This window comes from Arvicola amphibius, chromosome 3 (assembly GCF_903992535.2).
Source record: "Arvicola amphibius chromosome 3, mArvAmp1.2, whole genome shotgun sequence".
In the NCBI taxonomy this organism is placed as follows: Eukaryota; Metazoa; Chordata; class Mammalia; order Rodentia; family Cricetidae; genus Arvicola; species Arvicola amphibius.
Genome location: NC_052049.1, coordinates 168906227 through 168977024, shown reverse-complemented (window position 1 = coordinate 168977024; position 70798 = coordinate 168906227). Strand labels below are relative to the sequence as shown.

The following is a 70798-nucleotide window of genomic DNA, read 5'->3' as shown; positions in this document are numbered from 1 at the left end:
GTCTCCCCTTGAAAGGACAGAGCCAAGAGAGAAGCAAGATAGAAGTGGGAGATGTTTTCAGGTTCTTAAACCTTTAAAAGGAAAAACTTCCACAGGCACTCAAAGAGATAGGTGAGCTTTGGAAATCAGTTGGCTTCAGGGTATTTTTAAGGAAACCATGTTTTCTTTTCGTGATGGATGGTTCTTCACCCATTTTCCAACACAGCCCACTCCCAAGCTGAACAGCTACATCAGGCCTTTCCAAAAAAAAAAAAAAAATTGTCTGTGGTACATGTAGGATGCCTGTCTTCCGAGGCAGCAAGGAAGCAGCCGTTGAAACCGCAATCCGTGAGTACTGCTGGTCTGTGCTTACTGGAGAGACAAGCGGGCTAAAAGTGCCCCTAAATGGGAGGATGGGTGGGAGAGAAGAGACTCCCTAGGGAGGAAAGAGAACATGAAAAGGAGAGGTTCAGGCTGGCAGGACTCCCAGCTCAGCTGGACACTACCCACCATCGATTGTGGGAACTCTGCTTGGCACAGAATAGATGATATTAGTAAACTCCACGAGCTCACCACCTCTCAGGGTTGTGAAGATAGCTACCCACAAGTCAGAGGTTGGTATTTAATGTGAAGCAGGAGCACAACAGCAAACGGTCCCCACATTTTATCTTTCAGGTTATTTGAGCCACTCTGAAAATGCATCGGGTTTGCAAAGAACAAGGGTCTCATTATGGCCTCACTGTGACTCAGTAGATGTTTTGTGCCTCTTCGGAGCACGAGGCCTACTCCTTTCTCCTTCACCAAATCTAGGCAAGGCCCCTTGTCTATTTGCTAGTGACATGGTTAAGGGCTTTCTAGACAATTGCATTGGCTACTAGTGGCGGATACCTGCAATCCAGCGCTTGGGGAGCATTTCATATCTTCACCACCAGAGGCCGCTGTTTCTCCATGCTCAGGCGAGGAACACAGCCCCTGTCTCTTCAGAAATGCAGTTTGAGAACAGCCTTTAAATCCAAAGGATTCCACAAATTCAGACTCCCTGGTGCCCTCCCCACCTTTCCTTCATTGCAGGATATTGGGAGTGTGGATTCGGAGATTCAGAAGTAGAATTATGAACGGGAATGTGCAATTTTTTTTCCTAGAATTTCTTTTTGTGGTATGGACCTACTCACCTTTTATTTTGGGGGAGGGAGTCCCTTCCTGAAAAAAGCTGGCTTTCAAAGATATGGGTCCTGGGCTGGCAAGATTCCAGTAAGGTCATTATATACTTGCCGTATTAAAAAAAAAAATGTAAGAGACTTTGTCTCAAAATACCGAACAAACAAAAACCCACTTTGCTGTCAGATTGGTGCTGCTGTTTTTTTTTTCCAAATTTCATTCATTCATTCATTCGTTCGTTCGTTTGTTTGTTTGTTTGTTTGTTTGAGACAGGGTTTCTCTGTAGCTCCAGAGCCTGTCCTGGAACTAGCTCTTGTAGACCAGGCTGGCCTCGAACTCACAGAGATCCGCCTGCCTCTGCCTCCCGAGTGCTGGGATTAAAGGCGTGCGCCACCACTGTCTGGCGGTGCTGCTGCTTTTATGACGTCGTCTGCCAAAAGATCTTGGGTCAGCAAAGTGCATGTGATGACTGACGAGCTAGGGAAGAGCCGAGCCACCTCCCTGGGACCAGGACTCTCTCACACACACCATTTCTACGTACTGGTGGGACTGGATGTCACAAAGCAGCTAAAGGAATCCTCGCAGAAGGAAGGAGGGAGGGAGGGGCTTTGAGGTGTCCAGAGCTGAAAGAGCCGCCAGTACCTGTGTATGAGATGGGGAAATGCCTAAGTTGTCACTCCCGTGCCTGTCTGGACTCTTAGCGGCATTATGGTATTAAAGCCAGTGACAGCTGTGACACGATGTGACTTCCAAATTCAAACCATCTTTTGAAATGATATCTCCTCTCATTTGTAATAAGGCTTGGGGTCCTAGCAAAGGTCTCCATGCCTTGATAATAACAGCAGCTAGCGACAACAGAGCTTGCTCGGGGCTTCTTAGGAGCACGAGCAAAATCGCGCTGAAGCTGAGGAAGTGTTCGCCACAGCCAGGAAGGCAGGGTCAAGCACCTGGGCAAGTGGATTCTGTGAAGACCGTCGCTAGTGGGGCTCACGCGACTCTAAAACCAGGACCCATAGGGACTTTGGTTCTAATGATGGCTAAAGCCCTTAACCTCAGGTGGGTTTTGTCTGGTTTTGTTCTGCCTCATGAATGTCTGGTACCTGGAAGAAAGACCTAGGAGGAGATGGTGCAGGCTCCTCCGTGTAGTGTGCTGCCCTGTATGGCTCACTGGAGTGGGTCTGCCCTGCTCTGTGGGGCTTTTCTGGCTCCACCCCGGTTTACTGTGTGTCTGCCCTCCCTCTACAATGGAAGGGCCTCCCTTGAAACTGCATTCCTCTGTGGAATTATTTTTCAGGGAGAAAGAATTTAAAAAGTAACCTAGTGGAGTTTGTTCAAATCTTGACAGAGGAAAAGTCCATACTCCAGGGATTTACTGAGAAGAAAAGCAAAGCCACTTTTATCGTCGTTCCCGTCCCCCCCTCCCCCCGCCGCACCCCCCACCCCATCAGGGTCCCTTGGGATGAGTTTCCTCACTGGGATCTCTGAGCGGGACCAGGAGACATGTTGAAGAGCCGGCCTCCCAACTCCAAACTAGTGATTTGGGAAACACTACAAGATAAATGTGAAGACTTTGCAGAGGGAGGGGGTGGTGCATACTTGCCTAGCATGCAGGAAACTCTAGACGAAGCGCCAGCGGTAACTGGGTATAATGGTGTATGCTTGTGATTCCAGCCCTTGGGAAAGACAGGAACAAGAATCAGGAGCTAAAGACTGTACCTGAAATATGTAAAAGAATGAGAGACCCGTGAGATGGCCCTGTGGCTAAAGGCACTTGTTCCAAAGCCTGGTGACCTCAGTTTGATCCTTGGCGCTCACCTGACAGAAGAACCAGCTTCCTAAAGGTGCCCTTTGACCTCTACACAAGGCCATGTCACACACATATGTATGCATACAAAAATAACTCAATGAGTGTAAAAGAAACAAGGAGGGCTGGAAAGATGATGGTTCAGAGGTTAACAGCACTCCCTGGCCTTCCAGAGGTCCTGAGTTCAGTTCCAGCAACCACATGGTGGCTCACAACCATCTGTAATGTGATCTGGTGCCCTCTTCTGGCTTGCAGGGATACACACAGGCAGAATACTGTATGCAAAATAAATAATACATCTTTAAAAGTAAAGAAAGAAAGAATAGAACAAAAAAGAAAACTTGTAAACAGCTTATTATTTGGAGGCTGGCCGATGGCTCAGCAGTTAAGAGCACTGCTCTTCCAGAGGACCCAGGTTCAATTCCCAGCACCCTCAGGGTGGTTCAAAACCATCTGTAACTCCATTCCTGGGTCTCTGATGACACCAGGCACACACATAGTGCACAGACATACATGTAGACAAAACACCAATACACATAAAATAACTTTTCACAAGACCTTATCATCTCATTTTTTTTTCTTATGGAATAGGTAGGGCCTGGTAGTTTTCTGTTCATTCTAAACACAAGAATAGGGTGAGGCTCAGCAGAGGCCAGCCACCCACCTGAGTAGGAAAGGCAAGATCAGGTGGGGGGGGGGCTTGCAGATGGGGACTGGGCCTTTTTATGAGACTGGGCTGTTTAGTTCCATGCAGCCTCTGGACACACAGAGGTCTGAGGGTTGACACAGAGAGGGCTCTGGCTGGAAGTATTACTAAGGCAAAGGGGCCAAATTTTCAGGACTAATTCTTCTCTGAAACCAGACCCTTGCCTAGGGAGTTTTCGGCCACATGCGTCTTCAGAAAGTGACTTCGGAACACAGGCTTACAGGCCAGCTGATCTAGACACACGGCCAGCAGAGACTGTGGAAATTCCCTAGCAAAACACAGGTATGGGGACATAGTCGCTTTCCGGTATGAATGAAGATTCTAGAGTAGAGGCAAGAAAGAGTTCCCCCTCTTCTGGAAGAACCTTCTCTGCCCCTGTATTTCCCAGGACTCCACTACAATCCTTCCTAGAACCCCCCCCACACACACACACACATAGTGTGCTCCAGATGGGCTCCAACACCATCTCTGCACCTCACCTGTCCCTGGACCGGCCTCTGTCTCGTCATTTACCACACCATCACCTCCAAGAAATACCGGGTCTCTCAGGAGTAGGGTCCAAGTTTGATAAATATTTGTGAAATGGATCAACTCGTCCCTGGGGCTTCTTGTGAGTCTGACTCCATCACTAGCACATTAAGCATCCTCATGTCCCCTCCCCCAACACACTGAAACATGGCCTAGCTCTGTCTCTTTGATGACCTGCCAGGGCTTCATGGCTTCCTGTCATCCTGTCTCTGTGCCACCTGTAGACATGGTGAGTAAGACCTATGCCAGCTAAGAAAGGGCCGCTTTATCTTCCTGCTTGTCGAGGCTCAGAAAACAACCACACGAGGTAAGCTGGCCATCAAACTCAACCCTGAACCCAGCACCCCTAAAGCTGAAATGTTGGCCAATGAGAGCTTGGCTCCCGCTTCCTTGACTTTTCCTGGTAAGCACCTCCTGCATGGTGAGCAATGCAAGTTCCCGGCTGTCTTATTTACACTGCTGATTCCCCAGGTAGCTCAGCAGCTATGTTGGCAGATAACCATGCCTGTGCTTCTATGCAAACATGGAAGCATGGTTCATCTGTAGCTCCTTTCCCCCACAAGCTGGGAGAATGGGGAAGAGTCCCTGCATTGCCCCATTGCTCAACATCTCTGCTGACCAGGACTGTGGACTGGTTCCTCCATGAGGAATAGGTGAGCCTGACAAATCCTCCTTTAAATTGAACTTTCACTGCCTAATCCTGGCTTTAGGCTCTTTTTTGTTTGTTTCGTTTTGTTTGTTTTTCGATCCAGGGTTTCTCTGTGTAGCTTTGGAGTTTGGAGCCTGTCCTATCCCGGAACTCACTTTGTAGACCAGGCTGGCCTCAAACTCACAGACATCCATACGCCTCTGCCTCCCGATTGCTGGGATTAAAGGTGTGTGCCACCACTGCCCGGCAGCTTTAGCTTTTAAAAAGAGAATCCTTTGCTTATTTCTTTGAGCAGCATTTAGAGATGGTGCAGTTGTATGCTCCTGTTGGTGTGCTTTTGGCAAGGATGAAGCTACCTTCTTAAGGCCACAATTTTCACCCCTCCCAGCGATCCTAACTGTATAGATGTATGGGATCTACTCATTGTGTCCAGTGCCACCAATAAGCAGGACCAACGACATCTTCTTCCCCCACGACCTCACTGGAGTCTCAAAAAAGTCACTCTGTGGACTGGAGAGATGGCTCAGCAGTTAAGAGCATTGCCTGCCCTTCCAAAGGTCCTGAGTTCAATTCCCAGCAACTACAGGGTGGCTCATAACCATCTGTAATGGGGTCTGGTGCCCTCTTCTGGCCTGCAGGCATACACACAAATAGAATATTGAATACATAATAAATAAATATTTTTTTAAAAAAGTCACTCTGTGGGCAATGAATAACAGGGCCAAGGTAAGGCCTGCCACTCTCTCATCTGGGTTACCAGCCTAGAAAGTACCTACAGGAAAGTGGCGCACTGGGTGGTGATTCCTCCTGAGAGGAGGCAGGGGTGGCGTATGGGAGGCAGGTGTCAGGATGTTAGACAAGGCCAATGAGAGCTTGGCTCCTGCTTCCTCAACTTTTCCTGGTAAGCACCTTCTCTGCAGTCGAGGCTGCAAACATTAAAGTGGAGCTGTAGACGGAAGTCATGTCTGGAATTTGGAAGGTGGTGGTGGTGGATGCTCCAATCCAAACTGTGAACAGAGAACCCAAGGGAGCCGTACCAGCCCCTGCCGCCAGGGGGCGTCCGCACAAATTGGGGCCAGGCTTCCCTGCTGAGCACGATGGGCTGAGGGGAGGCGGGGCAGAAGCCTGAACTGCGATCTGGCCGCTGCTTGAGGAATGCGGCCTTTGGCTCGTCCCAGCATTCCGGCTGGCGCAGGAATGTGAACAGGGTGTTCACTGGGCGCCCTGGATGCACAAGCTGGTCCTCCTCCCTCGGCTGAACACCAAGCAGACCTGGTCAGCCACCCTACTGAGCCGGCAGAATACAGTGGTTCTGTCCATCCAGGTGGAGGAGGACAACCTGGGGGTGTCAGGGTATGGGGACCTGGCCCTAGGACCCTGCAGGAAGTGTTGAGGGCACTTATGGTTTAGGGAAAACCCAGAACAATACATTTGGACATTTGGGGAAAAGGCCATTCCATGGAAGGAGGCATAGGATTTGCCACCAACCTCAAGGGACAGAGACTCAAATCCTCAGACTTGCTCACTTTGGGAGACCTGCTGTGTAAGGCACAACCTGGGACGGGAAGAGGGAAGACAGGTGACCCAGTGTGGGATTAGATGCTCCCAGGCCAAGCAAAGTGACTGAGTAGCCAAGAGTCCGAGTCTAATTCATACCACAAATATTAACTGAGCTTCTGCTCTGGGCCAGATCCTGAGCTCAGTTCTGGGGACACAGAGGTAGAAGCATCTGCTATCCCCAGAAACCGTGACATTCTTATTCTAAAATCAATCTTTTACCCACTGAGTGCCCGTGTGCGTGTGCTCGTACGTGCGTGTGCTCGTACGTGTGTGCATGTGTGTGTGCATGTGTGCATGTTCAGAAACACAGGCATAGCCAAGATTGGGAGCCAAGATCCAGGCAGGATTTCCTAGGAGACCCTGGACAGCCACCTGAAAGACCAGTGCGTTTGTGTTTTAGACCAAGGGACTCTTGTTTGTGGGGGTGGGGAAGCATGTGGACTGAGTGGTCACCCAATGCTCAGCTGAATTGCGGTGAAGATGGAGTGTTCTCTCCGCCAGCCCCACGGTGTTGATCGGTTTATGGAGCCCTCACTCTGCATGAGGACTGGGGCTCAGTACTCTGCTTGGGGGTTGTGGATACCCTCTGAGCATGGCACCAGCACTTGTAGGTGCTCAGCAAACACCCGCCAGTGTTTCAAGACCTTGCCTGATTAAACAGTTCAGTTGGGTTCCCTTCAAGGTAGCAGTTACTGCCTCAGAAAAGTCAGGCTGGGGTGGGTCTGATCTCTCAGGTGAGTGGGGGGAGGGTGTTTTGTTTGGACCTTCCTGGCTTGGGCAGGGATGTGTAGAAGAGGAGACTGGTGTGGCCCGGTTACCACAGAGGTCCTAGAAGGCACGCAGGGCACCTGGTGTGACTGATGGGAAGTTCTAGAAAGGAAAAGGGCCTGGCTTGGAGGTAGTGTGAAGGATGGTTCATGGGCTGGGGACAGGATGCATGAGGCAATGTGCACTGGGGCCAGGAAGGCTGGCTGCGGGCAGTCGTCCAGGAAAGGAGTGGGCAGGAGACAGGGGCAAGAGGCAGTGCTGGGAGAACTGAGGAGGGACAGAGGAAGCCAATGAGATCAGTGATCTCAGGGACCTGGCTGCAAGGTGGGGCCAGGCCTCCAAAGGCATTCTTCCGTCTCCACCTGGTGGAATGGACCTGAGTTACAGGGTCCCCAGAGGACTGTGGCTTTTGTGTGTTGCAGCTGTAACCGAGTGACCAAAAGGCAATGTTTACATCCGACATTCCTTGTAGGACCTCCTCCCAGGAATGCATGGGGACCTTAAAATCCTGCCTTCAGAGGAAAAGTTGAAGGCCTTGGAAAGGCGCCTCCAGCATTGTTCCTCTGCAAACACAGGAAGATGGGTTTCCTTTAGCTCTGCGATGCTCAGTCTGACCCCTCCCCCAGCCTGGGAGGGGGAGCACAGAAGAGTAGGTGGTCATGGAAAATAAACTCCCACCTCTGCCCTGCTGACTTATTTCATGTTCTTAGAATTTCCTCTCTTGGAGTCTGGCTTTGTTATTTTAAAATTCCACGTGTCAGTGGGTTGCAGATGGGAAAATCCCTTACTGTTCTGGCCGTGAGGAGGTGGGTCCTCCACACTGGGAACTCAGGATTAACGCCCAGGAAGAGAAGTAGCCTGGCTAACAGACCCCTGTCTCTGAGTGAGCTCCTGAGTCATCCTCTTGGGGAGGACCTCAGGCTGGGTGTGTGCGCCTCTGCATGAGCCTGTGCCAGTCCCACCGTGGGGACGTGGCAGGGTTTTGGTGCCAACTGTCTGGGCCTTGTTCAGACCAGAGCAGTCGTGATGACTCCATTTGGGGAATGGTGGAGACACGCAAAAGGGTCTCTAGATGGGCCTAGGGGATGCTTAAGTTGAACAGACGTCCCTGTCTGTCCGTGCTCACTGTATGACCCAGGCTATGGTCTTTTCTGGGTTGTCCACTGTGGCTTCTTCTCCTCTCCCTTCTCTCCCCATCCGTGGTCACTCCTCATGAGATGTGTGCCAAGATCTGCCTACATAAGGACTCATGCAGTGTCCAAGGCCTGCCTTCGCCAGTTCATCCATTCGCTGGCCCCACAGATATTACAGGGTGCAGATGAAGTGTAAAGCAGAGTGAGTGCTGGGTGCTGGCAGCAGAGACATACTGCCCAGACTGAAAACAAGCCAAGTACCCTAACAGTGAGGGGTATGAAGTCTGGAAGGTAGATCTAGTGGAAGCCGTACTTTCTTGGTGTCTTTCCTTTGTGACCCTTGACCTCCATGGCGTCACCCCTTCCCTCCTCCAGGCCTTTACCAAGCAGACGTGGGTAGGTGTGCACTTGTCTGGGCCCTTGTTGAAGGATAGGTGGGCTTCTGAGTGACCAGAGATGGAGGATGTCCAGATAGAATTGTTTTTTTGCTTTTGTTTTTGTTTTTTCAAGACAGCGTTTCTATGTGTAACCCTGGGAACTCACCTTGTAGACCAGGTTGCATCTGTCTCCCAAGTGCTGGGACTAAATGTATGCATTACTATCACCCGACTAGAAAGTATTTCTTTTTTTTTTTTAAAGATTTATTTATTATGTATACAACATTCTGCCTCCATTTATGCCCGCAAGCCAGAAGAGGTCACCAGATCTCATTACAGATGGTTGTGAGCCACCATGTGGTTGCTGGGAATTGAACTCAGTACCTCTGGAAGAACATCCAGTGCTCTTAACCACTGAGCCATCTCTCCATCCCTAGAAAGTATTTCTAATGTATTTTTCTCTCTGGGACATGCCCCCCAGATTAGCATCAATCGTAACAGTTCCTCAAGCCGCCAATGACATAGGACCAGGTACACAGAGGCGTAGAATTATCAAAAACAAACAAACAAAACCTTCATATTTAAAGTAGTTCATTTATTCATTTAATTTTGGGACAGGGTCTCATGTAGCCCAGGCTGATCTCAAACTCGGGCTTCTCCTGAGGGCTGGGATTACAGGCATAAACCATGGCTCCCATCATCTGCAGTGGGATTAAACCCAGGGCATCACGTACATCAGACAAGCATCCTACCAGCTGAACTACATCCCTAGGGCTGGACAAACCCTCATGTTTATCATCTCATGTTTAAAAAAATAAAACCCACCGGGGCAGACCCAGGAGGAGTGGCTCAGCGGAAGATCCCATCTCAAACAAAAACATTTGCTAATAGTAAACAAAATATCAAAATTTTAGCTGTTAGAGGGCTCATACTTTTAATCCCAGCACTCAGGAGGCAGAGGCAGGTGGATCTCTGAGTTCAAGGCCAGCCTGGCCTACAGAATAAATTCCAGGACAGCCAGGGCTGTACAGAGAAACCCTGTTTCAAAACAACAAGAGAGAGGCCAAGTGGTGGTGGTGGCACATGCCTTTAATCCCAGTACTCGGGAGGCAGAAGGAGGCAGATCTCTGTGAGTTCAAGGTCAGCCTGGTCTACAGAGCTAGTTCCAGGACGGTTAGGACAGAGAAACCCTGTCTTGAAAAACCAAAGTATTAATAATAATGATAATAATAATAATAATAATAATAATAATAATAATAGCGAGAGAGAACTGTAGCTCAGCATGTCACTCTTCAGAGCAGAAATACTTTAGACTTGTTCAGACCTGAAGTCCGAGACCTCATTAGACACCTCAAGTCCCATACTGGGGACAGGACCACACACCACTGCAGAGCAGACAATGAGGCTGGAGAACTCAAAGAAGAGCTGGGCCTGGAATGCAGGCCTGCCCTGAGGTTCCGAATGCTGCACAAACAGGCCCAGAATGTACCTTGTAGCTGGTGGCGGCCATGCCTTCTCAATTTCTTTCCTTTGTGGCCCCTGCCCTCCAGTGATGCCTTCCCCAGATGCCTTTTACAGAGCAGACCTCAGGTAGATGTGCGGCTAGGGAGGGAGGTAGTCCAGTTAGAAAGTATTTCCAATGTTGTTTTGTTTTTCTTCTGGCATTGACACGCCCACTAGATTGGCATGAATCACTGTAATTCCCTAAAGCGCCCATCTGCCTGGAAATGCCTAGTGGTATTTCCCACAGTCCAGAGCCACCAACCCTGCAAGGCAGTATTTGGCTTAGCTATGCCCAACCCAGCCACAAACCTCTCAATCTAGGGAGGTCACAGAGGAGCAGCCAGAGGCTGAGATTCAGAGATTTTGATCACCTGGTTTGTGAGCTGAAATCCTTCCCCAGTGGGTGCTCTGTGTGTGCAGTAGAGAGGTTCTATCCTGAGAGGTGGGTTGCGAGGCTCAGCTCCCCCCAGCAGTGTGAGCTCTCTCCTGTCTCTGGATTGTCGAGAGAAAAGGGTATCCTTGGCTCTGGTTGCGAGTGCAGAAGATAACACACGAAGACAGCCTTGCAGCTAACTGCAGCGCTGCAGGAACTGCTGTGTAGTAGAAGGTTCTAGAGAGATGCGTTTAAAGGAAGGTGCAATCCTCTTCTCCACTCTTTCTCTCCCACGCTGCCTGTGATGCAGTTGCTGTAATAGCTGGAGTTCTGGGAACCTTCTTGGACCGCAAAGACAGGGTAGGGAGAAGCCTTGGCAGACACTGGCACTTTGAAAGAAAAGAGAAAAACATTTAACTGCATGAAAACTTAAACTCTTCATGGGAAAAGATAGCACAAAGACAACGAATGAACAGATTTAGAAAGTATTTGCAAATCAGAGAAAATGTCCCCCAAAACTTCTAAAATTGATGAATATGTAAGCGCGAATATCTGAAAACTGGGAGAAACAAATGACTCAGTAGAAATACTGGCAACTGATACAGGAGCCGTTCAGAGAGCCAAAAATTATGAGAAACTACTGGTACTAACATGATTAAACCAACACGGAAAAAAAATGCTGGGCACAGAGTCTCCCACCTGGCTCCTGTAAGAGCACTCCTGGCTCTTGGTAAGCTAAGCCAGGAGAACCAGGCTCACTCTCGGCTGTGGAGCAAGTCCAGGGGAACGGTGTCTACATGGTGTAACTAACTAACCAAATAGAATGAAAACAATGACAATTAGGGCCCACAGGATGGCTCAGCAGGCAAAGGCGCTTGCTACTGAGCCTGGGGATCTGCGTTCAATTCCAGAGACCCAATCAATGTAAGGAGAGAATTGACTCAGAGTCCTCCACAGGCATGCCACGGCAAGTGCACACCACACACATTCCACGTATGCACAGAAAATAAATAAAAAGTAATAATTTTTAAAAGAAAAAGAAATGCAATACTTACTGCTATTACTACTAATGCACCTGCAGATGAAAGGTGCTCAGATGCAATGCTCATGGAAATGACAGTTTTAGACCCTTCAAAAGCCACTCAGGGACTGGAGAGATGGCTCAGTGGGCAAGAGCACCAGCTGTTCTTCCAGAGGACCCTGGTTCAATTCCCAGCAACTACATGGCAGCTCACAATTGTCTGTAACTCCAGTTCCAGAGGACCCAACACTCTCACACAGACATAAATGCAAGCAAAACACCAGTGCATATGGATTTAAATAAAGTTTTTTAAAGCCACTCAGTTAAAATTATTATGTAAAATGAATGGCTTATAGGGTTAGAGAGATGGTTCAGAGATTAAGGGCACATACTCCTCCTGTAGAGGACCTGAGTTCAACTCCTAACAGAATTCACAGCTGCTTGAGGATCCAGCTCCAGGGGATCCGATGCCATCTTCTAGCTTCCTAAGGATTACACTTGAGTGCACATACCCCTACACACACACACACACACATACACACACACACACACACACACACACACACACACAAAAATAAACCTTTAAAACCGATGGCTTACTTAAATACTATGCAATACTCTTTGGAAAAAAAAAGAACAAATTCATCACTAGCTTAATTCTTTCATTAGACTTTAAATTGTATTTGTTTGTTTATATGTGTGTGTGGATTTTTTGCTGGCATATATATTTGTGTGCCTGGCATCCATGAAGGCCAGGAAGGGCATCGGATCCCCTGGAACTGGGGTTACAGGTGGTAGTGAACTGGTCAGTAGGTGCTGGAACTCAAACCCAGGTCCTCTAGAAAAGCAGCCAGTGCCCTTAACCGCTGAACAATCTCTGCAGCCTTCTTCCATTCTTTATAATGATGCTGGCAGTTTCTTCTTCTAAAAATACTTGTTTGCTGTGTGTGCATTTGTACAGGAGCCCGTGGAGGTCAGAAGGGGTGTCAGAACCCCTGGAACTTGAGTTACAGATGTTTGTGAGTCACAGTGTGGGTGCAGGGAGCTGAACCTTGTCCTCCAAAACCAGGAAATAAGTACCTTAACCTCTTCTTTTTCTTCTTCCTCTTCTTCTCCTCTTCCTTCTTCTTCTTGAAACAGGCTTCACTGTGTAACTCTTGGCTGTCCTGGACCTCCCTCAGTAGACCACACTGGCCTTGAACTCAGACATCCACCCTCATTACCTTCTGAGCACTGGGATTAAAGATGTGAGCACCATGCTGGGCCTACATATCATTCTTGTTTTGTTTTTGTTTTTCAAGACAGGGCTTCCCTGTATAGCCCTGGCTATACTAGAATTTGCTTTGTAGACCAGGCTGGCCTCAAACTCAGAGCTCTGCCTGCCTCTGCCTCCAAATGCTGGAGCGAAAGGCATGCACTATTATGCCCAGCTGCATATCATTCTTAAACAGGGATTCATGGTAATTTCATAGCTTATGAATGGATGTCACTTTGTTTTCAGTTTTTGGACACTGTGAATAATACAGCAACAATACTCCATTCCCCATCAATATTGGTACAGCATTATTGTAGTATTGTCAAACATTGATTTAAAACTGTGTGTAAGCCAGGTGGCGGTACACACCTTTAATCCCAGCACTTGGGAGGAGAGGCAGGCAGATCTCTGTGAGTTTGAGGCCAGCCTGGTCTACACAGTGAGTTACAGGACAGCCAAGACTGTTGCACAAAGAAACACTGTCTGTACTTTATAACAATCTATGTATATGTGTGTTTTATTGGTTTGAGTTCCCCAAGAATCAGCCTCCAAGCTGGTAATTGAGTTTGCAAGGGATTTATTGATGAAACTTTCTGTGAATGAATAACGGGCAGGTTCATTCTTGAGCCTTTAATAAATTTAGACATATAACTGTGTATGTGTATTTGCATATAAATGTATGTATGTGCATATATACATGAGTATGTAGGTACAGACAGTCTTGTGGCAACATGGAATATACATATGTGTGTATCAGTAGTACATGCACAGATTTGCATAAGTATATACATTCATATATATTTGCAAGCAGAGATGTAGAGACAAATATGGAAGGATACATGTGTACTTTACAAATATGGAAGGAAGCCGGGCGGTGGTGGCGCACGCCTTTAATCCCAGCACTCGGGAGGCAGAGGCAGGCGGATCTCTGTGAGTTCGAGGCCAGCCTGGTCTACAAGAGCTAGTTCCAGGCCAGGCTCTAAAAAAGCTGCAGAGAAACCCTGTCTCGAAAAACAAAAAAACAAACAAAAAAAAAAAAACAAATATGGAAGGATACACATGTGCTCTACAAGGACCCCTACAGAAGAAGAATATACTGTACAGAATGCTATACATCCCAGGCCGTCACATTCAACCCCTATCTGGATCCTCTCAGTTTCAGTATAAAGAATTCCTTCCATTATTTCGTGTGACCATGCCTGTAATCTCAGCTACCCAGAAGGCTGAGGCAGGAGAATGGCTTGAACTCAGGAATTTAGGGTCAACCTGGTCAAATTAGCAAGACCATCTCTTTGAAAATAAAATAAAGGAACTGGAGAGATGGCTCAGCAGTTAAAAGCACTTGCTGCTCTTGCAGAGGACCCAGGTTCGGCTCCCAGCACCCATGTGGAGGCTTACATCTGTAACTTCAGTTCCAGGGGATCCTCTTCTGGTCTCCAGGGCACTAGGTACCCACATGATAAATATACACACATGTAAGCAAAAACTCATACACATGAAATAAAAATAATAAATCTTTAAAAAAACTCAAATAAAAATATTTTTAAAAAATCAGTCTGAGTCGGGCAGTGGTAGCGAACACCTTTAATCCCAGCACTTGGGAGGCAGAGGCAGAGGGATCTCTGTGAGTTCGAGGCCAGCCTGGTCTGCACAGTGAGTTCAGGACGGGCTCCAGAGCTACAGAGAAATCTTGTCTTGAAAAAACAAAAACAAAAAGTCAGTCTGGGGCTTACCCCAGCCTTTCCTCATCGGTTCGCTTTTGTGACGTCTTTGATTCTTTTTGGCCTTGAGATGGCCGCTTCTAGGACAGAATGCTGCCTCTCCTCCTCTCACTAGGAGCTTGCCCCACATTGCTGGGTACTTTAAACTCTTTTCGCATGTTCTTTGGTTCTGGGACCTAGTGCCTTTACCCTGGGTCTCTCCTGTGAAATACGATGAGAAGCTGTCACGTGGGGTGATTTTCGACCCTCGGTGGGAAAAAGTGTAGAGGAGGAAGCTTATGGGGGGCCTGAGTCACCCTCATTATCTACACTTTTCTAGGGAGGCGACCACATTGCGGTGCCCAGGACAGCACTGTGACTCAGAGGTGAGGCTCGCGTCCCACCTGGCCTCACCCTCGAGTCCTACTTCACAAGTCCAAGTTCCCAGGCAGCCGACCCCGCCCAGCACGGGCAGAGGGCGGGACCTTAGTCACTTGCACAGAGGGTTTAAATCTGATTTCTTTCTTTTTGAAAGTATTCATATGCTCTTTAAAACAGTAGACTGCAATACTTGGAAAACTTTTCCTCCCAATCCACAGCCACTGAGCTCCTTCACAGAGGTAGCCTGGGCTAGTCTGTCCAGCGTGCTTGCAGGGATATTTTAATACCAAGAAGAAAAAAAAAAAGATAAATCAGGTTATAGGTCCATAATCCTTTATCTGAAAACCGCAGGAGCAGTGTAGTTTGGAATTTGGAATTAAGGAATGAAGGAAGGCAATGTTCAGTGGCTTGTGATGAAACTATTATTTCTGTGCCCAAAAGATAAATTGATAATCAGTCTTCTGTCACTCAAATTTAGTTTTTGCTACGAAACATGCTGTGCCTTTTTTTTTAATTAGCGGTTTTTGAATTCTGTAATTATAGATAAGAGAATGTCATGTACTTGGGTCTGTATTACCTTGCTTTTTATTTATTATTGTGATGTCTGTTACCTTTCTGGTACTGAGGCTTAAACCCAGGGCCTTGCACATGCTAAGCAAACGCCCTACCCCGTGCTGCATTTGCAGATCTTATTTTTTGAGCTGGGGTCTCCTGTAGCCCCGGTTGGGCCTTGAACTCCTGCTTCTAAATTTCAAGATTACAGGCATGTGCCACTATTCCCCAGTCTCCTCCCTACTTACAGACATCTAAAGTCATGAGTGTGCTGTGCTTGCTGAGCAGAAATAAAAACTCCATTCATCATTTCTCATTATCTATAGAGTTTGTTGTTTTACACCCACAAGAATTAATTTAGCTGTTTGTGGTCATTTGGATTGGTTCCAGTTTTCTGCCCAGTTGCCTCAGCACTTCAGCGAATGACACCGAATGCCGCTCAGCCCATGTGCAAGGGTGTCTGTAGGGTAGATTTCTAGCAGGAAAATTGCTGGTGCAATTAATAATAAGGATCATTAACATTTGCATAGTATTTTCTGAGAGCTGGGACTTGCCGCGATTAATGCATCATAATGCTTGAAAACAGCTTGAAGGCCAGGTATGTGAACTCACGCTATTTTACAGATGAGAAGAATCCAGGCACAGGGAAGTGAAATGACCGGCATAGCTGGGACTCAAACCAAGGTGTCTGACTCCAGCTCGCCTTCTTAATTATCACATTCCTCTGCCTTTTGAAGACCGTGGGAATTTGAAACCTAGGGAGAGGTTGCCAAATCCTCTTCCACATAGCTCTGTCAAGTCACACCCCCACCCCAGCCTCTGTGCCCGTTTCCCTGGTGATGCCGAGCCAGATCAAACCTTTTGATCCTTGCCAATCTGATAGGTGATGACCGAATCTTGCAGTAGCTTTAACTTGGATTTCTTTGGCTGTGAGTCAGACCGAGCATCTTGTCATCTGAGAGTCAGAGCTGCCTTTCTTCTAAGCTACATTTGCTCATTTGCATTAGACTTTTTTTTCAACTCTCCCATCAAGATTGCTTGAAATGTCGAAATGCCCTAACGTGTAAATCAGCCAGGAAATACAATGTAGGAGGTAGCCCAGCGGGTGACAGTGTGTTAAGAGGCCACACCACAGTACCTACCCCAAAGAGAACAGATGTCTTCACTGGACAGGCAAATGCCTGTCTACTGGTGGCAATGGAAGGCGGTAGGCCTGGGTCCTAAGTGACAGTAGACCTCAGAGGGCGGCGCTCACTGCTCCATCTCCTGGTGGCAATGGCTTTAAAGGACGTAGGCCTAGAGAAGGGAGCAGCCACTCCACTGGAGAGAAGGTGACTGATGAATCATTCTACTTATTTTGTGTGACAAACCCAGACTATGTCTGATATGTTCAGAGCCACTGTTTCTCTGGCCTAGCTGAATATTGTAATTGCCAGGATGTTAAAAAAAAAAAATAACTGCTCCCACCTAGGAGGAGTTGGGCTATATTGGTTGTGGTGCGGCATGGATACCGCCATCTTTAAAAGCTTCCCAGATGGTGGGGCTGAGGACCTCTGCTAGACAGGAAGTTCATACTCTAGAGAGGCCCTGTCTCCCTTCAACCCTCTAGCGCTCACACCTGCTAGGTGCCCGCACTTCTGAGACGTGCCTCTCATTCCTCCTCCTGGGCGATGGCCACTCCAGGGGCGGAGTCAGGACGTCTCTTATCCCATTCGCACACCTGGCCTCAAGTTCCCGGGAGCGGTTCTCTGCCCGGTTCACATTCAGACAAACGTGGGACTGCAGGCAGTTTTGTTGTACTTCCGCCCTTGGCTCCTCCCTTAGGCAGATTTCACAAAGCTCCGTGGGCCAAGGCCTTTGTGGCGTGGCGTGCTCAGTCACTCACGCCAGCCGGATGGGGGACCTGCGCGCTGGCCAGAGGCAGTACCAGGAAGGAATTCTTCTGCCTTTGCATTTCCTGGCATTGCCTTCTGAGGCTGCCTGGACTACTGAGTGGTCTCAGGAATGCTGCCTTCTCAGTTGAGGGAATTCAATAGGCGTGGTTTTTGGCCAGCAACCGCTGTGGCCAGCAAGGGAACAGGGCATCAGTGACAGGTTTGAGCTTACCTCCCTCTCCAGCAGGGTGGATGGTCACGGAGTCAGCTGCTGGAAAGAAGACACAGGATGTAGAATTTCCTGATGAGAACGATAGCTCTACCCGGGGCTTATGGTCAAGATAGGCAATAAAATGTTTTGACCCTAGGACTTTCTTACTTGGTTATTTATTTTTTTAAAAAGGTTATTGTAGGCTTCCTATGACCCGGTAAATAGTAACTCCACTCTCATGAGCCTACACTAATTGGATTCAGTGGGTTATTAAAAAAAAAAAAAAAAAAAAAAAAAAAAAGAGCCGGGCGGTGGTGGCGCACGCCTTTAATCCCAGCACTCGGGAGGCAGAGGCAGGCGGATCTCTGTGAGTTCGAGACCAGCCTGGTCTACAAGAGCTAGCTCCAGGACAGGCTCTAAAGCTGCAGAGAAACCCTGTCTCAAAAAAACAAACAAAAAAAAAAAAAAAAAAGAGATATGAAGTTGGGAAGGTTTGTGGCGGGAGGTAGGGAAAGACGGGTGGTAGTTCACGCCTTTCATCCCAGAACTTGGGAGGCAGAAGCAGGCGGATCTCACTGAAAAGTTTTTGCACCCCGATAAGCCTCTCCACCAACACAACAATCCAAATCAGACCAAATCAAACCAACAGAATCAGAAAAAACCCAGGTTGAATGGATACAACACTCCCTGATGGTTTTCTATCCCCTTAGAGAGGATATGGGAAAGGAAGACCAGAAAAACCAAGTGTCTGTTTTCTGGGAAATAGTTTAAATACCCCGTGGTAGTGGTCTTGATCTTTAGGGGAGAGGTCATCATTTGGCAGACTTTCTGCGATGCAGCAGGGTTTGGAGAGAGAGATGGGGGAGGGGGCTTGGGGTTGAACGTCCACTGGAACATCCCGGACTCTGGTTATAAGGACACCAGGGGCTGGGGTGAAGCTTTCGGCAGAACACTGTGTGAGTTCTGGTCTACAGAGTGAGTTCCAGGACAGCCTGAACAGTTACACAGAGAAACCCTGAGAAACCCTGTCTCATGTTTAAAAGAGGAAAAAAAGGAAAGGAAGGAAGGAAGGAAAGAAAGAAAGAAAGAAAGAAAGAAAGAAAGAAAGAAAGAAAGAAAGAAAGAAAGAAAGGGAAAAAAGGAAAAAAGAAAAATGTCAACAGCAGTATACCTCCCTCCCCAAAAAACAAACAAAACAAAACAATAAAAAGCGCAGAAATCCCAGTCAAGTATGGTGCTGCATGACCATAATCTTAGCACATGAGAAATGAAAGCTGGGAGTATCAAAAGGTCAGGGTTATTCTCTTCACAGAGAGTTTGAGGCCAGCCTGGGCTACCAGAGGAGAAGGAGAGGAGGAGAAAGCTAATGGCCATCCCAGTGGCTATGGACCAAGCTTTTCTCACTGATTCTTCCTTAGACTGTGAAACCAACTATGCTTGTTTGGGGGTGTTTCTCTGGACAGGAGCTAGATAAGTGATCTGGGAAAACACTCAGGCCTGGGCTTGCATGAGCCATGCAGTGACTCTCACAGATAGACCCTCTAGAGACTCCCAACTATCCTGCCTTCTTAGAAAAACTATCTCTTGTGTCCCGTCTCCAAACCCATCCAAGGAGGCATGCCGAGGCCGTGGCTCATCTTCCTTAGTTCCCCAGAGGCCTCTGCTCGGTCTTTTCTGTGGCTTCGCAGCTCTTCAGCTATGCTAAGAATGTGAGCCATTTCCCATGAGGCTGGCAGCCATGAAGCAATTCGGAGCCCAACCTCCCCAAATATCTGCTTTGCAAACACATAAAGCGGAGAGGCATCCTGAAAATGTGATCTTCGGCCCATCACCTTAGGCGTCTGTGCTGCTCTGTTTGTCTGCCCTGAAGGGCTTCTGCTTTCAGAAAGCAGAACTTTCCAGAAGGGGGCTTTCTCAAGAGAACGGCCATCAAGCTATTCCTGCCCATGGCAGGAAGCTTGCTCCCAGCTCAGTGCTGAGATCGTGACTGACTTGGGGAGGCTTGGGTGCTCTTTGATTCTTTGGGTGCAGGGCCATGTCACCATCAGCCTGAGCAGCCGGAGCAGCCCAAGCAGGACCTGCAGAGGGGAGGGCAGGGAGAAGCAGAGGATTGAGGGCCTTCCTGGGCAGTCTAGGGTGCCTTGTTGTGCTGCGGCAGGACCTGTCGGGTTCCAAAGACCTACATAACCTTCCAGACAGGGCAGGTGAGGAGCCCTGCTTCCCAGGCCAGGGAAGGCTTGGGTGGAGACAATTTACAATGTTGAGACATTGCATGTTCACTGATGGCTGAGTGAATCATACATCTACAGGGTGGATTTGTATGTAAAAGTAATTTGATTTTTATTTTTTAGTTGAGACAGGGACTCACTCTACAGCCCCAGATGGCCAGGCATTCTTTGTAGAACATGCTCACTGAGGACTTGTGACGGATCCTCCGGCCTCTAGGTCTGGAATGCTGGAATTACAGGCATGCATCACTACATTCAGGAAAAAGTGATGATTAAAAAGACCCCAACATTATAAACATTTAAGATGTAGTAATAAATGAATAACAAAATGGCATGATATTCGTTGGCACCAGAACAAGAAAAGAATTAGAAGGAAAATTTAAAAAAATGTTTGGGCTGAAGATGTATTTCAAAGGTAGATAATTTGGCTAGTATGTACAAGGCCTTTGGTTCCAACCCCAGGAATGCTTCTCCCCACCAATGAAAATTAACCAGGTATATGGTGGCACATGTCTGTAATTTCAGCACTTGAGAGGTTGAGACAAGATTGTCATGAGTTCAATGCCAGTGGAGGTACAGAGTGAGTCTCAGGTCAGTCTGAGCTACAGAGTAAGCACTTGTCTCAAAAAACAAAAACAAACAAACAAACAAAAAGCCACTAAATAATGGGAAAGGGATGTAGCTCAGTTGGTGGAGCATTTGCCTATGGCGTGCACGAGGCCTTGGGTTTGATTCCCAGCACAGGTGTGGTGATACACCTGGACTCCCAGCACCTGGGAGATGCGGAAGGATGCTCAAGGGTTATTCTAGACTACTTAGTGAAATCAAAGCCAGCTGTGGCTCCACGAGACCCACTCTTAATTACATAAATACATGTATACCTAGTAAGTAGAGGGTGCTGTATCACCATGGTATGATTAGGGATCTTAGGCTTCTGAAGGAAGGCCTCCACTTTCTAGTCAGACAGATGTGATTTGGTGGCTTAGCTCTTTTTCGTGTAGAAATGACCTTGACAGACAACTCAATCTCATCTGGGCAATGGGCATAGAAATTCCTGCTATACGAGATTCTTGGAGCCATCAGTCAGATGGTGCCTTTCTCTTCAGCTTCCTCTCTTCCTTCTCTGCCTTCCTGCCCCTACATACCTTTCACTAATGAGAGAGGCCTGGTCACTCACAAAAATCCATAACTGAGATACTTTTGAGTCTGTCAGAGGGGAGGGGCATTCCCCTGCTTGCACCCCAGCATAGCTGGAGCTTGGGTGCTTGCGGAAGGAAGGTGCAGATGGCTAAAGCCTAGAACAAGGTCGGGGCAGATTCTTGTCCTTGTTTGCCGTGTGTCCCCCCAGCCTCTAGCAATGTCACAAAGGCCTTTGTAGCTGCTTGTGGGGTGTGCGTGCAGGTAGCATGGCTGACCTTCTCCTGCAAGCTGGCCTCAGCACCCACCCCTCTCTATCTTTAAAATATTTTGTAATTGGTAAACAAAAATTGTGTACCTAAATCGGGTGGTGGCGGCACATGCCTTAATCCCAGCATTTGGGAGGCAGAAGTAGGCGGATCTCTGTGTAGTTCTAGCTGTCTTGGAACTTTCTCTGTAGATTAGGCTGACCTTGAACTCACAGAGATCCACCTGCCTCTGCGTCCTGAGTGCTGGGATTAAAGGTGTGCGCCACCACTGCCTGGCTAAAAATTGTGTATGACATTTGGAACATGTGCACATCGTGGCCAGAGTGAGCTCATGAACATTTGTACTTCCTCCGTCATTTCTTGTGAAGAAACGATTAAAATCGATTCTCTCAGCAGTTTGTAGTATAGGACACGTTGTGACTGACCATAATTACTCCCCCCTTTTTTAAAATATTTATTTATTTATTATGTATACAGTATTCTGTCTGTGTATGCCTATAAGCCAGAAGAGGGCACCAGACCCCATTGCAGATGGTTGTGAGCCACCATGTGGTTGCTGGGAATTGAACTCAGGACCTTTGGAAGAGCAGGCAATGCTCTTAACCTCTGAGCCATCTCTCCAGCCCATCCACCCCCCTTTTTTAAAGACAGGGTTTCTCTGCAGTTTTGGAGCCTGTCCTGGAACTCACTCTGTAGACCAGGCTGGCCTCGAACTCACAGAGATCTGCTTGCTTCTGCCTCCCAAGTGCTGGGATTAAAGGCATGCACTACCACCGTCCGACTAATTCTCACTTCTATTGGAAGGAAGTTTTGAAGTATAGACCAGCATCACCCTGACTCAGCTGCCGTGTTCTGTTGCCACAGGCCCACAGTCAGATGAATGGTTTCCCCAAATCTGAGTCATGAAAAGTTGGAGAGTAAAGACATGAACTTGATGGCAAGTGGGAATACCCTTTTTCAAGATGTGTTTTCGCAAGGCCGTGATGACGCAGGCCTTGAATTCTAGCAGAGTGGAAAGGGGACCAGGCTCAGTGTGTGAAGTCAGACACCAGAGAGGAAGAAGCATCCCAGCAAGGCTTTCAGGGCCTCCCAGGGTGGACTCAGTTCATCCTAAATCCTGTCATCGTCCCAGTTTGGGCTGGACATCCTGGGCTTCCAGCCCAACTTGCTGGCCAGGCCCAGGAGTCCTTTGTTATGTGGTCATTTCTAGCTGTAATGTCCTTTCTTTGTCTTTTCTTTTTCTTTCATCCTTTTGTTATTGTTTATTATTGTTGTTGTTATTATTATTTTAGACAGAATCTCATTTTGTAACTCTAGCTGGCCTAGAACTTCCTATGCAGACCAGGCTGACCTCCTAGACATCTACCTCCCAAATGCTGGTATTAAAGGCATGCGCTTTTACATTTGGCTCTATTAGACATTCAATACTTTTCAAGGACACCTTCCTTCTCTGTAATTGTATTGATTTCTTTGTAAAATTCCAACCCCAGTGTCCCCTCTATTTTGAGCCTTACAGTTAATTCCTTGAACCCGAGCCCCCTGTTTCCTTGTCTGTCTCCTTACCTAGAATGTGCTTTTTTTAGAAGTAGGTCTGAGTCACATGCTTAGCACTGATGGAAATACAATATTTATAGCATTATTTATTATGAACTCTCTTGTGCAACATCCATTCAATCCTCACAACCACCTTAAAGAAAAGAAACTATCTCTTTTAATCCCAGCACTCAGGAGGCAGAGGCAGGTGAATCTCTGTGAGTTCAAGGCCAGCCAGGGCTACACAGAGAAACCCTGTCTCTAAAAACAAAAACAAACAAACACACAAAGAACAAAAAGAAACTGTCAACGTACTCATTTACACAAGAGAAAACTGTGGTTCAGAGAGTGTAACTCATTTGCCATATTGATTACCTGGGGAGCCATGTTTCAGACACTGGCTGCCTGACTTTGGTACTGGGCCCTTGGCTACACCTCCCCGCAGCATCACTTCCTGCAGTATGGAGCTTCCCACTCAGTGGGGTGCACACGGTGACTCCTGGGTCAGTAGGATTAAAGACTCCTGACCACCAGATGTGGCAGCAGGCTTAGGCCTGGCTGCAGAGCCGTGGATTCTGGGCTGCCTTTTCAGGGTCACAAGGGTGGGGAAGCAGGAAGAAGAAGGAAATCGAGTTGAGTCAGATGGCTTGTGGAATCTCTGGCCTTTATTGAATTCTGGGAAGAGGAGGGAGAAAAAAATGAGAGTGCTTATTCCAACTATGTGAGATAACCAGAGGCTCTTTACTGTTTACAGGCAAAAAAATGTCAGGCAGCCAGCACCTGCAAGCCAGCGGCCAGGAATCTGTGAGTGTCAGCAGCCCTGAGTGGAGCTCCAGGCCCTAGACGGCACTAAAGCTAAGAGAAAGGAGAAGGGACAGGGCGGAAGGGAAGGCCTTCTGGTCCTTGGTCCTTGTGTTTATGGTTCCAGCATTTCCTGCAACATTTGGTCTCAGCTCCTGCCTGCCCAGGCCTGTGAGCCTGGCTATATATTCTCCTGAGAGGAAGGGAATATGGCCTGCCTGCCTGTCCGTTCCCCTGCATCCCGTCCCCATGCTTCTACATTCCAGGCTCTATTATCTTTTTCTCTGGGGACACTGGCCTATCTAGTAGAACCTCATTCCTCAGCAACCCTTTTATTTGAAGAGCAACCCTACTGGTTCAGAGCTCCATAGAAGTATACAGGGGCATGCAAGGCCGTCTCTGCATCTAAAAACCCTAAAATCCCTCCACTGTAGCCCAGACGGGACATAAGAAACATGAAGAGATGTCCTGGTAGGTTGCGGGTAGATGTAGGACAGGAAACAACAGCATGGGGCTTCCTCTTCTCTGGAATGTCATTTGTTTATAATAATTCCAAGTATCTGAGTTGGTAGAGTGCTTGCCCAGCATTTGGAAGGCAGAGGCAAGTGAATCTCTGTGAGTTCTAGGCCAGTCTTGTCTACAGGGCAAATTCCAGCACAGTCAGGGCTGTTACACAGAGAAACCCTGTCTTGAAAAAAAAATACACACAAACAAGTAAACAAACAAATAAACAATCATAGCGACAGCAATAATAATTCCAAATATCTGGGAGTAGAATAGCAAACTGGGTCGCTCATGCACTTACACAGCTGTGGATTCAGTCAAGGATCATTTGTTCATCTATTAAATGTGTGTCCCGGGGCTGGTGATGATACCAGGGGCTGAGTGTCTGGGAATGTCTAGATTGGGTTCTCCTCGCTAGGGAGTGGGTACACGTAAGAACCACATACTTGGGGCTGGAGAGAGGCGGGGCAGTTAAGAGTACCTGCTGGTCTTCCAGAGGACCAGGGTTCAGTTCCCAGCACCCACACAGTAGCTGATAATAACCTATAACTCCAGTTCCTGGGCTCTCTTCTGGCTTCCTGCATGCACATGGTACACATATATGCATTCAGGCGAAACACTCCTACACGCAAAAGAAAAACAAATAAATCTTTAAAGAAAATAACCACATACTCATGTTCTCTCCCACCCAGGACCATCCCACCCTTCAGCTTGAGAATCATGATTGTAGGTAAAGGTCTGTCTTCATGTGAGGGTCACGAGAACCCCACCCCCCCAGGCATTTGGAACACAAGCCTGATCTAGATACAGTCCCCAGCTGGGAGCTCTATCTGTCCGGTTGTCCCTACTTCCTATCTCTTTGGGGACTGTATAGGCATTACCTCTTCATCGTTCATTCATTTCTCTGGAACTTCTGTATTCTGTGTATGTATGAAGAAGTGTGTGTGGTGTGTATATGTGTGTATGTAGTATATGTATGTATGTGGTGGTATGTACTTATGTGTGCTGTGTGTGTGCTGTGTGTGTAGTAGGTGTGTGTATGTGTTTGTGTGTGTAGTGTGTGTATGAATGTTGTCAGCGTGTGTGTGATGTGATATGTGTTCTGTGTGAGTGTGTGTGGTATGTTTGTGTGTGTATGCATGTATTTATGTATGTGTGTAGTACATTTGTGTGTGTAATGTCTTTGTGTGTGTTTGTTTCTGAGTGTGAGTATTCTGTGTGTATGTGTGCGTAGTATATTTGTGTGATGTGTGTATCCACGTGTGTTTTTATGTGTGTGAGTATGTGATGTATTCATGTGTATATGTATGTATGTGTGGTGCGTTTGTGTGTGTGAGAACGTGTTCCCTCCCATGTGTATGTGCTTCACCCTTTGCCCTATTCCCTTGAGACAGGATCTCCCTCAGAACCTGGAGCAAGCCTCTGCAATCCTCCTCCTGTCTTTGCTCCCCACAGCACTATGTCAAAGGCCAAACCTGATTTCCATAGGAGTGCTAAGGTGTCAGACTCCCATCTTCACGCTTGCTCAGCAAACTCCCTTACCCACTGAACCATCTCCCACGCCCCAGAACTTTTGTACTCTTGTCAGACCTTGTGGTAGTCGTAGAGCTGCAGGCAGACCTCACCTTCCTGGAACTCCCATGGGGACAAAGGACAATCGTGTCCTTCTCTTCCCCTACAACGCTCCCCTCTCATTCTCCCACCAGCCCCTCTCTGCTTTGCTTCAGTTCTTGCCTGGTCCTGAAAGCCTGCACTGGAGCTGCTGCTTCTAGAAGGCTCCACACAGGCTCCCTCTGCTCACTCTCTCCAGCTTCACTTTACCTTGCTGGTCTACCTCACCTGGCTCATCTTCTAACATTTTCTGCCTTCTCCTTTTACCTTCTCCTTCCACAGAACGCGAGCCCTTGGGAGGGGAGAGGCTGGTCTGTTTCTGGATGCAGCCCAAGCATCTAGAATAGTAGGTGTTTGGTAAATATTTGCTGGATGAATTGAGCAAATAATAACGCGGGCCAGTGTGAAATGACTTCTATAGTGAGTGGGGGCTGGACAGAATGAGCAGAGTGGACTCCAGGCTCCTCCCAGCTCGTCAGCTCTGTAATTTTACTTTTGTTTTTCTTTGGAACATGCTTCAGTGTTTACAGGTAGCCTGTGTTTAGAGACCACCCCTTCCGTTTTTGTCATCTCCGTGCTTTTCCATGGATAGGAGCTTGTTTGGATGGTGGCCAGCGGCCCAGGGAGCTTTCCCTGGAGGGGATGCTGGGTGGGCAGTCACGTATTCAGTCAGCAGCGGCCACTGAGCAGTCCAGAAGGCCAAGATAATGGGATTTTAGAACAATTGCAAAAATGCCTCACATGCCACCGGGGACTCTAACAACAGATTAACAAGGCTCAGGGGGCCTCAGTCCTTCCTGAAAGCCCAGGGAAAGAGGGACTTGTGTAGAAAGAGAGCCTGGTGACCTTGGGGGGGCTGTACTTGAGGCTATGATGAGCTGCCAAGGCAAAGCTGTCTCTCTGAGGCCAAAGGACAAACACATCAAAGGAATAATCCATCATCTAGAGTACAGGAGGCTGAGGAGAATCAGCATTTAGCTAGCCACCTGGCCCTTATTTATCCCAAGCATGGGTTGGGAGCAGCAGGTCACTGGTCTGAGGAAAGTCAGGCCCTTTCCTGCTTCTCCACCCTCCCTCTCCACCTATCCTCCTGGTTTTGGCATCTGTTTTTAGGGAGGGGGGCTTAGCTGAGGAGAATGTGCCTGGGGACCCTGTTGGTGTGTTTCTTTCCCAGGAAGGTTTGGGCTCAGGAAAGATGATCTCAGGAGCAAGGAAAAAGGCCAAAGAAAAGAGTGACAGCGGGCTCTTCACGTAGGGGGTTTATCCGCCCGCACTTTCTCAATGATCAGAGACATTCCTTGGTGTCCACAGTAGCTAGTCTTCTTCCACTGGTCTAGGGCAGTCCCAGAAAGATGCTGCACACAGTGGAAGATGGCCTGGTACAAGGTTCTCAGAGAGAGCAGCCATCTTCAGGGAACCAGAGAGAACACTGGTGACAGAGAAACTGGGCCAAGGAGGCTTTGAGGGAAGGGCAGGCACGATATGGAGTAGCTACATGCAAGCTGACATCGCACTAAGAAGTGAGACAGAAGGCCGCCTGGGAGGGCAGTGTCTTGTGTGTGTATGTGTATGAGTGTGTGTGTGTGTGTGGGGGGGGGTTCTCATATATCCCAGGCTGTCTTTGAACTTGCTGTGTAGCAGAAGATGCCTTTGAACTTACGATACTCTTTCTTCTACCTCCAAGTGCTGGAATTCTGGAATTCTAGACATGGACCTCTCTGTTTATGTGGGATTGGGAACTCTAACGAGGGCTTGGTACATTAAGGGCAAGCACTCTACCAACTGAATCAAAACCCCAGTGCTTGCTCCTCGAAGGCATCAAATGACCTCTTCCTGAAGCACCTCCTATAGTTCCTATGCCTGCAGATCCAAATCCAGCTCTCCGATGCTTCCACGGCTTCTACCACAAAGAACAGCACCCTTTCTGGCTTCTCTCAGGCTTTGTCCACGAGAGCCTCCTCTTTCTCCTAAATGTGGCTCCTGTCTTTGGGCCACAACTTTTTTCTTCTCTCTTTTTTTCTTTAGTTTCCTCCTAAAACTTGACCACTTTCAGAAGTTCCTCCCAAACCTGCTGGCACCCTTGGTGCATGAAATGGCTTTTCGTCTGCAAGTGTTCCAAAGACATGTCACCATAGGTGATCAAGAACTCAGGCACTGTGCTTGTAATGAAGATGCCTCTTGTGAAGCGTAGAGGTCAGGTTGTTTGGTCCCCCCCCCACACACACACACAGTCCTTTACCAAGATTCTGCAAAGTCTCTAATTGAAATCAATGCCATCCTTCTACCCCCCCAACTCCTCCCACCCCCGTGTAAGGCAGAGGTTGGGGAACACAGCTGTAAAATAAGAATGTAAACGTCTTGCAGCAAGAGGCCTCCGGTACCCCACCTCTCTGACCTTACAGGTCGGGAGGAACTGAAGTTTGATCCGTAGAGATAGCAGCTCCCACAGGGACAAAAAGAAATTCATGGCCAAACGTTTTTCTCCGTGCTCTGAAAAGAGTGCCTGCTCAGGTTCACTGAAGCCATCATTTCCCAAGTTTACATGTCCAGAGAATCTGTTAAATATATGTGTGACAAGCATATATCAACTATTTACATTACCCAGAGCTTGGATATTGGACAGGCTTGAGCCTCCCGTGTCTAAAGTGTTGTGTGACTTCAGTCAAATTCTTGGGTCAATTTGAGTGCCAGAAACCTGCTTGCAAAATAAGTTCCTTACATGGTTAAGAAAATGAAGTACAGGTTTGCTGCTTCTCTCCCAGGAGGACAGACATATTAGCAGCTGATATAGCTCACTCCTGTAGCTCAGTCATGTGGGGTTGGAAAGAGCTCAGCAGCTAAGCTGCTCTTGTCAAAGTCCTGGGTTCAATTCCCAGCACCACTCGGCAGCTCATAACTACCTGTAAGTTCACTCCCAGGGCATCTGATGTCCTCTTATGGCCTCCTTGGGCACTTCACACACACGGTACACAGACATGCGTGCAAACAAAATGCCCATACACATCCAGTACTGGTGTGTGTGTGTGTGTGTGTGTGTGTGTGTGTGTGTAAGATTCAGTCATGGTCTAGAGTTCATGGGGACAAGGCAGGAGTGAGCACTCAAGAGGGTATTTTCCTGGGACACAACCAGGATCCTCAATGGTAAGTCATACCCCCCTTTATCAAATGGCCACTTGACCAAAGAGTCCTCTTTCAAACAACAGGCACTTCCTGGGGTTCACCTGTCCTGGTTACCCTCTCCTCAGGATCCTCTCTAGCTGTATAGAAATTCTGCTGGCCTCTTGATCTGCCTGGTCGGCTCCTGTTCTCACTCTCCTTCCTTATCAGCCAACTCAGTCTGTCGCTACTGGACGCTCTTGCATCATGAGATCTTTTGGCTGCTGCCAGGTACCCAGCCTCAGCTCTGTGTTCCTACGGAGTCTTTGCTGCCTATGTCAGCCGTACCTGCTCCTACACCCTGTTTTATCATCAGCCTCCTGCACCAGGGAGTTCTACCAAGAGCTGCTACAGTCTGGGTCCCGCATGACCATCAAGTAGCTCCTGAAAATATTGCATGGAGCTGGAGAGATGGCTTGGCAGTTAAGAACACTTGTCAGTCTTGCAGAGGATTCAGGTTCAATACCCAGCACTCTCATGGTGACTCACAGGCACCTGTAGCTCCAATTCTAGGGGATCCAAGATCCTCTTGTGCCCTCCCCAGGGATGGGGCATGCAAGTGGTGTATAGACATACATGCAGGTGAAAGACCGATATAAATTTAAAACCTTATGAGGCTAAGAACATGGCTCTGAGGTTAAGAGACATCCCATTTGTTTTCTTCCAGAAGACCTGAACCTGGTTTAGTTCCCAGCACCCATATCAGGTGGCTCACATCTGTAACTATGACTACAGGGGATCTGATGCCTCTGATTTCTGTAGGCACCTGTACTCACATGATACCTACATAAACACACACACACACACTTACACATCATTAAAAGTAGTAAAAATATTAACAAATAAAACATTTTAAATTAAAAACAAAGCTTTGAACATGCTTCCTTGCTTTCTTGCCCCCTTAGACTTGCTGCCAAAGTCACCCTTCTCCCTCCCTTCTCTGGGGGACGACAACAGTTTGTAGACTGGACTGCAGCGCCCTTCTGCAGGTGGTATTACCCAAGTCCCCACTTATAAGAATCTTCTTCCTAAGAGCTCAGAGGAAGTGTTAGAAACCATGGCTTGGTCTTTGCATAGGAAGCAAGTGAGGGGCAGTGGAGGGGTCTGCCGGCAGGGGGCGGGGGGGAGCCTAGGGTCTCGCACTCCTGCTCTGCGCATGCTCTTGGTTTCTACCAACTAGAGTTCTACAGAGGCGCTAAGGTGGGTCCTGAGCACCTGCACACATCACTGGCAGATGTTGTCCTAGGCAGTGGTAGAGGTGGAGCAGAAGGTGGATGGGAAACACAGCTAAGCCACATCTGCCTGACAGGCGGTTGGGATGGGGAGACTCCGGTCGTTGATGAGGAGCCAAGCCTAGGGTGAGCATCCTCTTCAAGGCTGGGGTGGAAGGCAGACAGAGGCATTGACACAGGTATAGGGGAGGGAAGGGCCCAAGAGGTAGCCCTGGAATCTTCTACCTTAGCAGAACCAGCCCAACGGGAAACTAGGTTTGGGAGGAACAGGCAGGGTGGGGCAGGCCTGCAGGCCAGACCCAGATGCTTGAGAACCGCATAGATTACTAAAGAGAATTTCATTCTAGAAAAGGGTTGAGACTTGCTGGCCATGTATCCTCCGATAGCCTGGTATTCTGGGTCTGGGAAAGCCTGGGTCTCATCACCTTCATAGTCACTGCCCAATAGTGAATCTGTAAGTAGGGATGTGCCTGGAGGTGAAGATGCCACAGGCCACTTGTCCGCTCTTGCCCTTGGATGCCCCTTGGCCTTCGTAGAGGTTACAGATGAGCGTTTGAGTCAAGCTGCTAAAGAAGGACCATAGTATGGTGGGCTTTGGAACTGTGGATGGCTGGCCTGACGTCGCTCCCACCTACAGTCCTTCTCCAGTGTTCCACATACAAAAAGGGTAGCTTTCAACTGCACCTCAAACCCCTTGGCTTTCTAGGATGGCCTCAGCTCCCCTTCTAGCCACCTTTCTGACTCTGCCCCTTTGCCCCAAGCACTGGAATGCTTGCTCATGGTACCTCTAGGCCAGCTGTTCTCCCTGCGCTTCTTTTTCAGGTCTGGAGAAGCTCTGACCCTAGTCAGGCCTGAAGCTCTCTTCTGCCTAGAGCCCTGCTGGCTCCCACCTCCTCTACCCTAGCAACCCAGCCCAACCCAGCACCCAGCTGAAAGGGCTCAGATGCCAACACTCTGAGAAGCCACAGGACCCTGCCTCGCAGCTCCAGTTCACCAGATCGCAGTGTCTACCTGCTCTGCCAGGTCCTGACTCAGCTTCTTAAGTATGGATCTTGGCCACCCTGTTCTTGGGCTTTTCCTGAGCCTAGATACAAGGCCTGATCATAGCGAACATTCCAGAGAAGGCTGAATGACTGTACCAGAATTCAGATCTTTCGCTCTGTTTTCATTAATCTCTCTCTCTCTCTCTCTCTCTCTCTCTCTCTCTCTCTCTCTCTCTCTCTGTAGACTAGACAGATCTCAAGCTCACAGAGATCTGCCTGCCTCTGCCTCCTGAGAACTGGCATTAAAAGTGTGTACTGCCATGTTTGGCTGTATATAATTTTTCTTTATTTAAAATTTATTTTTATTTAATGTGTCTAACCTATCTGTGTGTTTGTGTGAGGGTGTCAGATTCCCTGGAACTGGAGTTACAGACAGTTGTGAACTGCCATGTGGGTGCTGGAAATTGAACCCGGGTCTTCTGAAAGAGCAGCCAGTGCTCTTAACTGCTGAGCCATCTCTCCAGCCCTACACATAGGTTTTTAAATGTGTACTTTGGAGAACAAACTCAAGGCATCAAATCAGCCGAGCTATCTTCCCAGGCCCTACTGAACTCTTCTCCTGCTGCATAGGTTCTAGGTTCCTAGTCTGTCCTTAGTCCCTTGACCCTGAGCTTCTCCTACCCAAGACCACCACCTTCCTGCAGCTCTGGCTTGACCACATGATACCTTAGTGGGGCCTCCTGGCCCAATCTGCCCCTTAACTGTCTCTAAGCTTGCCTCAGGTCAATCTCTCCTGGTCTGAGCTTGCTGTGTCTTGTGGTGCTTTCCTGCAATTCTGTCCTCTAGCCTCTGGGACATTCTAAAATGGTTTTCTATTCATTAGTAACGCCAACTGCCAACCTCTGCCCCTTGCCAGGCCTAAGCCAGAGCTAGGGCTGCTGCAGGAACAAGCCAGACCATGTCCTCAGGGTGATCACAGTCTGGTGACAAGCATTCTGGAACACCATACTGCCTGCTATTGCAGAAGCAGGTGCTCTGAGGATTGGATGGGCAAACAGGGTTATGTCCAGGAAGATGGAGCTGAGCCTTTGCAGGCTTTCTGGCTTTTTGCCTTTCACCCTTCACCTGTTCACATTGCTTCATGATGACATTTACGATGTCCTTGGTCTTTCGTTGTGGAATATTAGCTTATTAATGTAATATTATTACATTAGTTTATGCTGTGAAATATTTCTTTAATGATGCAAAGATGTGTTGTATTCTTTTATGTTGAATTTGTTTAACTCTGTGAATCTGTATTACTTTGCCTGTCTAAAACACCTGATCGGTCTAATAAAAAGCTGAACAGCCAACAGCTAGGCAGGAGAAAGGATAGGTGGGGCTTCCAGGCAGAAAGAATAAATTGGGGAAGAAATTTAGGCTGGGGGTGGAGAAGAAGAGCAAAGAACAAACAAAGGAGGAGAGGAGGACATCAGGGGCCAGTCACTCAGCCACACAACCAGCCACAGAGTAAGAAGGAAAGAAAAGTATACAGAACAGAGGAAGGTAAAAGCCCAGAGGCAAAAGGCAGATGGGATAAATTAAGAAAATCTGTCTAAAAATAAACCAAATAAAGGATGGATATGTATAGGTAAGAATAGGTCTCTGTGTGCTCATTTGGGAACTGGGTGGTGGGCCCCCAAAGAGTAAAAGAACCAACGAGTCTTTGGCAGATAATGCCTCTGTATACCTGTGTCCAGGTCATTCCTTTGCATTGAACTAACCACCTGCTCTTATGCTGCCTTTTTTTTCTTTTGATTTTTCAAGACAGGGTTTCTCTGTAGCTTTGGAGCCCATCCTGGAACTAGCTCTTGTAGACCAGGCTGGTCTCGAACTCACAGAGATGTGCCTGCCTCTGCCTCCCGAGTGCTGGGATTAAAGGCGTGTGCCATCGCTGCCCGGCTTTTATGCTGCCATCTAGTCACCACAGCCTTGTGACCGCTTTACATGAGGGCTCCTTCTGCTTGGCTCACTAAGTCCCTAGTCTGCTATCTGTCACTCAGAAATTGCTTGAGGAAACAAGGTCTCTGGCCCCTATGTGGAAGTTGCCCCTCAGTACCTACAGCTGTGAGCCCTCCGTGAAGGTCATCCCCTCTAAATTCACCCTTCCCACCTGATCTGTAGGGCTCAATTGCTGTTGTCTTTATGGCTGTGAGCAGGTAAGTTTACTGCCAACTCAACTGCTCTAGGATTTCAGGGCAGCAGTGGGTACAGTTCCTATAGTGAAGCCCCATTGACAGGTGACAGAGCCCCAGCATGCGGGTCCACAGGAGGTGAGTTCATACACATGGCTGAGTTCCATTTTCACCTGCTAGAATCCCCATGGGATTGTCCCAAAGTGAAGTATAGTGTACAGGTGAGCTCACTCCCTGTACTCAGCTCAGCTATTGTCCACCACAGCCATGCTTGGAAGCTGGGTCCAAGAGGTTGACCCTGGGCGCTAGAGAGCTGTCCCAGGGGTTAAGAGCACACACTGCTCTTGCAGAGGACCTGAGTTTGGTTCCCAGCACCCACACTGAGGGATTCACAACCATCTGTAACTAACAGCTCCTTGTTTTAGATTCCCCAATAACCTGCACTCACATTTGCACATACCTACCCATCCCCACACTGTTGTTCTTTGCTGGTTCAATTCCCAGCATGCACAGGGCACAGCTATCTGTAGCTCTAGTTCTGGGATCCAAAGATTTCTTCCGGCCTCCAAAGACATCAGGCATGCAAGTGGTATGCAGACATACACAAAGGCAAAACATCCATACGCAAAAATGAAAACAAACAAAACCCACAAAACTTTTCCAGTCTTGGCTACAAGATAACTAAAACCAAATTAAAACAAGCCGGCCAGCCAACCAACCAACCAACCAAACACACTGAAGAAACAGTAGCCAGGTCACAAAGGGCCTTCACCTGTGCAGCAAAGCCATACACACTGCAACTGGTGTATGTCCAAGGACAAGGCCATTGAGAAGTTTGTCATTCAAAAGTTTGTTGTAGAGGTCACTGCAATCAGGGACATTTCTTTTTTTCTTTTCTTTCTTTCTTTCTTCTTCTTTTTTTTTGTTTGTTTGTCAAGACAGGGTTTCTCTGTAGCTTTGGAGCCTGTCCTGGAACTAGCTCTGTAGACCAGGCTAGACTCAAACTCACAGAGATCCGCCTGCCTCTGCCTCCTGAGTACTGGGATTAAAGGCGTGTGCCACCACCGCCCGGCTCAGGGACATTTCTAAAGCAAGTGTCTTTAATGCTTTTTTGTGTCCCAAGCTCTATGCTAAGCTGCATTACCCCATGAGCTACGCCAATCATAGCGAGGCGGTCAGAAATGATCTTGTGATGCTCTGAAGGGCTGGACACCCACCACAATTTAGACTCCTGGTGCTGCCCTATGACCTCCACCAGAGTCCATGTAAAGAGCTGTCCTCATTAAGGGCAGAAGAAAAATCATCTGGGGGGAAGAAACAAAAACAAAACAGTAAAATGCCCCTGCCTCTTCCCTATCTAAGCCCAAGTCCACAGGGTGTGCTAGGAACCACACGTTGGTTCCCAGCAGGGCCATGTCTAGCCAGTTCTCATGCCGGCACACAAGCTACCAAGGCTTTTCTGAACGGTTCTGGTCTCTGGGATGAGTAGCATGTTGGCACAGTGCCTGCCTAACATGCATAAAGCCGTGCGATTGGTCTTCAGAATCCGGTAAAATAGCTGTGGTGGCACAGGCCTGTTATCCCAGCATTGGGAGGCAGAGCAAGATCAGTAATTCAAGGTTATCCTTAGCTACGTAGAAAACTGGGAGCTAACCCAGGTTATACAAAACCCTGTTTTAAAAAAGAAATACATGAAAACAAAACAAAATCTTTCCAGTCTCTTGTGAGGCTTCTCACTTTGAACTTCACCATAGCTAGGGAGACTCATCCACAGACTTAAAGACTCAGGGCAGGCATGCCCTCCCCATGACCTTTGCAGACACCCCTAAGTTAGGCAAAACATGTCTTCCCTGAGTTCCAGCCGTGAGTGGCAGCTCCTTTCACACTCCATGCCTGTTCTGTCTTGGGAGGAGAGAGGGTGGACTCAGGGTGTCCCTGCTATGTCTCCAGGGCTAGAGCTAGGTTGAATTGCTCAATAAACATTGGACAAATCAACTGTCTTAGGGAAAATTCCTTTTGTTCCAAGTTTATATTAGGAGGAAGTCTCTTTGGAAGAATTCTGCAGAGACAGCCAGGAGCTGGCCTACCTAGCCCCGGAATTCACTTGCCTTTTCTATTCCCTGTTCTAGTTCCTCCCCCCCCCGGGGGGGGGGGCAGAACCCTCTGGAGGTATCAGATTTTAAAATGCTGATTCTTTACAAACTCACACTGAGAAATCTCAGGGCAGGAGCTAGAAATGTGGTTCACTGGTAGAACTGCTGCATGAGGCATTGGGATCCGTCTCCGTCCTAGGGGAGTGAGAAAGGAAGAAAGGAAGGAGGGAGGGAGGGAAGGAAAGAAGGGGGGAGGAAGGAAGGAAGGAAGGAGGGAGGGAGGGAATGAGAGAGGGAGAGAGGGAGGAAAGGAGGGAGGGAAGGAAGGAGGGAGGGAGGGAAGGAAGGAGGGAGGGAAGGGAGGGAGGGAAGGAAGGAGGGAGGGAGGGAAGGAAGGAGGGAGGGAAGGGAGGGAGGAAGAAAGGAAGGAAGGGGAAGAACTAGGCTGGAGAGATGGCTCAGGGGCAAACGAGAGCTCAGTTCTCAGCATCCACATGAGTTGCCTCACAAGGGACTTGAAATCCAGGTCCAGGGAATCCAACACTGTTATGGAATAATCTTTTTGTATACTGTGAAGATGTGTCTTTGCCGAGGCACCTTCTGACTGGTTTAAGAAAAGAACTGACTGGCCAGTACCTAAGCAGGAGATATAAGCAGGACAGCCAGATGCAGAGGATGCTGGGAAGAAGGGCAGAGTCTTAGAAGACAGCATGGAGAAGCAAATTGAACGTACTGTGTTGAAAGAAGGTACTGCCATATGGCTGAAGGAGGATAAAGCCAGGCAGTGGTGACACACGCCTTTAATCCCAGCACTCGGGAAGCAGAGGCAGGAGGATTCTGTGAGTTCGAGACCAGCCTGGTCTACAAGAACTAGTTCCAGGACAGGCTCCAAAAGCTACAGAAAAACCCTGTCTCAAAAAAAAAAAAAAACCACAAAAAATAGGAGGATAAAAAATGGGTTAATTTAAGTTATATGAGCTAGCTAAAAACAAGTCTGAACTATTGACTGAGCATTTAGAATTAATATTAAGTCTCTGTGCACTTATTGGGGAGCTGTTGGTCCCGACAAAATACCCCACCTATGCCTAGACACCTGTGGACGCCTGCTCTTCCATGAGCATATACCCTTCTACCATTATATACATATCAAAGTTTATAAATAAGACACATCTCAAACAATAAAAATTAAAATTAATTTTTAATATAATAAAGCATTCTTTTTAAGTCTCAGGGGGAGAAACTGAAGATCCACAGTGAGGAGGATAATTAAGAAGATGGAATTCACATTCAAAGCTCAGGCTGGAGAGGACTGACAGAATGAAGAAGGCGAAGCAAAGTCCTAGGAGCAAGAGAATGCTGTTCTAGGCAGACAAAGCTGACCATTGCATGAGTGCATATGTGCACCAAATGAGTGAGCCAGGGGCTGTGTGGCCCTCACAGATGATTGCAGCGCTGGCAAAGCTTCCTTGGGTTCTTACAAAAGCTCCAAGAGCCCACATTTCACAGCCTAGGAAACAGGCTCAAAGTCACCTCGTGTAACATCGGATGTGTACCCTTGGGGTTTTCCTCCCACTTGACTATGGGCTGCCAGGCTTCTCCTGAGCAATCACTGGGGAAAGGGGCAAGCGCTTGCCTGACAGGAAGAGCGGGAGGGAGAGGGGACTCTGCCAGGGATCAGCTCCAGACTCAGTGCTCTACCAGCTCTTGTCATAAAACATCTTGCCTCAGTGAGCATTGCATATGACTGTGCCATCCTTACTTTATGCTTTAATTATGATCCTATCGGTGATCAGCTTAGTCTGGGACTGGAGCTATAAGGGCCCGGGGCATGGGAGTCATGATCTAGATGTAGACAGAGAGCCTTTGACCTGGAACTTGGACGGCAGGTAGGTAGTTCTGATTTTACCTCCCACAAGCTTTCGGCCATGTACAAGGGAGCTCCTCATTTTCTTTTGTACCTTGTTTTCTTTGGTGTCTCGTTTTCTTTTGTGCCTCCAAGGTAACTCCTGACACTTTCCCCACAGGATGCTGGGCAGCTGCTGCACTGAGTTCCTGTGAGCAAGGCCTGGATCTGTTTACCTTACCTTTCCAGAACCTGAGGTCTGTGGAGATGATTGCAGTGACGTCTTCAGTACTCCCCCTTTGGAATCTGCCTCCATCACGTCTGCAAAGAAGTGGAGTCTTTGGAATTTGAACTTGCCTCTACTTGCATGAACCATAAAAACACAGTAGCACAGCCATCAGCGGGCATGGCAGCTTTGGCTTGGATTCTCTTTCATCCTGCCTCTGTATACAGACATCATCTGATCTGCCAGGTGAACCCAAGAGGTTGTGACGCACAAGCGCCGTGACAGTCAAAGCTTGCATGACTGACTAGAGCCAGTACCAAGACTTACATATACGAATAAGGCCATCTTGGGCCTTTTAGACTCAGGATAGCCACCCAAAACACAATCATACTGTGTGAGTGGGACCCTGGTGGGTGGCCCCACAATAGGGGAGGGACAAACATGGCCAGACAGAGAGAACTTAAATGCGAAGTTTTATTGGGGGAAGGGAAGGAAGAGAGGGGAAGAGAAGAAAAAGAGAAAGAGAGAGACAGAGAGAGAAAGAGAAGAAGAGACATGAAAAGTCCTGTCTGCCCTTGGGGATGAGGACGGGGAATGAGGGGAGGAGTGGAGGGGGGAGAGGTCGGGAGTGGGTGGAGTTAGTCTCTTAAAGACACCTTTGCACCTGCATAGTGGTGTAACAGCCATCCATAGGACCCTGGGCTGGCTAGGGTACTGCCTGGGTTCATCCTGCCCAGTGACAGAACCAGCACAATGCCTGAATCCTAACAATGACCCCAGGAGAAACCTCCCAGCTGAGTCTAGCCCTAACTGCGGAATCACGGAATCCGGAGTAAATACAAAGTTACTTTAATCAGTGTACTGATTACTTCAGAGCAGCAAACTAGGCAGCTATAGAAAATGGACACAGAGCAGTTCCTGCCGGTAGCAGACTGGATAATTTCTCAAAAACAGATTCTTAAGACCTAAACCCTCTTACCTGTGAATGTTAACTTATTTAGAAATAAACTTTGAAGATCAAATGCAGATGAGGTCTGAGCTGGGGATGTAGCTAGCTTTGTAGAGTTTGTGCCTAGCATGCGGAAAGCCCTGGGCTCTATGTCCAGCACCACATAACGTCGGTGTGGTGGTATATACCTGCAATCCCAATATTCAGAGGGTTGAGACCTGAGGAGCAGAAGTTCAAGGGTTATCCTTGATTGCATAGTTAGTTCAAGGCCAGCCTATGCTGCATGAGACTGGAAGAAGAGGAAGAGGAGGAAGAAGAAATCAGACACACTCATACTGGATTAGAAAAAGGATATGTGGTTTTCTATCTAGAGACACAGAGACAGGGATGGCAGTGGTTCAGCTGTGAGAGCAATGCTGAGAATTGCCAGGACCTTCTAGAGCACTGGCTCTCAGCCAGCAGGATCACATAACCCTATCCCAGGGGTCACCTAAGACCAGTGGAAAACACAGATATTTACAGTATGATTCATAACAGTAGCAAAATTACAGTTATGAAGTAGCAATGAGAATAATTTTATGTTTGGGGGTCACCATAACATGAGCAACTGTATTAAAGGGTTACAGCCTCTGTCCTAGAAGCTCAGAAGAGGCAAGAAAATTCCTCCCACGGTATATTCGGAGGGGTAATCCCTGGACAACATCCCAGCTTCAGAGTTAGCCTCTAAACTTGAGAGAGGATAAACTCCTGTGTGGGAGCCACACAAAAGTGCCCATGTGTTACGACCTCCTGGAAATGGACGCTGCAATTTAGAAGTAGCACTCAGAAAGCATAAGCTGCCTAGATTGTGGAGCTTAGAAGTGGTGGGGAATTTCCTTCATTCAGTATGGCACCCAAACACTGTCTATAGCCAGCCTGCATCTGGGTGCCAGTCTGCAGAACCCAACCCACAGGAACTCCAGGTCTGTGCATACACAGGAGGCCAGGTACAACACTGAAGGGTTTCTTTTGAAATGTAAGTCTGAGGGTACACTTTGTTCTGTGTGTAGAAATAGTATATGAAGCTTTGTGCTTAGAAAACTCCTGTGAAGTAGAAAAAGGACACAATAAAAATCACCTTCAACTGTTGCTTCCAGTGATAGTCACAGTTCATACAGTACATTTCGGAATCCTTATGGTCTTTTTCTTTTTCTCTCTTTTTTTTTCTTTTCCTTTTTTTTGGGGGGGGGACAGGGTTTCTCTGTAGCTTTGGAGCCTGTCCTGGAACTAGCTCTTGTAGACCAAGCTGGCCACAAACTCAAGAGATATCCACCTGCCTCTGCCTCCGAGTTCTGGGATTAAAGATTTGCACCACCACCGCCTGGCGGTCTTTTTATTTATGCAAATATTGACATAGGCATTTTCAAAGCTAAAAGTGGGAACCTTCCATATGTTTGCTTTGATTTGTTTTTAAATTTTAATTAATTAAGTAATTACGTTTGAGACAAGTGCCGATTTGTGGTTCTGGTTGGCCTGGAACTCACTGGAAAGACCAAATTAGTCTCAACTCTTTGGCAATCCTTCTGCTCTTAATCACTAAGATTATAGGAGTGCACCCTTATGTCCAGCTTATATGAGTTATTTTGTGTCTTATTCTTTTGTTTGTTTAAATTTTCCTGTTTTTTAGACTGCATCTCATGAAACCCAGACTGGCCTTGAACTGGGTGTGTAGTTGAGATCTTGAACTTCTGATCCTCCTGCCTCCATCTTCTGATGGTTTAGTCAGTGCTGGAGAACAAGTTCAAGACTTCATGCATGCTAGGCAAACACTCTAATAGCCTAGATACACCCCCAGTCCCATGCATCCTATTTTTACTACTTAGTATGTCACAGACATTTTTTTCCATGTCTGAAGCAGAATCTGTTTATCTGCACATATTTATTGGACATATGATGCCAGGAGATAACAATGAAAAGACAGTATTTGTGGCCTCAGACTCCATGAAGCTGATGCCCTAGTCAAAACGATAGACATCAAGCAAATCTTTACAAACACCGACAGCTTTCGCTCTCCAAAGTTCTGAGATAATTTTGGGTTGTAAAAATGAAGAGAATCCTCACATAGCCTTCCTTCAGATCCTCTGAGATGACTGTCCCACATCCACGACACCCTGCAAATGCTGACACTGACCTCACTGCCTTATGTCGTGGAATACTAGGTTCAGTTGTGTTGCATTCATTTATGCTGTGGAACATTTGTTTAATGATGCAAAGATGTGTTGCATTCTTTTATGCTGCATTTGTTTAACTCTGTGAAGCTGTGTTACTTTGCCTGCCTAAAACACCTGATTGGTCTAATAAAGAGCTGGATGACCAATAGCTAGGCAGGAGAGGGATAGAAGGGGCTGCCAGACAGAGAGAATAAGCAGGAGGAGAAATCTAGGTTGGGGAGTGGGGAAGAAGAGGAGTAGGAAAAGGAGGACAGGAGGACCCCAGGGGCCACCCACCTAGCCACACAAGCAGCCACAGAGTAAGAAGGGAAGAAAGACATAGAGAAGGTAAAAATTTCAGAGGTAAAATGTAGAAGAGAAATGGGTTCATTTAAGTCAGAAAAACTGACTAAAAATAAGTCAAGTCAAGCTAAGGCCAGGAGTTCATAAGTAAGAATAAGTGTATTTATTTGGGAGCTGGGTGGCAGGACCCCAAAGGGGTGGGGGGACTAAGTACAGCCTTCCCTTCAGTGCAGTCCTGTTTTCGCACTGTCTCTATGTTCCAACACCAGATTCTATGACTCAGGTTCCACTTGGTTGTCATGTCTCCTTGTGATGGAGGACTCTCATTGGTTAATAAAGAAACTGCCTTGGCTTTTTGATAGGGCAGGATTTAGATAGGTGGAGTAGACATAACAGAATGCTGGGAATAAGGGAAGTTAGTCAAATTGCCATGCCTCTCCTCTTGGGGTCAGATGTGATGAAGCTCTGGCCCAAGATGGACATACGCTAGGATCTTCCCCGTAAGCCACCACCTCATGGTGCTACATAGATTATTAGATATGGGTTAAAGCAAGATATGTGAGAATTAGCTAATAAGAGGCTGAAACTAATGGGCCAGGCAGTGTATAAATGAATACAGTTTGTGTGTTGTCATTTCAGGGGATAAGCTAGCCAGATGGCCAGGAGCTGGGTGGCAGGAACACAGCCCGCTGCTCCTCACTACATCCTTGGTCTCCTCAGCCTATGGCTCTTCCTCAGTCTTTCCTTGCTTATCATAAGTTTTTTGGTCTTTTTATTTTGTTTTGGTTTTTTTGAGACAGGGTTTCTCTGTGTAGCCCTGGATGTCCTAGAAATCACTTTGTAGTCCAGGCTGGCCTCAAACTCACAGAGATCCATCTTCCTCTGCTGCCCAAGGACTTGGATAAAAGGCATGCGCCACCATTGTCCCATACTTATTATAATCTTAAAACTTAAAAAGAAAATAAAGCCAGGTATGGTGGTGCACACCTTTAATCCCAGAACTCAGGAGGCAGAGGCAGGTGAGTCTCTGAGTTCTAAGCCAGCCTTATCTACAAAGCAGGCTCCAGGTATATATGTATTTTTATTTTGTGTGTATGTGTGCTTTACTTGTAGGTACGTTTGTATCATGTGCATGCCTGTATCATGCAGTGCCCACAGAAGAGGGCACTGGAGTCTCTGGAACTGGAGTTACCGACAGTTGTGAGCCACCATGCAGATGCTGCTAACGGAACCTGGGTCCTCTGCCAGAGCAGCAGGTGCTCTTAAACACTGAGCCATCTCTTCTGGTCTCCTCATTATGTAGTACTGGCTGGTCTGGAACTCACCATGTAGACCTGGTCAGCCTTGAACTCTAAGAGGTCACCTGCCTCAGCCTCCTGAATGCTAGAATTAAGGACATGTGCCATCTCATCCAGCTGTCTTAAGACTTTTTAAGTGCACTGGTCTGAGGCTGGGAGATGGCTCATTAGGTGTAGCACAGGCTAGTCACACAAGCCTCACAACCTGAGTTCAATCCCTGGGACTCACACAGTGGAAGGAGAGAATGTACCTCTGAAAGTTGTATCCCTGCCAATCATAACTGTAAGAGAAAGATCAGTTCTTATACACCTGGGCTATATCTGATGATCCTGTCTCAAGTAAAACAACAAACAGGGGCTAGAGAGATGGCTCAGTAGTTAAGAGCACTGACTGTTCTTCCAGAAATCCTGTAGTTTGAGTCCCAGCAACCACATGGTGGTTCACAACCATCTATAATGAGAACTGATGTCCCTCTTCTGCCATAAAGGCGCATATGTAGATAGGGCACTCATATCCATAAAATGAATACGTAAAATTTAAAAAAAAAACCACACAACAGAGACTAGTTAATTACTTTGTAGAGTGTCCCTGAATTTGCATGTGTATGATATTTTCTTTTGTGTAGATGCATGTTGTGGCTTAGTGGGCAGGGTGCCACAGACGTGACCTTCCCTCCTTGGTATGTTACATCCAGGGCCCATGATGTCATTATGTCCAATTACTAGTGGTATTTACCTTGGTCACTTGGCTTAAGGTTTCTCCACTCTAAAGTCACAATTTTCTCCCTTTGAAATCAATACAAAAATTGTTTTGAGGGGACTGGAGAGATGGCTCAGCAGTTAAGAGCACTGGCTGCTCTTCCAGAGGGGCTGGGTTCAATCTACATGGCAGCTCACAATTGTTTGTAACTCCATTTCCGGGAGCTCAGACATCTTTACACCAATGTGCATAAAATAAAAAGTTTTTTAAAAAAATTGTTTTGAGGCCAGACTTGGTAGCACACACACTTGTGGTGGATTCCAGCACTTGGGAGGCAGAGACTCTATGAGTTCAAAGCTAAGCTGTCGACATAGTGAATTCTAAGCTGGAGAAATGTTGTGAGATGTTGTCTTTAAATACATATATTTTGGGGTGTAGGGGAGTACTCACCTGAGTACGGGTACATGCATCTCTGTGAAGGTGGCATGCAGAGGGGGACACTGAGTATCCTGTTCTGTGACTCTCCACCTTATTCCCTTGAGACGCGGATACTCACTGAACGCAGAACTAGGTTGGTGGCCAGTGAGAGCCAGAGATGGCTTTGCTCTCATTTGCCAAAGCCTCTCCACAGCTCTGAGGTCACAGTCCGCTTTTTCAAGGATGCTAGGATCTAAACTCAGGTCCTCATGCTTGTACAGCAAGTTCCTTTACCCACTGAGCCATTTCTCTAGCCAGGGAAGATTATTATTATTATTATTATTATTGTTGTTGTTGTTGTTGTTGTTGTTGTTGTTTTTTGAGACACTGTTTCTCTATGTAACAGCCCTGGCTGTCCTGGAACTAGCTCTTGTGGACCAGGCTGGCCTCAAACTCACAGAGATCCACCTGCCTCTGCCTCCTGAGTGCTGGGATTAAAGGAATGCTCCACCACCCATCCAGCTACAAATACTTCTTCAAGTGACACTTCTGGAGCGTTTTACAAGGATACAATGAGAACATGAAACAGAGTGCCCTAACTCAGTTTGGGACAGTTGGAAAACCTTCGCTAAATGGCTGACATTAATGCTAACTCCTAAGGGGTCGGAAGAACTTATCGGGTACAGGGCTAGGGGAAGGATGGGGAGAATGTTCCGATATAGGGAACTGCATGCACAGCTCTGCATCCAGTGTTGATAGAGAAAGACTGAACAGAAAATGGCGAGTGGCTGTGGTGAGGCACAGAACTTGGTGGCCAGGAACAGCTTCCTCTCCTGGAAGCAGCAATCTCTTCCTGCTGGAGACGGCAGACCAAGAGGAAAGGACGGAAGGAGGGGCTAGAAGGCCCAGAGTTTCTGGTGCTCAGGAGAAGCTGAACATCTGCCTTTCTTCCTTCCTTCCTTCCTTCCTTCCTTCCTTCCTTCCTTCCTTCCTTCCTCCCTCCCTCCCTCCCTCCCTCCCTCCCTCCCTCCCTCCCTCTTTCTTTCTCTCTCTCTCTCTCTCTCTCTCTTTCTTTCTTTCTTTCTTTCTTTCTCTCTCTCTCTTTCTCTCTCTTTCTTTCTTTCTTTCTTTCTTCTTCTCAATATTGGCAACTAGCCAAACAACCTTCGAGGTACCAGCTTTTCGCCTGTGCATGACTGAACCATTTCTTCAACTGTCTCCCATTGCACGGACCTTGCTGTTATTTTCGATTGTTGACTGTTATAAGCAATGCCATGATGAACATTGTGGAATGGACAGCCGAGACACCTTCTCGACCTGTGGAAGTTTGCTCAGGGCTGAACAGATGGCCCCACGCTTACTACTGCTCTTGCAGAGGAGCGGACTTCCATTCCTAGCATCCACATCAGGCTGTTCTCTCGCTCCTGTTCCAGGACATCCGACACACTCTCTCTGCCCTCTAGGGTACCCCCCCCCACATACATAAATATTAAAAAAAAAACTTTTTAGAAAAAGAAGGTGTGCTCAGAACAGCTAGTTATAGCATCTCAATCTTCAGACCCTGTCTGTCGTTCACCCTCCATAGGCCTTCCAAATCCCTGATACTCTCGTTCTCTTTCTTTTAAATTTTCTCAAGTCCCGGTCAGTTTTGCTGGGCCATGATGAAATCGCCATTAATAAAGGCTCTGTGAGGTGGTGGGGATTTGGGTCTAACCTGGGACTAGGGCACAGCAGGTCTTGGTTTGAGGGGCCATTGCCAGTCAAATTCTGGCCTTACTGACTCTGCTGATAGGAATCCTGATGGGGGCAAGGCAGAAGCCTCTTCTTAAGCACACGGGCTAGCAGGTCAGTAAACGCGGTCTTTGTGGATTCATCCCGTAGCTCTGGTGAGGCTGGTGTGGAAGACATAAGGGCCGAGAGCCCGGGAACCAGAGAATCCACACTGCATAGGGATGGACCCTGGAGTCCTCTCAAGAGCCAGCAGGCAGGACCTTGGCCCTAGCTCTCTCCAGTGTCCTTCTGTGCCACTGCCTTTGTGTTGTAACTGCAATGTCACTATGAGAGTCAAAGGCCAACTTGACAGGATGGGGACAAAGGGTGGATAGGCAGAGCGGCTTTCCTTGTCCCTACGGGAGACAATAGAAAGCTTTTCTCTTCTAGAATAACGCTAATTTTTTTTTTTTAGCAAAATAGTAATAATGACAATGTCTCTATGGACTGAACATTCTAGGCTTCTTGCTAAAGCAGTGGTTCTCAACCTGTGGGTTTTGACCTCTCTGAGGGGGCTTCCCAAATCAGATATCCTGCATATCAAATATTTCCATTACAATTCATAATCGTAGCAAAATTAAAATTATAAAGTAGCAGCGAAATAATCTTATGATTGGGAGTCACCACGACATGAGGAACTGTGTCACAGCATTAGGGAGGCTGAGAGCCACTGTGCTAAAGGGTCTTCATATAGTCTCTCGCTGGCCCCCTCCAGCGTGGCCCAAGAATCCAGATTAGTCATCCTTCTCTTAGGAGTGGTTCAGGGAGCTTGTCTCCCTACTACAAACTTTAAGAACTGATTTATTGTGTATGTGTGTGTGTGAAAAGTTTAAGAAGCCCTGCCCTAGAGAGATTTACGACTGACCTAGCTGCACTCCCATGTCTATCAAATGGGAAGAAGAAAACTCAAGCTGCAGCTATGTCCCACCCGAACACCGGGTACAGCACAGCATAGCAGCCAGATGGGCCCAAGAAGTGCACAGCTCGGCTGTATCCTCCTGCTCCTCCAGGCTGTAGCTCCTCCTAAGCTGCCATCTGAACCCAGTGACAGTGCCCAGTGGTGGCACGAAACCCACTTTCCACTCCCAGTGCCACAGACACCAACCAGCCGGACTCCAGGCTGACTGCAGTAGCTGGGCTTTCCCCAAGCCTCTTCTGGTAGACCTTAGGTCCCAGCATGTGGGCTGGTCATGGTGACCTACTTGAAAAGAATGTATATGGCTGTCTGCTTCTGCTGTTGAGTCAGGACCCAGGAGCTCTGAGGTTATTCCTGTCTAACCTGACCTTGCCTTGCTTCGGGCTCCCTGCAGCTGCTAGAGGGGGATGGGTTCGCTGCCTGCTCACTCAGAGCCATGCTGGGGGTACTACTTGGACGTGTGTGTGTGTGTGTGTGTGTGTGTGTGCGCGTGTGTGAACTTCATCTCATCCACCTGCTTGTCACTCTCTGCAGGTGTTGGTGTTTGCTCCGAGCACAGATGAATCCATGGTTTCAAGGCTTGCATGCATGTTTGTTGTAGATGTAGATACAAGTTCATGAGACCATGTATGTTAGGGCTAGAGAGATGTGTCAGTTGTAAAGCGCATGGCTTCCCTTGCAGAGGACCCTGGTTTGGTTCCCAGCACTCACGTGGCCACTTACAACTTTCTCCAGTTCTAAGAGAGCTAATCCCTTCTTCTGACATCTGCGGGCAAAGTTCAAATGTGGTATACATATGTACATGTAAACAAAACACTCACACCCATAAAAATTTATTTTAAAAAGAATATGCATGTGGGCATGCCACCAAAGGGCATGAAACCTACAGTTCAACCCTCAATACCACCAAAGGAGCATGAAGGTATACTTCTGTAATGCCAACATTTTAGAGGTGGGGGGGGAGGATCAAGTTCAAGGTCACCTTACTTGGCAACACAACTAATCCAAGACCGGTCCCAGAAGCTATTCATCCCCCTCTGTGCCCCTTGATTTCAGAGGTTCTGTTTCCAGAGATGCTGGGAAAGGGACTCAACACTTGAGGATTACAGGATGATCCTGGGAGCCTGGCACATGACTGCACTGCCTTTGTTCTTATTCTGAACTTGGGACCTTAGCACCATAAGGGTAAACCAGAGAAAGAGCATTTGGTCCCACCCCACTTCTGGCTTGCACCCAGAGGGATTCCAGGATTGGCATGGCTAGGCAGGAGGGGCTCCAGGCAGGAGCAGCTCTCTTGCAGGTGGAGGAATCTGCTGTTCCCCTGGCTGGGCTGGCCTAGGCTCACATGGCTATCAATGCCTGGGCCTGACTCAAGGACCAGCCATCCTGTGGGGCCAGTTCTGGGCTCACACACCCACAACTGCCTGTTCATATGCTCCTTTTGGTTCAACCCAGGCCTTGGGGCTCAGCTTCCCCTTCTCTGACCTGAAGGACGCCACCCACAAAGTCCCAGTCATCCTCTCACCTCCAGGGAAATGACAGGGGTCTGGTCAGTGGGGAGGGGCTTGGGACCTCTGATCAAGATGTCCCCTGGGACTCCTGTCTGGATCTTGCTCAGGTCCCCCTTGTAGCCGCAGTGCAGACAGGGAACACATCCTTGCACACTTGTGTCCTCGCACCTGAGGCTCCATCATAGCCAAGCAGAGCCCTAATGAATGTACGCTGACAAAGGGTCCCTCAGCCTGGGAATGCCATTCTCTTCTGTCTTCTGCTCATGTGGGAACACAAGAGAAACTGTTGGGTGGGGGGAATGATTCTGCTAGTAGGAGATGCTATTCAAGGACAAAATATTCCTAGGCAAAGGAATAAGGTGACAGGCTGGGCGCCGAGGACTTGGGCCTTCCAACTCTTATTTAGATGCCGGAGCCAGAGAAGTAGATGTGGGCCAGTTCTTGTCTGGAATATTTATTCAACACTTCTGAGCACCCTTGTGCTAGACTTGGGATAGTATATAGTAATCAAACAGATAGTAGGGGTATACCAGTGTTCGGAAACACATTTTTGCTCTATTTTGACTGTCCTGCTTCAATAAACATCTGTAATATGAATGAATAAATGAAGGAAGGAAGGAAGGAAGGGAGGGAGGAAGGAAGGAAGGAAGGAAGAGATGTGACACCCACTTTAGAGAAATAGGATGGAATAAAGAGAAGTCAGCCATACTGAAGCAGAGAGCCCACACCTTAGGCAGGAAGGCTGTTGTGCTGGGCAAATGTGGGATCAGAACCTAAACCCCATGCAAAAAGTTGGGCATGGTCGTGGTGTGCCTGTAATCTCATCCTTGTGAGTGCAGAGGCAGGAGGATTGATGGAACTTGCTGGCAGGCAGCCTAGCTTCAGGTTCTGGTAGAGAGACTCGGTCTCACGGAATGAGACAGAGATAAGGCGGCCCATCCAACATCCTCCTCGGGCCTCTTCACACTTGCATGTGTGCACCCCACACACATGCATGCACGTATCTCACATACAAATACACCACACATGTTTGCACACAAAAATAAAGGTCTTCATGGTTTCCAGGGCAAGCCTTCATAGTGGCTCGTACAGCTGCCACTGTGCCAGAGACGCTGGCGTGCTCACTACTGATGCAATCTGCTGTGAAAATGTCCGCAGTTCACTGTGTTGAGCAAGCAGAGGCTGCAGAGGAGAGTCTGGACAGGGCCTCCGTCAGCTAGAAATGGATTGTCATAGAGGGCCAGACAGATGCAAGAAGGGTCAGTTGTAACAGGGAAGTGACCACGAAGTTGCCTAATACACCTGGAATGTGTCCTTAGGTCGGAGCATGTGGACTTGCAAAAGACACCTATCTGAGGACAAATCCTGACATTGGCCTTGCTCCATACTCAAAGCAGTTAGACCATTGGAGTAGAGAAGTAGCATGTCCCTACAACAGCATGGTAGCCACTGCTGCTGCTACTCCTGAGGACCGGAGGTTTGCTTGGTAAGATAGAGAAGGCCAGACATAGATTCAGGCAGGCTGGCCAAACTGTCCAGCTTCTAGACTGCTAGTGCCTTAGCCACTGAGATCTCCCCTTCCTTTATCTCCAGTTCCAAGCCCCACCTTGAAGAGACAAAGGTAAGCCCTAACCATGGGCATCTCCCAGAACATGATCTCTTTGGGCAGGCATGATGCCCAGTACCCCTAAGCATAGTTCATAATGAAGTTATATCTAAGCACTCCCTTAACAGGTCCCTTACAGAGCCCAAGATAGACTCAACATTTTGTACCATTTTTCTTAGAAGTGGTCCTCCCAATTAAATAAGATTCAGGCTTTAAAACAAACCATCAGCTCTGTAGAGCCAAAACTCATTGGCTCATTGACCGAACCTCATGAAGAACTCATGCCCCCTAGCAGGCTTAGGATCCATAATGAGGGCTCCAACTTAGACCAGACAGTGCTCTTTGCAGCCTAATGCAAGCGTAGCCAAGCTGCTGGGTTCAGAGTGCAGGGAAGGATCTTGTCAGCTATAGAAAGTTCAAGGAGTCGTCCTAGGTCATATGGAAAGTGGGAAGTGGATCAGATGACACTTTAATGGGGCTCATATGGTCCACGGATGGGGCATTTCATGCTGACCCATGCTTGACCACTGGCTTAAAGTAAATTCTGTGATACAAGATACAACTGAACTGTGCACTTCAAAGGGGGAGGTTTCACGGTATATGAAGTCTACCTCTTTCCAAAGGATGCTGAACAGTCAATTGCTGTGGCACTTTGCATAGGCTAGACCCAGACATAGCTAGTTCAGAAAGACATTGCTGCCACGAGGTCTCCGAGCTACCTCCAGCAGGCTTGGTCACTCAGCTAAGACTGTGAAGGTGTGTCTATGTGTCTGCTAGATCCCCACTTGGGTTAAGAGACAGGGTGGTGGGTAGCTCTGAAAATAAGGTTCCTGCCCAGTTGGGGTCCCCAGAGACCATGGAGAGGCTTTGGTTATCTGTGGGTTTGTACCTGTTTACTGCCTCTGCCCTTGGTACATTGTTAGCAAGCTCTTTGAGGCGGGCACATGCTTATGCCAAGAGAGAGTTAATAGTTAACCAGAAAGTATGTGTGAGAGAGAGAGAGAGAACAGAGAAGCCAGGCCAGTAGCTTATACGGGGCTTCTGGAGTGATATGCCTCCCTGCCCCCCTGAGCCATACTCCCTGCCCTTTTGTAGGGGTCCTAGACAGAGGTAAGACAAGAAGGTTAGGGCTCACATTAGGTTGTCCCCTAAGAGATCAACCTGGTTTCCAAAGGGCCTAGCAGAGCCACCCAGGTTCTAGCATAGGCTCCACCCCTTTGCAGGTATCCAGACACCTGGGCTTGGTTAGGGTGGTTTACAGAGTATGTTGAGTAACCAGTTTAGTTTCATCTCTGAGATGTCTTGCAAGGGAGCACATGTGGCCAGAGAGATTCAAAACAGAAAATAATGCCGCCCCTAAACCTTTCCCTGGGACACATGGCCAGACATACACACACATACATGTGGATATGCTGGGCATATTGGGATCCGTGTCTTCCTCCTTTTTGTCTCCAGGAAGGAAATACAAAGGTGACTACAGACTAGATCACACAGAAGGCAGACTGCAGGGTCCATTGTTTTTTTTTTTTTTTTTTTTATTTATTTATTATGTATACAATATTCTGTCTGTGTATATGCCTGCAGGCCAGAAGAGGGCACCAGACCCCATTACAGATGGTTGTGAGCCACCATGTGGTTGCTGGGAATTGAACTCAGGACCTTTGGAAGAGCAGGCAGTGCTCTTAACCACTGAGCCATCTCTCCAGCCCCCAGGGTCCATTGTTACTTGCAGAATTGTTGGAAAAGTCTTTGCATGTTTTGAATTTTCCCACTTGTTCAGCTCCATTCTTCTGACAAGCAGGCTGACTTGTTTAGGACCCCAGCTTGGTCATTCATCAGCATGGTTGTTGAATCCCCAGACCTGCCCCAAAGACATCTATGGTCTTCATCTATGGTCATAGGAGGTTAACTCGCTATTACCCTATGGCCCATCTGGTGGTCTGCTGCTTCAGGGTCAGCCTTATATGGACCTACATCCTGGGTCAGGAGTCAGCAAGACTAAGGGGTAATTTTCCTTTTAAGTGTTGAAGGAATACACTTTGCAAATATGGGGAAGGGTGGTTCTATCAAAGGAAGGAGGCCAAAGACAGGTGCCCAAGAACTTACCACTCTCGAACACACACTGCATGTGTCTAGTCAGAGGGTCACACGGTCCCTGAATCCTGGGTGCTAAGTGAGAAACAGAGCGGGTCATGTTCCAACACTCACTCCTACTATGCAACCGCCGAAATCAGAATTGGTTGGGACAGTTACCCGGAGAGACAGGCACCTGCCACACCCTTGCCATCCTCACAGATGGTCTCTGAAAGCGCATGTGTGGAGATGCACTAGCCATGGCAAGTCAACTGTACCTATTGCCAGGAGCCCTTGCCACATGTCCTTGAAGAGAGTGGGCATGGGTGACCCTTTAAAAACCTACTTCTTCCCTTTTCTCATCCTTGCAAATAACCAGTCTTGGAGCTGGAGGCCACATGCTCCTGTAAATCCAGCAGGGAGGGCGAGGTGGGAGACTCAGGCCTAGACAGTGTCCCAGCTGATAAATAAACGGATAAACATATCTCCTTATAAGTTTTTTTTTATTAAAATACTGTCATACCCAGTGGACTGCAGCAGCAATCCTGGTACAGGGTGGCGTAACAAAACAGCCATGTTTACACTTTAAATACTCATGATAACTTAAACACACAGACACACGTCATGGTCTTTGGCAGAAAACGTTCACAGCAACAAAAAAATACTTTAAAAAGAAATACCAAATATTAATCCAAAATATATTAAGTTGTTTTTTTTTAACTTTCACAATTTTTTTTTTGCCTTTTCTCCCCTCCTTTTTTTTTTTTTTAACTTTTATCTTTGTAAACAATGCACATGAACCAGATGTATTTTTCAGCATCTACACAGGGGTAGGGGGATTAAAAAAAATATGCAATTGCCCAGCAAATGCAAATGTTTAAAGAGGAAACTCAGAGACCCATGGGAAGGAAACAACAAACAGAACTTGAAAGCAGTAAAAGGAAGACAAGCAAAACAACCAGAGGTTCAAGGAGGAGACACGAAAGCTCTGAAGTCACCCACGGCGTGCTGGGCCGGGCGGGGGGGGGGGGGGGGGGGGGGGGGGGTTGCTTCAAGACCAAAGTCAAAGTCACTGCTGCTAGTAGGCTGCCGAGTGTGATGCTTCACCCAGTTCTGGGTAGCTGGCCCTGCTTCGGGGGCTGGGGCACCAGAAACTCGAGGAGCCAGCCTCGTGGGTGCCATTTTGTGATGGGGCACAACACACCGAGGACTTTTGTCTTTTCAACAGCACAGCTTCCTCTCCCAGTCCCTGCCGGTGGGAACTAATGCGTTTTAGAGAACGACTTCTCCAGTTTCTTCAAAGAGAACCTGGTGTTGGGGATGATAGGTGTCCATACGTGGCGGCTCATTGCATCTGGCTCAGTTTATAACCGACGGACAGGATGTCGCAGGGACAGGAGCGGTGGAGCCATTCAGAAAGGCTGGTGACAAGAGCCCCACAGGCATTGAGCACAGGGGTTTAAAATGGAGGAAAGGCAACCAGTTTCAAACTGTGGCCAATAACTGGAGGCGGAGAAACGTCTGGTAGACCTGTCAGATGTTTCAAGAACTGTGGCAGCAAGGGCAGGCAGCACAGCCCTGGAAGGAGAATCTGAACCAGCATGCTTAGTCTTCTATTCCCAAAGAGGGAGAATTATGTACAAAACAATGTTCTGCAGGCCCCTCAAACGGCCCCTAACCTATTCCAAGCGAGAGGCGTGCTGGTGGCTCCCAAAAGACTCACACTCCTAGTAGTTCCCCCAAAGATTCGAGTGTTAGCAATCCGAAGAAGGCAGTGAGAAAGTGAAGAGCAGAGGGGGTCGGCTGGGGGCGTGCTTAACCACAGCACACCAGGGCTGGCCTGGTTATCCCAGCAGACCACCGGATGTGCCCAGCCATCCTTGGGAATCAGAATCTACTCCCCTTTCCCTTCATGCCTGAATGCAACTGGGCAGGACAGACGGGGCTCAGCTCCTTTCTGCTCCAGCAATAGACCTTGGGTAGCAGGGGAAATCTGGCTCTTCCTTCCTCATGGGCATGGGAGGAATATGGGCCAAGAAGCAGTCTTCCGGGGGTGCAGACTTTTCTAGATCCCCTGTAGTGCTAGTCTCTGGGCGTCACGCACCACACCATCAATGGTTGGACAAAGTGAGGCGCAGCCCTTGAAGACGGCTGGAATGCCAGGAGGAGGCCAGGAGTCAGGGTCCCCAAGGCCTCACCTCTTTCCTTCAGATGAGTATTTCCACCATGTCGGACAGGTCCTGAACTTTGGTTGCAGCCACAGAGTCTGGAGAAAGACAAGAAAGCAACAGGTCTAATCTGTGAGTGTTATCCACTCTTTCTTTTCCGCTCCCAACACATTTTAAAGACAGGATCCCTCCCCTAAGCTGCCCCAGTCTTCAGGTTCCTCTAAACTTGGTCAACTAAGCACAAAGCTGTGCTCCCTCTCCTCAGCGGGGACCTAGAGGGCCGAGGAAGTATGCCTGTGTTTAGACTCTCAACTGGCTAGAGTGATCAGTTGAGGGGTGCCCCCAGGGTTAGAAGCATTCTTGTCATGCCTGTGGTTTTCTGAGATCAGGAGGCACACACAGGCAGCTATGCAAGGGGGATGGGAAATCAGAGTAGGAAGGGAAGAGGCTTCTTCTCAAGGTCCTCTTTTCTGGGCTCTTCCAATAGCTTCCCAACCCAAGATGCCTAGCTAGCTCCATCATCTTAGCTATATGGACCGACAGGAAGTATGTGAGGAAAACTGGGAGGAGGGTACAGCGCCTTCTGATGGGGTGCTTTCTTTCTGAATTATAGGTCTGCCTCCCACTGAGGGTTTCACGCCTCCCACGACCCTTAATTCACACTGTGGGGCTTCCCGTGGTGGATGAATTTGGGGAAAAACACACATTCCAGTTCACACCTACTGTGTCCTCAGCCCCCATCTAACTAACACACAGGCTAGGGGAAAGCGGGGTGCTTACCCAGAGAGGCTGTCCTTTGGCTACTGCTGCACCCCAGGAGGCTCTCGGATTCTGAGGCTAAGCAGGCAGAGGTGCCATCTGCAGGGCCATCGGTCTGGGTGCTCCCGTCTCTGCTCCCGTGTTTGGTGTGGGTAGGGAGAAGAGGAGCTGTGGCTGGTGGCTCCTCTGCTGGTACCCGGTCTATGGAAAAGAAAGGAGGTTGATGGATATAGCCTGATACAGGAGACAAGGTCCCCAATGAAGGACATCCCAAGCAAACTCGCTGGACTGAGCTGCTCTTAATTTGCAAGGTGTATAGTAAAATGAAAGGCTCCCTTTTTGAAATGGGAATAAGTGGGGTCACGTTAGGCATTGATGCTTAGCACCCCTTCTTTGTAGCTGAAATCTAGGACTTCTTAGTACTTGCTTAGGAACAGTAGAGACTTGCCTACATTTCTCTGTAAGCACCTGGAGGCCCAGCATCCACTTTTTATTAGCAGGGCCCCTATGAGTTTCAGGGTCATGGAAGCCAAAGTAACCAGGTCCCCTAGAAGAGGGGTCAGGAAGCCCTGGTTTCAGTAGGCATGCATTCTGAAAGTCTGGGAAGGTGCTGTCAAAGGTTCCTTCTTCCTCCCCACCCCACTGCAAGCATCTTCATACCTACTGTCGGTCGGGCAGGTGCATCAGTTTGCCTCTCACTGGATGAGAGCCCTTGCCAGCCCTGGACTCCCACTGCAGCCGTGAAGATGGACGGCACTGATTTGGCAGGCCGCAGGGTGCCTTGGGTAGCCTTGCCAGGGTCTTTCCTGGAGCGCTGCTGAAGGACCTTGATCACTGCATCCTTTTCCAGGATCTGGGCATGGAGCACCTTCAACCTGCGGGAGAGGCCAGGGTCAGACCCACAGATTCAGCCCCTTTATTGTACCCAGCTCGCAGAAGCTGGAAGGAAACTCAGACAACCCTCCCTGAGCCAGGTAGGACCTCTTGCCCTTGTGAAGGGCAGTGCATAATGTTCTTAATGCTCTGAGATTGATGTTCTCTGAGCCCACCTCATTGTAAGAGTCAGGTCCCCATAGTGAGGACTCACAGCGGCCAGACCTTGGATGGTACCCACCCACCTCCAGCCTGAGCACAGGAGGGATTCACTCAGGGAAGCAACTGTTTATAATTTCTGGAATGCCAAACATTCTGAGCTGCTGAGGGTGGAGCCTTTGTCCCAGTCCAGGGACAAAGGACTGGGCAGAGACTGGTTACCACCACCCCACCCCCTCTCCCCCCATTTGTCCCTGGCCTGACCCAATAGTACCTGCTCTCCATCTCTTGGTGCCTGTGGTTGCCTGCCAGCAGGCCTTCGTTGAAACTGCTGCTAGGTGAGGGCTGGGGGGAGTGTCTGATGAGAGTGGAGTCGCGCTGCGCAGCCGCTGTGGCAGCGGCATCCATGGCAAATTGCCGCATGGCCCGTTCCTCCAGATACTTTTGTTCCCACTTGGTCATGTCAGCCTCTAGAGCCAGGATCTGTTCTTCCTTCTCCCTCAGTTGTTCTGACAGTCGCGGGGCACTGAGCTCAGCAGACCCACCATTGCTGCCACCGCCACCAGGGAGGGTGCCTGCCTGTCTCTGCAGAGCAAGAAGGATCACGGTCAAGAATAAAGCCGGACTGTGTGGGACTTTGGCCCTCATGCTTCCACAAAGACCTTAACACATGAATACCTTGTTCAGTCATTTGCAGCGCACACTCCCCTTTCCCTACTTCAACCCAGAGATATAGCGTATACCAAAGACCCTCACATTCTCTCCCAGTTTATGGTAGCCAGAGACAAAGGGCACATATGACCAAAAAAGCAATTCTCTGAAGTAGGAATGGGAATATGAGCAATAATCACATTGGGACAACTAAGTTTTGGTCCCCCTACTTCAATGACAGGGTAAGGTTGGGTGTGGAGACAGAACTCTATCTGGTTTGTAAACAACAAGAAATGTTTATGTCCAAATACATAGCACAGACTCAGGGCTTGGATGTCCGTTTCCTATCTTGGGAAGACAGGTGAGAGTGGTTTAGTCTTCTGCATGAAAATTATTAGTGACCACAATCTGGTACAGAGGTCCCAATTTCTGTTACTGCCAAGGTAAGACCCATCAAGTCCTTTAAATCTAAACATAGACCACATGGCAGAGCCTTTGCTATCCAAGGTGACTGAGAGGGACCAAGCAGCCAAGGGGCACATGGAGCAATCGTCTTTCCCAGGGGACAGACAGAGACCAGGGAGTCCTTGGATTCTGCCCAGCACCAGCGGCACAGGTCTTCTGGGCTCACCTGCTGCGCACGAAGGGCTTTGAGTTCCTGCTCCAGGCGCGTGCGCAGTCGCAGCTCCAGCTGCTCCCGCTTCTCACAGGCAGCCTGCAACTGTCCCAGTGCCTGCTGCAGCCGTTCCACTTTCTCCACATAGGCCTGCTTCTTGCGTAGCTCCTCCTCAGTCCTAGCAGCCCGGCTTTGTGCATTGCCCAGAGCCTGCTCCAGCAGTTCAGCACGTCGCCGCTGGTCCTCGATGGCACCACGCAGCAGTGCCATCTCCCGCTCCAGTTTCTCCTGTTCCTGCTGCTGTTCATAGTCTGTGGGGGAGACATTGAGGAGGAGCGGTTAGTGATGCTGGCCACTCTCACCCACCACTGGGCTCAGGACCGACAACTGCTGCTGCCCTCGACATTCCTGGGAATTGTGTATTGCATTTCAGTGAGATGCAGGTTAAGAGTAAACACTCAAACCCTGTCTCGAAAAACCAAAAAAAAAAAAAAAAAAAAAAAAAAAAAAAAAAAAAAAAAAAAAAAAAAAAAAAAAAAGAGTAAACACTCAGAGCCTTGCTGTGGCCCTTGCTGTAACAACTAAGCTAAATGGCCTCTCAGTTGGGACACTGCTCGAATTATGCCAGGCAAGGTCATCACCAAAACATATGTACCGTTTTCCTTAAGCTTCAAGCCGACTAGAGACTTGTCAGGCAGGAACTGAGCCAACCCTTTATAGATTAGGGTACTATAACAAGGTTATTGTTCAAGCAGGAAGAAGGGGGCAGGCACATTTCACATCTTATCCTACTCAATCTCCCAGGTAGGATTTGCGGCTCCTGATTACAGAGAAAGAAACACAGGAACTGAATGGCTGACTGAGAAGCTCCAGCTATCTGGCTGTGCGTGCAGTTCTTGCCCTAAGTGTCTGCTCTGGAGTGCAGCCTGCAGACTGGAGGCTCTCCTGTTCAGTACCCCTGTCTTTACATGGTCTGGGGAGCCACATGTAGGCCGGCAGGCACACAATAGAATTCCAACCCCGCAGCACAGGGACAATGACACTAGTCCAAAGACTCCAAGATTCCAGCTATCCCTGACCGCTTTGCTAATCGCTTGGAGGAGCTCTGCTCGGAGAAACTCTCCTGGGCCAAGGTTTTTCTAAGTGATGCTCTAAGCCTACAACCCACCTCAAAGCACGCGCCCTGCCCACCACCCCCCCCCACGCGGGAGTCTCAGGCTGGTCGACTAAGTGTGGCTGCCTATTTCTCTGGATACCTGGGGCTGTGGACCCAGTTTTTTGCTTTCAGAAGCCTTGTACAACTTCAGCAATACCTTGGTAGGGGGTGGAAGGCTTAAGCCTGCTTAGCAGGCTCCCCACATTCAGGTCCCAGGCACCCTTTGTGTTCACCCTCTCTCCTCCCAAAGCCAAGGGCTGGGCTCCACTGGGGCCGAAGGGCGCCACTGTCAGGCTCACTTGGGAGGGAACGGAGGGGGACTGGCCCGGAGCGGAACAGCCCAGTGGCTCTGGAATGCCAGGCATCCAGGTCACCCGCGGCTGCGAGATTAATGGCTCCAGCAAGAAGCCAAGAACAGCCTGGCGCTAGCTTGCTCCCCTGGGAGCGGAAACGCCTCCTGGCTGCTTCTGCCCCCTCCCCCTCTGAGGGCTTCCAGAAACCCTCCCTAAGACTTCCTTTCTTCTCCAGAGCCTGGGCCCAAAAGCCGCCCTTCCCATCAGAGCAACCCTACTCTCCCTTCCCCTAGCAGTGGGTCCTCTGCAGGCTCCCAAGGGCAACCCCGAGGCGCCACACCTCCTTCCCCTTCACCTCTGTTCCAGAGACCTTTAGCCACCGTCACCTCATTTTGAAAGGTAGTAGTGGATAACTCAAGTCTTGCCCAATCTGAGCCAAAGGCTGATTAGCAAGCACTCAAGAGCTCTAAGTCCTTGAACAAGAAGGGGGCACTGCCAGAAGCTGTTTCCCCTCTCTGGTCACCCCTTAAAGGACTCTCAAAAATCTCCTTCCTAGGAGCCTTCTTTCCTACAAGCCTGTCATTCCCCCAGTGTATGACACCTCCTTCCCTACAGCTTACTCTGTTCTCAGATTTTTCCCAGGCCACCAGGGGCTTTCTAATCACCAGTCTCCAGGATAGTGAACACTTTCCCCCCTGAACCTGTGGAAACCTGTTCCTGCCTTCAGCTTATCTCACCTCCCTGCCATGTTCTAGGTGAGTTCCCACCCATCTGCCCAGTGCTTAGTTCGATCCCACTAATGAAGGAATGAATGACTTAGTCTATAAAGCCTCCAGGATGTCTGGGCCTCCCTGTTTACAGGGAAGCCTGAATGCTTCCTTTAGACTGTAGCTGTTGACCCAACTGTGGCTATCCCAGGACTCTCCAGTGTGGCTATCCCAGTTCCCCGTGCCCTCCAACTTCTGGTATCCCCAGCCTTCCTGCTGCCTGGCATTCCTAGGAAGCTCCAAATATCCCTGATTATCCTCTACTGCCAGGGCTGTCCTGGCCTCCCTGCAGGAGGGACCAATGCTACACCGAGGGTCAGTACTGTGTGGCTCAGCCAGTCACAGCTCCCTAGTCCTGTTCATCTTTGGAAACCACTCTTTCCCACAGCAGCCATTCAGTAAACCTGTTCCGTAAGTGCCACTCTGTAAGGAAGTGGGTTAAACCTCAAGGGGAATGGATTGGGGTCACAGTGGTCTCATTGCCTGTACACCCAGCTAGGTTTCTTAGCAGGTCCCCTACTCACTCTGAGCAAGCAGCTTGGCCACCATGTCCTGACTGCCCGCCTGGGCTTCCTGTGTCTTGCTTGCCAGGTGACGATTTGCAGATTCCAATCTCTCTGTTTCAAATAAAGAGATGTTTTAATATCAAGGGATGTTGCCAGTCCCCTGGGAGTTTAACCTAGGGTCCTGTGAGTCCACATCCTCCAAGCTAGAGATGGGCTTAGAGAGAAATCCCAGCTCAGACCAGGGCCCAAAGATGGGGACTCATGGGGGGGGGGGGCTCTACAGCACAGAACAGAGATTCTGAATTTCCCCCCAAAACAGATCCCTCAAAGTCCTCCCAGCTTCCAAACACACAAGCCTAGTTCTCACCTCTAAGATCGCGGTTGAAGTCCTGCAACCGCCTCATCTCGCTAGCCATCTTGTTCCTCATTGTCTTCTCCAGGGCCTCACGCTTGGAAGAGGTCCTCATCAGGCTCTCGTGGGCCTCAGAGAGCCGCTGGATTTCACTTTCCAGCTGTAAAAGACAGACAAGGAGCTGAATGACAGGATGGGTCCCAGAGAGTGAATGAGGCCAGTGACTCTAGTGGGGGTAATCAAAGAACGGCAACCTCATAGGTAGGGCAGACCGCTGGGACAGACAGCCCTTCCTAAGGAAGGACGAGATGCTGCCTGGACCCAGCGCTAGGAGCTCTTCAAAGGGGGCTACCTCCAGCCTGCCCCACGCCCAATGTCTATAAGAGGCATTTTGTTTCTGCCTAACATTGTCTGATAATCTGAGTGCAAAGGACGGGGATGAGCACATTTGAGGTGGTTCAGCCTATCTAGAACATTGTGGATACACAGTACTGGGAGGCCTGAGGCTATTGCTAAAGCTGAACCTTAGCACACAGCTGGCCAGGCTTCACCAAGGAAGGGGGCGCCAGACCCCAGTCTGAGCTGCCTCTGACCACAGCATGTGGCTGCCCCTCCCACTTGGAAGCCACAGGTCTTACACGTGCTCCTAGCTGGCTTGCTGTGCCAACTCTTGCTGCTTTTTCTTTTCCCTAAGAGGAGGGGCTTTCTCTTTGGCCAGGGTTGGCCTGGAACAGACTGGCTGTTGTGTGGGTGCACAAAGGGTTCTCTGTGGGAGGTGTCCACAGGAGGGGTTGTGCAGGGCGAGGGTGCAAGTGTGCGGAAAGCTAGTGAATGAGTTCTTTCTAACCACCCCTGGCCAGCAACTGCTCATGCACTAGGGCAAACCGCCTGGCTGTTCCTCAGCTGTCTGGAGTGAGCTTGGGGTGTGTGTGGGGCGACGTGGGACTGAATTTGGTACAGGAAGCAGTCTGACAGGCTTTCCCCCTTCTCTGCGTCCCCCAGCCCCTAGGAGTCTCTACCTTCTCTATGCGGCTGGCCTTCTCGGCAGAGCTCTCCAACTCTCTCTGCAATCTCTCGTTGTCCCTCTGAAGCCTGGCGTTCTCCCTCAGTACCGTCTCCATCTGGACCAGGTGGGCACTGCCCGCAGTGGCCTGGGAACTTGCTGGTCCGTCCACTGCAGGTGGGCTGAAGGAGCTTGGGGGACCATGGTTTAGCGCGGCTGGGTGAAGGGGTGGGGAGTGCTCCTGGGGCTGCTGCAAGTACTGGTACTGCTGCTGCTGGAGGAAGACTGGGGGTACCTGGGCCTGGAGGATCCTGGAAAAGAAGAGGCGAAGGTCAGAGATTCACACACACACACACACACACACACACACACACACACACCCTGGCTATTCCTATTGCCAATGACTGAGCCTCCCCAGTGTCAGGCCACCAGAGGGGAGGGTCAATGCCACATGGTATCTGCGTTGAAACTCAAAAGGGTCAAAAGGGTGTGGGGTGTGGGGTGTGCTGTGGTGCAGCATCCAGATGTTTGTTCTGTTGAGTTGCCCCATTGTGGCTAAGGCCTTAGGGATCAGCCCAAGCAACCCTGGGCATCCTAAGCATGCACACAGCTTAAATTAAGTATCTTTGAAAATGCACCCTTCACCTTTCCAATTGATACAAGGTTCTCTGGGATGGAACCCACACAGCTCTGCGGGCCTAGTGGCTGCATTCTGGTCAAGTCAGCTAAAGCAGCTCACTCGAATTTTCTCCTCCTTCTTTCAGGGTCCTGCTACCCCCAGCTACGAAATTCTTTTCCAAGACCCCAGCTAAGATTAGAGCAAGGAAGCAGGTGCTGAGCCTGAGCTCAGTCAGACAAATGGGCGGATTTCAGCCCCAGCTGCTGGCCTGCAGCAAATGAGTGTCTTGGCTGCCCAGGGTCACACCACCTTTGCCTGCTAAATCACAAAGTGAGGCCTGACAGAAAGGCCAGCAGACAACAGGCACCCATAACACCTCTGCTGGTGGGCACTTCAGAACAAGGAGCCACCCCTGGATTAGCTCAGCGGCAGAGCTAAGGACAGTGTTCCACTGGCCCCTGGCATAGGTATATAGTATATATACCTATGTATATACTATATACCTATAATACATCCTCAGACTCTGTGTCAAGAGAGGAACAAAGAGTGAGACATGGGTAGTGAGAAGGCCTTTCTGGGACCATGTGACTCCAACTGCCATGACTACCTCAGTTGTCCTAAGAAATTTCTAGGTCCTAGAAGACCCCTCAAAGTCAGATTTCACCTCTGGATCTATTACACATCCCCAGTGCTCCCCTGCTTTTTACTCCTCATCAGGTTAGCTGAGGAAAAGCCTCCAAGGAGAGCAGGTTAGAGGGCTGTCACTGGCTGACTAAACTATCTTGTTGGTAAGTGTGGTCCCTCTCAGGGCGGCCTCAGAAAACTGCCATTCTTCCCCCAGCAAACCCCCACCCTGACAGGCCAGGCAGACACGACAGGCATTCTTTGGGAATGATTTAGCCCCAAGAATGGAGACACCTTTCCGCTCACACTTGCTCTCTCTGCTCTTGCTTCTGCTGTTACCCGCTCCCCCCTCCCCATTTTTTTGTTCTCCAGCAAACAGTCCACTTCCTTGCCTGGATATTATCTTTTCCTGACAAGAGTTCAATAGGGCTGGCCCAAAAGAAATTCTTCCTGAACTGCCCTGAGGAGGGAGATAAGGTGGGTGTCAGGAGTGTGGAGGCCGAGTCAACCCACGAGGCTCCATCCCCTGGCTCCTCCAGGCCAGGGCCACCACTCTTTTCCAGAGTAAAGAAAAATAACTGGAGACTGGAGCGACTAAAGGAAGAATCAGCGGGTATGAAGTGAGCCAGACTTTGACCTTGAACCCAGAGGGTCTGAAAATTCTTGAGTCCCCCCCCCCCCCCGTAAGGCTTTCTGGAACCCCACTTCACCCTGCCCCCAAAGGGGATACAGCCATGGTGGTGTTTCTATGGAAAAGGTGAGGGGCTTGATGGAGCGCGCCTTTAATCCCAGCACCTGGGAGGCAGAAGCAGAGGCAGAGGCAGGTGGAACTGTTTGAGGCCAACATAGCCTATACAGCGAGCTCCAGGACAGGCAGGGCTACACAGAGAAACCCTGTCTCAAAAAAAAAAAAAAAAAAAAAAAAAAAGGTGAAGGGTCAGCTGACTCAGGCAGGCCCTGGTTTCTAGGAACCTGAACTCCTGCGCCCATCTGGCTTCTTGCTTGCACTCACTGGGCTCCTAGCTTCCACCCCAGTTCTTTGGACCCATTCGCTAAGGCTGGTATTGTGATGTGCCTCTTTTAAAAGTCCATCACTCACACACACACACACACACACACGCCAAGACTTCACACTCAGTTAAGCCAAGTCACTACCTGATCCAACAGCAGCCTGAGTCTACACACAAAGGCTCCTCAAGATAACAGACAAGAAGAAGGGAAAGCACAGTAAGAAATTCACTAGTAGACAAGGCAGTTGTGACAGAGGTGGCCACCTAGTTCTTTCAGCCTCACGAGCAGCACCTCTCAATGACAACAACAAAGTCCATTTTTCCTTTAAAAACCTCCAGGAAGTCCCACCTTTGGCCTACTTGGGAGCAGTTTGGCAGGGATTCCCACTGTCTTTTGTTAGTTCTCTCTAAAAAAAATACCACCTTTAAACCCCATTCCCAGCCACTGGGGACCCTCCTTACTTGCTATAGACAATGTATCTACATTCCAAGTTAAAGCAATAATGTCAGTTTTTGTTTGTTTGTTTTAGAAAGTCTTGCTGTATAGCTCCTGCCTCGCCTAAGTGTGCTACCAGGACTGGCAGCTAACGTTATAAGTCAGCTAGCCCTCATCAAGAGCAGCCCCAGAAGCCGGGCGGTGGTGGCGCACGCCTTTAATCCCAGCACTCGGGAGGCAGAGGCAGGCGGATCTCTGAGTTCGAGGCCAGCCTGGTCTACAAGAGCTAGTTCCAGGACAGGCTCTAGAAACTACAGGGAAACCCTGTCTCAAAAAAAAAAAAAAAAAAAAAAAAAAAAAAAAAAAAAAAAAAAAAGAGCAGCCCCAGGAGCTGGTGTGGGTGCAGGAGAATTGGGATCATGTAAGCTAGGACCCAAGGTATAGGACCTTGGGGTTCTCCTGGGAGAATGGACTAGAAGAACTCCAGGGTGAGGTAATCACCTGACTTCCGCGTGCTGAAAGTGTGGGCTGCTTCGAGGACGGTATCGTGGGTCAGCGACAGCCGTAGTCTCATGAGCCAGTGCAGCGTGTGGGTACTGAGGTGGGGGCCCACGGGGCTCTGGGCCCTCAGATGGGGGTCCTCGGGGTTGGGGACCCTGCTGGCTGCGGGCCAGCTGAGGGAAGCTGTGTGAAGAGCTCATGTGGCTGGGGACCCGAGCACCATTTCTTTCCAGGGACAACTGCAGAAGTCGTTCACTCAAGGAGCGTACATGGCCGTGCCTCAACTCGCGCAGAGCCTCATCTTGACGCCGGCTGCCTCCTGATGCCCCTCTAGGATCTCGGTCCCCAACATGGGGCCGCGGTCCCGCCTGCTGTGCTGCGTAGTACTGTGAGTAGGCTTTGGCCTCCTCATAGGTGGGCAGCTCTTCTCCCTTGCTGGGCTGTGGGCACAGCCGGTACAGCCTGTTCTCTGCCAGATGGGTCTCTCCACCTTGATGCTCCTGGCCCTGGGGCTCCTGCCTGGTGGCCTGCTGTAGCACCTGACTGTCCTCAGGTGCTCCAATCTCCAGGGAGGCCTGGGGGCTCCCTGTGCCCCCAGCTCCAGCTCCACCCCTCAGGGCCTGTTGCTGGATGGCCAGGAGCGTGCGGGTCTCTGTCAGGTTGCCGTAGCGCAGCTGCTCCTGGATGAGGCGGTGCAGGACTGTCCCCGAGGAGTCTTCCAGTGTCCTCATGCTTCTCTGGCTTGCACACTCCTGCCTAGACAATGGCCAGCAGGCACCTGGTCCTAGAGCACCTAAGAGAAAGGACAGCAATCAATGGAAGCACATAAGAGGGAGGGGGCACTTGCCAAAACACTGCTTGAGAGAGGAGGTGGTTTTACACAGGCCCATATGCAAGTGCCAATGTGGCCGGCCAGTTTAGCTACTGAACCTCTGATCCTCAGTTTGTCCAATATATATATATATGTGTATATATATATATATCTACATATATCTCTACATATATGCATATATATATATATATAGAGAGAGAGAGAGAGAGAGAGAGAGAGAGAGAGAGAGAGAGAGAGAGTGAGTGCTTCTTCTTCGAGAAGCTGAGTGCCAGTGTGTTATAAATCCTTGGCAAATGCTTATCGTCGTAATGACATTAATGGAGACTTAACTGATCCCACAGAAATACAATAGAAAACCAGAAAGGTTATCTAATAGGGACCATGGTCCCCTGCAGTCAGCTGCTACACCCAGCAGTCTCGATGAATGACTCTGGAACAAGCCTCCACCAAATTCAGCCACTTAGCAGTCTAGACCCCAGTTTACTACCAGATGATAAAGAATGAATGTAGCACGGTAGAAAGAAGTCCTAAGCCAATGACCCCCATGATCTTGAGAACGAAGATGTTTGAGCCATAGGTAGTCCACCACCCTTCACCTGCTTCTCTTCCTGAAAGCAGACAGTCCCTGGGAGACAGACCCTGAGCCAGCTTCTTCAAAGGCTGCCTACAAAATAAATCCCAGTCTCCTTGTCACGGCTGACCTTAGCAGTCATTCCGCAAGGTGAGCAGGCAGGAGAAGCTACGTGTGAATTGGCAAAGGCGGCTAAAGAAAGCTAACAAAAGGACAATGGTCTTGTGAGGAGACATAAGCGCGCTTGCAGTAACTGGAGCCAGAGAAACATCCTCGATTTTAGGATCATCCTCCTTTCCTGACACACACATCTGCTACTCCGAAAAGCCCCTACTTGTACCCTAGGTACACGGGGACCGTCCCTCTGCATCTCTACTGACATTAGAAACAACCACCTGAGCCCAATTGATGGCATAATGAGGTAAAGGGGAAACCAAGGAAATGTGCCCGGCCTCAGTTTGGGAATGGTATGTTGGCAGAGCTGGGGGAAGGAAATGAGTCCCGAGGTCACCTATGCACTCATTCTTCCCAGCACCTAATCCTCCCCGCACTGCACCCTACAGTGTGTAAGACTTCAGGAGTCTACTCGCACGCAGCTTTTTTCTTCGCGGTATTTCCTAGGTCTGGGCTGATACCCGCTAAGGAGGATCCGGGAGCGGCTAGAAGGAATGCGGAGCCTTTGCTACAGATTCCAGGCGTGCCAAGTATGAGCCGGGCACCCGGAGCAAGGAACATTTCCGAGGCCTTTCATCGCACACAGGTTCCAATCTAATCCCCTAGATGCACAATCTTTCAAATACCTCTAGGTGAGTCCTTACTAAAAACCAGCTTCCTTACCCGGGCGTTGCACCTGGGCTGCTCTGGCGCTCTGCATACGGAAAACTACCCTCCTAAGCAAACACGCGTTTCTGGTCTTGGCCTGGGTTCCCTCTAGCAAAAGGAACCAAAGCTAAGTTAGCCAGGCCTGGGCTCCTGCTCGACCCGAGGCGGACCACTAGCAACGACGACTGCCCGAGTGCCCCGGGAAAGCAAAACCCACAACCGCAAGAGGTCTTTAAGCATCGCGGGTCCGCCTCTCTCCCCAGACCTCTTTGTTTTCCAAATACTCCAGCGCTGACGTCACCGGGCTGGACAGCAGGCTGCATTCTTTCTAAGTGAGAGCCAGTTCGTGGCTCCGGAGAGGATTTTCCAAGGAAGACAAAGAGGAATTCTTGAGCTAGCTGAGGGTAAAAGCCACCTGTATCCCCAATCTAGACAAAGCAGCCACCTCGACCCTGCATTCGGCACGATATGCCTATAGCCCTTTTCCACTTGCCCCAATCGCAAGACTCACACCCCCAAACACCGATCCTCTGTCCCTCCTCCAGTCCCAGTGGGTCGGAGAGCCGGTCCGACAACCCCCCTCCAAAGTGCATACCGCGGGGCTCCCTGGACTAGATAGACGCCTGGGATCGATCCTCGAAAGGGTGCACCGCCTCCCCTTCCCGCTCACGGAGAGGCTCGTTCTCGCCAGCTTCGAATGCCAGAAAAGGCCGGACAGACCGCGGTGTCGGGGTGCCTCTGGGAAGCGTCCCCGCTGGCCTCGCGCGCTGCCCGGAGATCGGGCACCTCTCTTACCGCTGCGGCCCGCGGCTGCCGGCGCGCGCAGACCGAGTTCGGTTTTAGGTCGGTTCGGCAGTAGAGGTGCGCACTCGCCGGTGGCGCCGACGTTCTGGCTGCTAGCGCTCCAGTGCGCGGCCCCTGGGTCAGCCCGCGCTGGAGGCGGCTGCTATGCCAGGAATGTGAGAGTTTCAGGTTCCCCCTCGGGATCAAAGCGAACCACAAATAACCTCTCAGCGCGCCGCCCTCCTCCGCCCTCCGCCTCCTCCCGCTCCCCGTCGCGGCCCCCGCCTTCCTCCCGGGAGGCGGCGCTGCGGCTGGCCTCTGGGCTGGCCTCAGCCTTGTCCCCTTGCCACCCTGGGCTCTGGCGGCTGTGCTGCGTTCCCTGCCCCCTGCCTTACTGTCCTAGCTGTTGTTGGGGGTGTCTTAACCAACTCAGCCCAAGATCGTCCCACCACTGTCCGGCGCCCGATTCTCACCCGTCATTCTTACAGACACGGAGGAACGACTTCCAGGGAAGAGCCTCCTCGCACGCCCCTCTGGTGGCTGAGGGAGGGGTCTCTGGAGTTTTGGAGATGGCGGGAGGATTGCGAAGCATTCCACAGCCGCCCAGTGTTGACCGTGCTGCAGGCGAACCGACGCTTCAGTTCGCAGCTTCCCAGCCTCTTTCCTAATCTCTACTATTTCACCCCCCAGCGGCAAACTTTGAATTGCACTTTTATTGTTTACAAACACCTTCGACAGCTCTTTTAGATCCTGCCTCTACAGGAAGTGTGAATCTGGGTTGAAATCTGGTGGATTTGACCCCACTACCCAAATAAATCACCCTCCACTAAGTCCAGCTCCACTCAGCTTTAAGCCGAGCACGCGGCGGGTCACCACCCACATTTCACTCGGCCGTCCGATTCCAGTCACCCTCTGATAGTGTTTGTTCATCATCTCTATAATAAATAGGAAACCATGGCTCAGAAGTTTAAGCAGTTTGCCTAGAGCGTAGCTGATGAAGCCAGCTCTCTTTTCGTGGTCACCTGAATCGGGCTCCCTAACCGAAGAGGGCAAGCCCAGGGAGTATCTGCTTCCACCTACCTGTCCCCAATTTCAGTATCTTTTCCATCTCTCCTACACTCAAAACCCTCTTTCCTGTCCACTTCGCTGGCCGCTGACTCTTACTGTTCGGCCTCGGAGTGAAATGTCTCCCCTGTCTTTTGGATTCTTTTCTCCCCTTGGTTTTTCGAGACAGGGTTTCTGGCTGTGCTGGAACTAAGTTTGTAGAGCAGGCGGGCCTCGAACTCATTGACATCGGTCTGCTTTTGCCTCCCAAGTGCTGGGGTTAAAGGTGGACCCTTCTACCTCCCCAGGAGACCCCTTCTTAAGTAAGGCTGCTCTGACTCTCTCCTCCCCGCCCCCCAAGAGCTCCAGTGGCGTTTGTTCCTCAGACCCATTCACTTAGATAGAGTCAGGGCTGATTTCCGTTGCTGACTGGCCGGGTCCTCCTCTCTTTCCCTCAGCATAGAGAGGAACAAGGACAAGAACCCTTTCAAGCTGAATAGCCAGGGATGTGGCAAGTTTTTCATAAAGCTCCCCTTTAAAAGTGGGGAGTCCTAAGTAGCTTTTGCAGAGGATGTGCCATCGGTTCCTAGCACCCACCTGGTGGTTCACAACCATCTGCAACTCCAGTTCTAGGGGATCTGACACCCACTTGTGAACTATGCTGGTACTAGGCACCCACGTGGTGCTCATACATACATGCAAGCAAAAACATGCATACATATAAAAGAAGCAAAAATCTAAAACTCCAAAATGTCTATATGTTTTGCTTGAATTTCAAACGTTGCATTCCAGATACTGATTGTGTCTGAGCCAAGTGAGAAAACGACAGATGTGCCAAGCTAAAGTGCACCTTACAAAGAGAAGCTGGGGCCTGCAGCGCACCATTGTCCCCACCAGCTGCAGAGCGTAAGAGTCTTGGGACAAAGACAAAAGAAGAGGTTCCCAGGTGTCCTCACTTCGTGGACAGCGTTCTTGGAAACCCTTGGTGGAGACACTTAATAAGCGTAGGTAGAGGCCCATATGCTCTGAGTTACAAAATCAGGGGAAAGGCTGTATGGCCCACCCAGTCTTGCGCTTCACTGTGCTTAGAGGGGTAGCTAACAAGATGTTTGCCAAGCAAGCATTCCTGAGATAGTTGGAGAAAACGACCAGCTTAAGGCAGCTAGAGTCAAGAGGAATATTTTGGGGTGGGCAGGCCTGCCCCAGGCCAAGACAAGCTTCATGTCAGCTTGTGTTTGTAGCCCAGGGGGACAGAGTGGGGGAAGAGGGATTCTCAAATGGAATTTATATACATTTTTCTGCTCTTTGCAAGAAGGATAGAGGGTGGGGCCTCTCAGGCAGGGCCTGGCCTGGGGCTTCAGTGGAATCTGCCTGAGCTGGCAGCACACCTGATTCTGCAGGATGGTGCAGTGAGAAGGTGGCTCCATCTCAAATGTGCCAGGGGAGCATACTCACAGGTGGGCACCGGGCTAGCTAGCATGCTTGCATACCAATCTTTGCTGAGGCCCAGAGGAAAGAAACTCAAGGAGGGAGACGGGGCTTCCTAGCTCACCTTTGTCTTTCCCTTGTTCTCCCCACCCCCACCCCCTGCAGGTAATAATTCTTCCCGGCTGCTCTGTGACTTGCTGGGTTTGGAATCTTGCCCAGGAAAGCTGCAAAGCTGACCCAATTCTCAGAGAAAGCCATTGCTCTGGAGAGCTCAGCTCGCAGGGGTGTGGCTGCATCAGAGGTGTGTCCTGGGTTTAGCAAATTGTCCAGATACCCACACCCTCCTCTGCACGGGCAGCTACCTCTCCCAGCCCAGTCCCCTGCTGGAATATGAGGACCCTTCCTTAGTGAAGTACACCTCCTTTCCACCCTCCCCCCCCCCCATGAGCTACTGAGAACATCTTCCTCACTTCCCAAATGGTTGACTGGTGGAGGAGGGGACTCTGGGCTCCAATGGCAACATCAAAGGGAAGCAGCTAGTTGCGAAATTCTCCCTCCCAGCTTCCCTTGACACTCTACTTGACAGGTTATGGGAACAGGAAGCCTGCCAGAATCTGGGGCCAGAAACAAATCACCAGAAGAATCAACACATGAATGCCATGGAGAAGAATATGCCAGCGCTTCTCTGTTCCGTGGCAGAAGAGATTTCCGTGTTTTTTCTACACACCTGTGCTCATCCTCATGGCTTCCCACCTTCCTCACTACCACCACCACTAGATTCTATTTCCCAAGCCCTGCCTTCCGTCACTGTCCCCACCCCCTTTTGTCCCGGGAGGGGGGCCTCAACCTAGCAATCTCAGGCAGGATTGCTTGGAAAGAGGGGGCCGTGTCTGTCCTTGGAGTTAAATCCTCGAAAGATGGAACATTTGTGAATTAAGTCCCGACTCTGTAAAGGTGCCCAGGGTCTTTCCTGAAACCGAAGGAGCCAGGCTTTCCAGGCTCTGTGAACTCCTTGAGCCTCGGGCCATCCTTGGTGGTCTTTGCTTTGGTGATGCTGCAGGGGTAGGGCTGTCCACGCAGTTGGTAAGGAGAGGAGCACTTTGCTCACTGCTCCATTGCCTTCCCCTTCTCTGGGGTTCATGAGTGCCCAGACCTCCTATGAGCCTGGTTCTGCATGGAAGACGCGTCTAATGGAAGTTGGCATATATAGGAAGAAACTGCTTAGAAGTGCACCCTTTAGTTTATTCTTCTCTTGATAGCTGTCACACATAGGAAGGGGGAGGGCGTCCAGAGCTGACAACTGCAGGCAGTGAGCTAAGGCATCATTTAGCCCCTGATGCCTCCCTTTTCTGTGAAACTAAGAATGGTGGTTACTGTTTCAGGGGTGAATCACTGATGCTAGGAAGGCCCTCTAGTCTCAATAAGAAGCTACAGCCAACATGGGGAGGTCCTGAGTTTGTAGTCTTTGTAGGGCAGGGTCCTCTTTTCTCCCTGGGAGTGGGGGCGCATGGGGAGGTACAGCCAGTGTGATGAAGGAGTGCCCCCTAGTGTTGGGCACCAACTGCTCCAAGGGTGGGTCTTGGGTCTGGGTGAGAGGGTACTGCTTGGGACAAGGTTTCATGCAGGGGTAGACATCTCCCAGACCTTTTCTTTTCTTTTCTTTTCTTTTCTTTTCCCTTCCCTTCCCTTCCCTTCCCTTCCCTTTCCTTTCCTTTCCTTTTCCTTTCTTTTTTTCATGACAGACTCGCTAAATAGGCCAAGCTGGCCTCAC

General features: G+C 49.2%; 1 protein-coding gene across 3 annotated transcripts; it reads right to left on the bottom strand.

The window, feature by feature from the left end:
- Nucleotides 1–52100: 52100 nt before the first annotated feature.
- Nucleotides 52101–67177, bottom strand: Amotl2 (angiomotin like 2). 3 transcript variants are annotated; one of them, XM_038323826.1, is made up of 10 exons: nucleotides 67029–67177; nucleotides 63548–64340; nucleotides 60374–60668; nucleotides 59370–59514; nucleotides 59021–59113; nucleotides 56296–56591; nucleotides 55288–55598; nucleotides 54642–54856; nucleotides 54003–54182; nucleotides 52101–53320 (listed from the first exon to the last, which is right to left on the bottom strand). In XM_038323826.1, exons 1-10 carry the CDS (start codon nucleotides 67033–67035, stop codon nucleotides 53262–53264), a joined length of 2394 nt encoding a protein of 797 aa, XP_038179754.1. In that variant the 5' UTR covers nucleotides 67036–67177; the 3' UTR covers nucleotides 52101–53261. The 3 variants fall into 3 exon arrangements, with proteins under 3 accessions (XP_038179754.1, XP_038179755.1, XP_038179756.1); XM_038323827.1 differs by lacking the exon at nucleotides 67029–67177 and adding an exon at nucleotides 66368–66758; XM_038323828.1 differs by lacking the exon at nucleotides 67029–67177 and adding an exon at nucleotides 66568–66758.
- Between the last annotated feature and the right edge of the window lie 3621 nt (nucleotides 67178–70798).

Excerpts from the sequence above, each read along its gene's own strand:
- Amotl2 (XM_038323826.1), bottom strand. Across the intron at positions 56,592-59,020 it reads GGCCAAGCTGCTTGCTCAGA|ACTATGAACAGCAGCAGGAA; the intron begins GTGAGTAGGGGA and ends TCTCCCCCACAG. Across the intron at positions 53,321-54,002 it reads CCAAAGGACAGCCTCTCTGG|ACTCTGTGGCTGCAACCAAA; the intron begins GTAAGCACCCCG and ends GTCTTTCTCCAG.